The sequence below is a fragment of the Rattus norvegicus genome, chromosome 1 (genome assembly GCF_021556685.1).
Source record: "Rattus norvegicus strain SHRSP/BbbUtx chromosome 1, alternate assembly SHRSP_T2T, whole genome shotgun sequence".
Taxonomy (NCBI): Eukaryota; Metazoa; Chordata; class Mammalia; order Rodentia; family Muridae; genus Rattus; species Rattus norvegicus.
In genome coordinates, this window is record NC_141534.1 from 149,498,184 (window position 1) to 149,570,272 (window position 72,089).

At 41.8% G+C, this 72,089-nt stretch overlaps 1 long non-coding RNA gene across 1 annotated transcript; it reads left to right on the top strand.

Annotated features, from left to right (window-relative positions):
- Positions 1-33,667: 33,667 nt before the first annotated feature.
- On the top strand, positions 33,668-43,720 carry LOC134484902 (uncharacterized). The gene is made up of 2 exons (XR_015655242.1): positions 33,668-34,253; positions 42,989-43,720. It is a non-coding gene; the product is annotated as an uncharacterized LOC134484902 (long non-coding RNA).
- Positions 43,721-72,089: the final 28,369 nt, after the last annotated feature.

Here is a 72,089-nt window from a genome sequence, read left to right on the forward strand (position 1 = left end):
GTAAGGGGAAAAAGGCCTGTGGTAAAGCTATAAACTAGTCACATAAACCTGAGAACAAAGATGATATAATTAACAGCCTGCAGGACACCAGCCAAACATTGTCGGATAGCAGCAGGATGTGCAGAGGCCAACAGTTAGCAAAGCTAGTCAGAGGTGGACAGACAGAGGCTTCAATGCACAGCTACCCTTTTATTGAGCCAGAGGTGGACAGAGTGTGCTCCTTTCCCTGGTGGGGCCAGGAGTGTGTAGGTCACCTCTATTCTGGCTTTATTCATGAAACACCTGGAGAAGCAACCAACCTCAATAGTAATTACCTCAGGTTTTGTCCACTTTTAGCCATAAGTTCTATACAAACCCTTAGAGCATGGCTGTGTGTGTCCCCCTCCTAGCGGTTCTTGGACTCTTTCCCCTCTATTAGGAATTTCTTTGACTTCCTTCTAAATTCCCACCTGTCTTAGATTTTCTTCCATGGAGCTTGTTTTCACTTTGCTTACCTCTGTGTGCACTATGTCTTCCACCATCATGGATATGAACGAGGTAATGTGCTTGGGAGCCACTGCCTCTGCTTGACCTTCGGTGACCATTGACCGCCCAGCACCTGAGCTTTCAATTGAAGCACATCTGGACTGAGAAATCACATCTCCAACCTTGTTTGGCTGGTGGCCTTCAGTTACACCACTGCTCCTTTCAGCCGTAATGTCACAATGGCATTTCTAGGATGCAAAATTACATCTCTACACATAATGTGTCCCAAAGCATAAATTAATAACTAGTCTTAAAATGCACTGGTATCTCAAGTTCTCTAGAATCATGAAGTGGATTACAAATCAAAGGTTCACTACCATTGGGCTCTAGATTACTCATTGTTTTTAATGTTTTCATCTCTTCATGTTGAAAAGAACAATAACCCAAGTTACAAACTCCTGCGATACTAACTTTGTAAAATGTCTTTACCTAAGTCTTCATCTATCAGTAAATTGCTCTCTGCCCTTTAGGTATGAAATGAACTCCTTTGAGCAATCCTTTTAGTTGCAGTGTCACCGTGACAGGGTTAGGGGCGCTGAAGACCCTAGTCTTCACTTCTGTCTGAATAGTACAACGTCGCACTTCCGCCAGGTATAGGGTTACTGATTGTCACTTTTTGTCTTTCATTCTTTAATACATAAGCCCGTTGCCTCGACTCATGGACCACTGCTGAGGAATCGGATTATACCTCTCACCATTCTCCCTTGCTACTTCTCAGGCTTTCTGAGTCTCTTGACGATCTGACCACTGTATGTCCTATGGTCGGCTCTTCAAGGGTCTCCCATTGTGTGTTGGTTGAGCTCTTTAGATTTTTTTTTTTTTTACATTCATTACATCTGAGGAGTCTCCAGCCATTTTGTCTTTAAGCAATCTCTCTGTTCACTCTTCTTTGTTTTCTCTTTCTGAGATGTGTACACGGCATCTGTGGGACTTCGTATACCTACAGCTCCACCCTCTCCTCGATATACCCCACCCACTTTGTCTTTCTCTCGGACTCATCCATTGCTCTCATCCTCAGGCTTCCTGATTGTTCCTTGCGCATGTGCAAATTTGGCTTTGAATCACACCAGCAAACTCTGTGATTCAGTTTTATGATGGTTTGTTTCCTGACATCTAACATGTCATCATTTAGTGTTTTGTGCATTTCAAAGATGCTTGTTGAAAGTGTTTTCTAGTCAGCAAGTCATTTGACCACCAGGCTTACTTTGGAAAAGGGTTTCGTTGTTGTTGTTGTTTCTTCATTTCTTTGGTTTTTAAAATGCATTTTGATTTTTTGGTTGTCATTATTGAAAAAAAAAGACTATTTTGACTTAAGAATTTGGTAACTTCCAAAATCAAATTCTTCCCCTAGTCCAGGAATTTTTTTACTTGATTTTATTTTTGTTAAAGGCTATCTCTTTGTTAAGAGTTGAGCCTAAAGTGTCACTTTAGGGTTCTCTTTGACCTGTTCTGCAGTTGAGCATGTATTCAGCGATGTTTAGTGACTTACTTGGTTCTCCTGTATATGCATTTGCTTCTTAATTATTTTTAAGTTAGTATGCAAATAGTGGGTTCCATTAACACACACACACACACGCATACAGATACACAGACACACACAGAGACAGACAGACACACAGACACAGATACACAGACACACATGGACACACACACACACGGACACGGGGACACACATGCACACACACATGTACATGTACATGTATATGTATATTTGTACCTTTCTTATTTACTTATGCCACAGCCTTCCTTATGCCTCTAAGACTCTACTGGCTCCCTTCCTGTCCTGAAATTATTCCCAATCTGTTCTCTCTCTCTTTCTGTCTTTCTGTCTCTCTCTCTCTCTCTCTCTCTCTCTCTCTCTCTCTCTCTCTCTCTCTCTCTCTCTCTCTCTCTCTCTCTCTCTCTCACACACACACACACACACACACACACACACACACTTACTTAAATCATTTAAATCTGTCTTTATGTATGAATGTGACCCTTTTTCTCTTCTTCCTTGTTAGCCTCATTTTTGGTCCTCCTTTCATGTCTTCTCTTCCCTCTCCCTCTCCCTCCCACCCGTGTGTGTGTGTGTGTGTGTGTGTGTGTGTGTGTGTGTGTGTGTGTGTGTAAATCCTGACTCCATATATGAGAAACACCATATGAGGAATCTGGCTTGTTTTTATGAGTCTCAGTCTGATTGTCTGGCATCTAAAGGGGAAAAGATAAAGACGGGGAAAAGGAGACATTATTTCCAGCTTTGTGCACGTGTGTGACGTGGTCACTTACCTAAGCATCTTCATCTCTGTGCTCTGAAGTAGCCATCACTGCTCAGAACACAAGGTTGGGAGGCAGGCTCTCTATTGCCGATCACTGACTCTCCAAGCTGCTCCAGAAACACGTGGCCTGCAGCATTGGAGGGTGTGAAATGAGTGATCATGGCTGAGAACCATGTCTGCTGTGACCATGACCAAGAGGAGAAACAGATGGAGCCTAACGGCAGCTTGATCTGTTTGCCTTCCTCTGGAAGAGGTAGGGTCTTGACAGACTCCAGTTTTCCATGGTCACCGCAGACAGGCTCTGTCAGTGAGCCTGTTCTCTGGGAGGAAAGGCAGGTTCCTGGAGCTTTCTTTCCACTGCCTTCCCAGAGTCCAGAAGATGTATTCTGATGCATTTTGCATTAACTGTTGGATCCCATGTGAAAGGAAATGGTGAGGGAGTAAGTAAACCGCCAGCCTGTGCATGGGCACACTCCCATAACTCAGAATCGGATTCTCTGGCTTTTGTTGCTTGTGTTTACATTTTAATCCTCAATACAATTAGTGTGTCATTCTAGCTCCTTTGAAAGGCTTTTAGACATTGGATAAATTCTGATTTGTAGCCACAGAAACAGTCTGAGATGGACGCCATCATGAATAATCTCAATGCATATTGCAAAAGTCCCCATCTCTGAAAGCTGAAGTAGTTTCCAGTAGAACAGTGCGTTTCTGGATGTGTGGCTTCCTCTCTCTTCTTTGCAGTTATTATATTTAAAACCCAATTTTGAATTCTTTAAAAAGCCAATGTGCAAATTCCCTCAGATCACTTATGTATTTCTTTTTTTTTCCCAAAAAGGGATTGCTTCCCCCTTTGGCTGTGAAAATTAACCGAGGCCCCGTGCAGGCCTCTGCTGCCACCAGTAGAGGTGCAGTGGGAAATCTTGGTGCCTGGGGAGCCCCTGCCAGTGCATTTGTGCCTCAAGCTCAGCCAACATGGCTCATTAGCAGCAGAGAGAAGATTGTGAGACTCAGGGTAGCTTTAAAAGCCTCATACCTTATAAAATCCAATTACTATTTAGAGTGAATGGTGATGTTAAATATAGTTGTTCCACTATAAAAGGTATGAAAGCATCCCTTAATGGGAATTGAATGCAGCTTTCAAAAATGCATCTTGATTAGAAAACAACAGCAACAATCCCCCCAAACCAAAAGCCCCCCCAAAAGACAAAAACCCAAAATATCAAGCAAATGAGACTAACTCTCTTAGTTTCTTCAGTTTGTTCATCTGTTTTTCTATCTGTAGCTATATCTGAAAGTGCATATTCTCAAACACACCTACATATATTGTTTATCTGGGTCAGAGAAGGGACATTTCGGGCGGCGGTATAATCAATGTCTATGTCTAACTAGAGGAGAGGCACTACCTGGCCCCAGGTGTTACCGTTCATGCTGCTGTGAACACAGAGGTGTAGCCTGGAATTAGAAACTTACAGGTTCCATGTGGAGCTGTGGATGAGGTGGGGGGCTGGGAGATTGCGTGGAGAACAGGACCTCAAATCCGCTTTAGGGATGGATGTCAGTCCATTTCCCAAGGCAACCTTCCTCAGTCCCTTCTTATGCAGGTCTAATCCCATCCCCAAGAGTAGCTGCTGCAGAGCTCGGCCCGTGTTGCTAAGTAGACTGCTTTTCTTGGGATGAACATCTTCCTGGAGATGTCATCTAATTTTAGGTCGCAGGGGATGGGAACGACGCAGCAGACTCTGGCAGGAAGCAGGTGTCAGATCTTCTCCTTCACACTCTGCTTGGAGATGCAGCTAAGGGGGGCATTGGGAGGCTCTGTGGCTGACAGAGAAGGTTGAAAAAGGCACAGATTTCCACATGGATGGAATTGGGATCTTAGAAGAGCCAGGACCTGGCTGCATGTGAGCAATTGTCACGGCATTTCTGTCCAAATCCCACAGGTCCAGGGAAGCAGGGAATCAGTCTACAATAAATGTTGTGTGAGGAACTGCATATGAAGGCACAAGCAAGAGAAAAGAGTATGAGGGAGAAAAGGCAGGGGGTGGGGAAAGCTTCGTTTATTTTCAATTTCTCTTGGTAAATTTGGGCTTCTGTTAGTGAGTATGAACTGGAGACTGCACTGTGTGATTCTGATGCACAGGGCAGGGCTATCACAGAAACTGTCTTGAATACATCTTTGTTAAGAGACAGCAGTTAGGGCTGGAGAGATGGCTCAGCTGTTAAGATCACTGGATGCTTCTGCAGAGGACCTGAGTTCGATTCCCAGAACCCATATGGTGGTTCAGAACCATCTGTAACTCCACTTCTAGGGGATCTGACACCTGCCTCAATCTGGACTCCCAGGGCATTGAACATATGTGCTGCTCAGATCAAAATGTAGGCAAAACACCTACACATATAAAATTAAAAAAATGATGGAATATAAAACAACAGTGCCCCTCACTGTTGAGATAGCCCAGTCATTGAAGTGATTGTCATGCAGATATGAGGACCCAAATGAAGTTCCCAGAATGCATGCAAAAATGGGAAAACTGGATGTGATGTCATGTGCTTACAATTCCAGCCCTGGGGAGATGGAGATGGGCAGATTTATAAGGCTCAATAGCCAGCTATCCTGATGTTGAACTCCTTCTGGGTCAGTGAGAAACTCCCTGTCTCAAAAGTCAGAGAACAAAATCCAAGGTCAACATCTGATTTCCATAAGTAAGAATCCAAATGGAACTACACCCATACCCACAGACAGACAGACAGATACATAAACATATACACACAGACACATACACACACACACAGACACACAGATAGACACACAGAGACACAGACATACAGATGGACAGATACACACAAAGAGAGACAGAGACACACATACATGCACACACAAACACACATCACTTCTTACTTTGAGGTGAGAGACTACCTGTGGTTTGTCACTAGTTTCGAAAATGCTCTTTCTTTGCCCTCATTCCCCTCCCCCACGCAGTCATACGCTGATGGCCACCCAGACCCCCCACTTCTTATACTCACTCTTCTACTCTTACATGCTCTCCCAAACACTATTATTAGTCAAAAAACATAACTGGTAAAGCAGATGAAAGAGAAATAAGTCATTTATTTTTCTTTTCTGTAAACTTATTTGTCAAAAATACCTCTATCCATCTCTTGATAGCCTAGAAAAATAACACAAGTTTATTAGAATAAATTTATAGTGATAACAGGTGTAGAAAATAACAATTACTTCTAACGCCACTGTCACAATTACTGTGATGTCATAGACCCGGAACCTGGTGGCCTGGTTCTCAGGCCCTCAGACTCCATATGAATTTACTCAGCTTGAGATGAAGGACGTCCACAGGTGCCATGGCATCTCAGAGCAGCTGCATATCACTTGTGTGTAGGCATCTCATGTTCAAAGTGAAGAATGGATCTGAAGTCAGAGAGTTTATTTCTCTCTGGGACTCTCATATTGTAGTCTTGTATTCTTGCCATCTTGTCAATAAGAATCCATAATGCCAGCAATGTGTCCTTGGAAAACCCCTAGCCTAAAACTCCTTAAGCTGAATTTTATAATTTTACTTGAAATTATTATTATTATTATTATTATTATTATTATTATTATTATTATTATTTAGGCATGACTGCTACAGTGAATATGTGGAGGTCAGAGAATGTGGAGTCGGTTCTCTCCTTCCACCTTTAAATGAGTCCTGGGAATTGAACTCAGGCTGTTAGGATTAGATTGTTGGACAGCAAGTGTCTTCAGCCACTAAGCCATTTACCAGGCCCCAGACTGGGCTTTTGGCTTCTCTTTCTAAGCATATTCTTCCATTATGGTTTTCTGTCTTACTTTGTGCATCTATAAAACAGCCAGTTTTACAAACAAGAACCCAGCGATTGTTCCCAATGCTTCTCTTTTCATTTTAATCCCCACATCAGGGCAGGATCTCTTCTGGATCATCTCTGTAGTCTCTACCCCTCTCTCCATCTCCATGACAACCCTGAAGTAGCTTTATAAAGGCTTGTAGGTAACCTAGCCAGTGTACTCCAGATGAACTCTCAGCTACTCTCCTCCCTGTGCTCAGAGTTCTGTGTCAAATGCAAATCACATCCCAAACCATCAATTCATATATAACCTGCAACTGTCCACTTCCCTTGAAGTCAACATGAAGTTCTACAATGTAGGCTTTGAGGTGATCCATGGTATAACCCATCTCCTGTCTTATACAAAGCCTGTTCATTCATTCATTTGCACGTTTCCCCTTTTCAATGTATAAGTTGGATAGTGATTAAGGGAGACCCCTGATATCAACCTTACTCCAAATGCATGTATGCCCATGTTCCTGGGAGCCCCACACATGTGCCACTCACACATACATACACATGCATACACCACACACATGCAAATAGTATCACAGTATATCTCAAATATTAGAATCCTTGCCTAGCATGCATGAGATGCTGTGTTTGATTCCCAGCACCACATAAACCAGGTTTGGTGGGACCAGTTTGCAATCTCAGCACTCAGGATGCTGTCTCAGAATTTCAAGGCCATCCTCAGGACAACATGAGACTAAGGGCAGCCAGCATTTCTTGAAACACAGTTGAGAGAGAGAGAGAGAGAGAGAGAGAGAGAGAGAGAGAGAGAGAGAGAGAGAGAGAGAGAGAAAGAAGAAGAAGAAGAAGAAGAAGAAGATGAAGAAGAAGAAGAAGAAGAAGGAGAAGAAGAAGAAGAAGAAGAAAGGCAAAGAAAGGAAGAAATAGAAAAAAGAAAAACAAAAAGAAAAATTCTACCTCTTTTGAACATGTATAATCTTATTTTTCTCATCTACTTCCCAAGAAATGTTGTAGAATAATCGTCTATATAACACTTATGCTGTAAAGAATCTGGAAATGATTTAAAATATCCAGAAGGTATTTGTGATATCTACTTAAACCTGAGTCCCTTTGGTATGATGGTTTGAGCATTCATGAATCTTGGTGTTTGTTCATGGGGGTCTTGAGACTTATCCCCAGTTACTACTGAGTGCCAAGATAATTTTCTTCTCCTATGAATTTTATATTTCTATAGATACAGGATTGTTAGATAATTTTTGAGTTCTATGATAGATTCTATGTTTGTTCTTAATGAGATGAAATTGAGCTTTGGGGTTAATTTGGGAGATAAAATGTCATATTTATAAAGATTATTTTTCTCTGAGAACATGCGGTGAAGATTTGTAGTTTTTACATAAATTGTTTAATTACTTTTCTTAACCACATTCGTAAAGAAGAAATTTAAAGGAGAAAGAGTTTATTCTGGCTCAGAATTAAAGAAGAATCATTCAGTCATGATGGGGAAGACAGGATCATAGGCAGAAAGAGCACAGCAGCAGGAGGCTAACCAGCCACAGTGTGGCTGCTCTTAATGAGTAGAGTGTAAAGAAGTGGAGCTGGGCTGTAAAACCTCAAGTCCTGCCCACACTGACCCACTTTCTCAAGCAAGCCCCTACCTCCCAAAGACTCCAGAATTTTCCCAACCACCTATAGACCAAATGTTCCAATACACGAGACTAGGAGGGACATTCATTGTATCCACGGCCAACTCATGATGTAGAATATGTCCATTCCAATTTCAAAAGTTCCTCTGATTATTAACAGGGCCAATACTGTTCAAAGTCCAAACTCCTTTTGAGACCCAAGGCAATGTCTTTTCTTTGAGCTCTTATCAGATAAGAAATGAATGACATGCCTCCAGTATTCAGTGACACAGAGGATACATTTTCATTGTGAAAGAGAATGGGGACATAGAAGGGAAGAATTAAACCAATGCAATACTGAAACTAGCGGATAAAATACCAGATCCTGAAGCTTGCTTCATAACTACCATCTGGGGCTCTTGACAGTCTCCAAGTGACTTGGGTAACACCATTCATCCAACTCTGATGTCTGACTCTTTCAATGTGTTCTGTGTTCTTAGTTTAATAGTTATTAGTTAATCATTGAGATTGTTAGCTCATTGGCTGTATCAGTATGTGCTGTGATGCTATAACAGAATACTCCAGATTGAGAAATTGAAAAGAAAAAATGCATTGGTTGGAAAGCCTCTATTGAGAATCTTCTCATTTCATAACTACATGGCAGAAAGCAGGAGGGCAAAGAGAAAATATCAACTCTGAAAGCCCCTTAGTTAAGGTCTCAAGCCCATTCCTGAGAGGGAAGCTTTCACATACCAATCACTCCTTAAGACACACACACACACACACACACACACACACACACACACACACACACACCTCCCAATACCATTACATTGGCAATTGCATTTCAGCACGAGTTCGAGAGTAACTTCTAAGTGCCTCATTTTGGGCTTAGAACAAATGGGAAATCATATTCTCTGAATATATCATCATTCTCTCTTCCAATATTTTAACCTTTTACTGTCTCATTTCCTTTTCATTCTATCATAGGCCAAAGGGAGTGCTCGGTCACTAGCTGCAGATTTCTAAGTGACTGCACTAATCTGATGGATTAGTTGAATGGCTCAGGCTGGCAGTCACTGGTGTGGAAATGGAAAAAGCTAATGACTGTCGGAGTTTGGAAGTGAAGCCAGTGCATATAGAGTCAGAGATGGAGGCGAGGGACTAAGCTGGTGGTGGTTTAGGTCTGAGTGGGTGACTGAGAGCAGAGAGGTGCTAGAATACACACACACACACACACACACACACACACACACACACACACACACACACACACACACACACCTGTTGTGAGAGCCTCATTTCTAGGGAAAGAAGTAGAACTGGCATAGCCAGGGGGAGTCCTTGGACTATGGGATGCTAAAATAGTGTCCAACAGAGCTCTGGGTAATTACAGATTAGGGAAAATCCTTATTTTAGATAAACAGCTGCTCCCTTTGAAACCACTTGTGTTGGCCCCTCATAGTAGCAGGTCTGGGCTGGTGTTGGACTGGGCATGAGATCAGCTGGTGGAGGAGTAGACAGACAACATCTGTGTTTCTGCAAAGCTGCAGTGCTTAGAGCCAAGGCTCTTCAGCAAGGGAGCATGTGGCGTATTTGTCAGCGAATGGTATTTTTCTGGGATTTAGACTTGGAAGATGGATTGGTCAGTGAGGATGATGATAAAGTGCTTGACAATATAAACATGTGTTTTATTTATTTAGTGTGCATGCGTGTTCATATATGTGTGGGTCTGTGTGTATGCAAGTGAGAGTGGACATTTGTATGGATGTGTGTGGAAACGTGAGGCCATCTATCTTGCTTTTTGACAGGGGCTTGCTTATAGTTTCAGAAGTTTAGTTCATTATCGTCCTTGTGAGAAACATGGCATCACCCCGGCCAACATGGTGCTGGAGTTGAGAGCTTTACATTTGAAATTCTGACTTTTAGGTAGCAAGGGGAGAGGAAGAGGGAGAGGGAGAGGGAGAGGGAGAGGGAGAGGGAGAGGGAGAGGGAGAGGGAGAGGGAGAGGGAGAGGGAGAGGGAGAGGGAGAGGGAGAGGGAGAGGGAGAGGGAGAGGGAGAGATCTGGCTTGCCATGGGCTTCTGAAACTCAAAGCACATCCCTAGTAATACATCTCCTTCAACAAGGCCACACCTCCTAATTTAAGTGTGCAAATATATATAAGTTAGTATGTAGTGTGGAGCAATCTCATTTAAACCACTACAGGATCTCTCACTGAGACCTGGGCTCTCTGAGTAGGCAAGGTTAGTAGGCCAACATTATGTGGGTGCTGTGGATTGAACTGATATACTTCTGCTTCTATAGCAAACACTTTATTGACTGAGCCATCTTCACAAACTATGAACTTGTATTTTTTTACTTCCAAATTTCTATGGTGTTATTAAAGCCAGATTTTCAAAACGTAAGCCTATATTTGAAAATCTAGTCTTTCTGGAAAAGATGGTGGGGGAACAGGGACAAGGAACGAGTCACCCATAAGTCCTCGGAACATCCTCTGTTGGGTCAGAACATGAAGATGGTGAAAACTGGTCTGATCCCTAATAGCCCCTGGTGATTTGTCTCCATATCTGACAGATTGTGGATGTCATCACCTCTGATGTGGTTCCTATAGACCAAAGAGGGAGGTTGCACACATACCCATGTAACAGCCAACACAGAGGTTCCTGGCACTGATTTCCAGGGTCTCCAGATGTTTTCTGTGCATTGCTAGTCAAATGAAGACAGATGAGATTTGTAAAATCAGCCTTACATGCTGGTTTGATTGCCAGGTGGGATGTTTCTGTAACAAGGACTTAAGTGTACTGACTTAGACACAACCTCAAGGACAATAGGGTTTTACAGCACGGGGTAAGAAGATCTGCAGTATTTCACATTAAACTTGTCTGAGAGTGGCTAAGAAGTTCAAGATGAGTAGGCTGCCATGCCAATTATGTCCGTACCAGCAAGAAATAAACAGGGTCTTCGCCTTTGCTTTCCCTGTGTCTCTCTCATCCTTTCAACTGGTAGCCAGCCACCAAGGCAACTGGAAGAATTCATTCACAAAGAAAATGGATGTATTAAAGAATTACCATCATGAGGCGCTTATAGTCCCTTTGTGGAGAAAAGGAAGTACAAAGTACAAGGTCGGAAGCCATTGAGGATGCAGTGGGGAGGAGAGGTGTTGGGAGAAGATGGAGGAGTGTAGTGATGGTTGGGTGCTGTGTGCTGTTGTTATGTATGGCTGGGGTGCTGTAAACTGGGAGGATTCGTGAACGGTAAGAGAAACACGACTTTGTTAGACGTGAAGCTGAAGCTGCGAGTGTTCAGAAAAGCTGTTGTATTTGCTAAAGCAGGTGGATGATAGTATTTAACCTTTTACATTTGGCACTGATTGCAAGTCATTTCTTCTCAGTTGTTTCTATTTGATTGTAAATTTGTCTTGTTCAAGTAAAAGATGGAAGCTGGCTGTGGTGGTGGTACAAAACTGACGTCTCAGAATTTCGGAGACTGAGCAGGAAGAAGATCATGAGTTCAAGGCTAGCCCAAGCTACATACTTACTTACAGGATAATTTGGGCTATAATGAGACTCGTTGTCAATGAATTGAATTAAATTTTCCTCACACAAATTTCTTCTGCCTATGACACATATTTGCCACTCTGAAGAAAAGGTGAACCCCTTTGTGTATCTTAAGAAAAGCTTGTGCATTTGAGTGTCCAAAACAACATGGCAACTTTCTAAATGGAAACAACCCAGTCAAGACTGAATGGGTACAAAGTGGTGTAACCATTGGCATGGAATATACTTACCAATAGAAGGAATAAAGTACTAACTACACACGGCCACATGCTGAACCTTGTGAATGGTAAGTGGATTTAGTCACTCATAGGTCTACATGATGTCAAATCCACATAGAAGGGAGATTGGTGTTCCTGGGAGCCTGAAGGGAGGGGCAGTGAGGAATGAGAGCTTATGGTGTGATAAAATGTTCCAAAATTGGTTGTGACATGGGTTTCACAAGTCTGTGAAGTCTCAATCAAAATGCAGATGACGTTGCTCTTGCTACAGAGTCTAGTCCAGACTGGAATTTATGATTCTCCTCCCTTTTCTGTGATATATTGATTTACTGCTCCCCTTCCCTTTCTTTCTTTCCCTTTCCTCCTCCTCCTCCTCCTCCTCCTTGTCCTCACCCTCCCTTGTCCTCCTCGTCCTCCTCCTCCTCCTCTCTCGCTTCCTCTCTCTCTCTCTCTCTCTCTCTCTCTCTCTCTCTCTCTCTCTCTCTGTGTGTGTGTGTGTTTGTGTGTGTGTGTGTGTGTGTGTGTGTGTGTGTGTGTGCTCCTGTGCTGAGTAGGGGCTTAGTCCCACTTGGGAAGGACCACAGAACTCTTCCTTCCTTTGTCAGTGGTTGGAGAGGAAACTTTGAATTCCCTCCAGTAGGAATTGGTAGAATCTCTGTCATAAACATTGTCTGAAATTTGGATCCTAGAAAACACACACTTTGCATGATCAAAAATACAAGATCTAAGCAGAAATTTCACAGATGTGACCAATGACTAATGACCAATGTCTGAAGAAAGGACAAGAGCCCGAATAGACATGACCATGACTGATAAGATCGCAGTCCTTATACAGCTTCATCCTGGGAGTGTGAAACCTCTGGGTGGTTTTTGTAAAATTATATATGAATGTAGCCAGATGCAAAACCAGATAAAAAGGATAATTTTAAGGAGGGACCAAATGGTTGAATACGGTAAAAGGGAAATAGAGCAAGGTTGTAACAACTGAGTAGCATTAGTGTTAACGGTAAAATAATGAAGAAAACAAAATGTAAAGTTGGTAGTTTGGAGATGGAACCTATCTGGATTTTGGAGATGGAGTGGCCATGATCACCACATCAGCACATGCAGAGCCTACACCAGTGTTTAATGGGGAGGGAGGCCATATGGATGGAATCCCTGTTTGTTCCCTTTAAGGTCTAATCTATTTATTTCCCTACCTTCTCTAAATATTACCAATTGTTTTATTTGGGGTATAACTCTTTGTTAGGTGTTCAAGACCAAGGTGGTCCAAAGGCAATTCCTATTTTAAAAAGCTGTTAAAACTGAAGCTCTTAGGAGTTACTGTTAGGGACCTGGCTCCTTCAGTGCCAATTACTGGGACGGGTCAGGATCTTGCTGGCCATGTGGCTTCCACTGGAAACACTGAGGACATTTCCCTCTCTGCTGGCCACCTATTGCAGAATGAACACTGGTTAGAATTCAGACTCTATCACTTCTGTGATCCAGATGTGACCTCAGAGATGTCCCATCACCACCTGGGACCTACTTGTCCTGGAGGAAGGGGCCAAAATATTTGCTGACCTTTTTAGCCCTTATGTCCTCTTTGGCTTTGGGCCAAGTATGGCTACTGAAGACCAAAAATATCAATTACAATGATGATAAGAATGAATTGTGGTTCAGAATCCAGATGCTAGGTCTGCAAGGTCGCTCATCCCATGAAGTGACAGTACTCGCTGCCAACGTTGATGACCTGACTCTATCCCTGGAGATGGGGAGGACTCCTGAAGGTTGTCTTCTGACATGGGCCTCAGGGAACTTGAGCGCGTGCATGCCTGCAATGCGCGCGCGCACGTGCGCGCGCGCGCGCACACACACACACACACACACACACACACACACACACACACACACACGTGAAATAAAATAAAATCAGATGTTGCTTAACAGATAGTTTGTCAAGTTTCTATTTTATAAAGTCATATCATTTTAAAGTTTCAATTTACATAAACCTTTCTGTGACATACTTTAACTTTCTAGTTTTGTCCCAGGCTCTGTCTATTTTTATTTTGGAACAACCCTTTACCTTCAGACAAAATCTTTGTGCAAATCCTCTCTCATCTGAAAACAGTTCTGTTTTTTTCTTTAAAAAAAAAACTTTTCTTTTTACCAAAGCATATAGAATAATTATTTATAACCTTTTGATATCTCCTTTCTTACTTGAGAGTCTTTTTTGTTTCTGTTCGTCTTTATTTAAATTTCAAGCTTAAGTCAGTGCCCTAAAGCCCAGGGCTCATCAGACCACTCCTTCTGAGGGCAATATGTCCACATTAATTACATATTCTCTCTCTCCCTTTCCTCGGTCCCTAGAACTAGCATCTCGGAGCAGGAGGTCAAGCTTAGTGAGCTAAGGCCATTAGAGCTGGAGCTGTCCCTCCAACTCCCCCGATGCTGCCAACGACAAGGACCTTTGGCTAACTTATAGGTATAATTTCCATGCATACTTACTTAGGAACTAATCTGATACCACACAAACACACACCAGTGCAGGCGATACACATATGTGTAGACTTAAGCAGTAACAAAGATTCTGTGATTCAGTTTTACGTCAGACTGGCCTCAGTTCTTCCTGCCCCCCAGCATTAAGCGATCTTCAATCCGTATACGTAGTTATAAAGACAAGAACTTAAGATAAGTCATGTAAAGTGTTTATATCTTCTTTTTGTTACCCACATGGTAACATTTTAATTAACTTCTTTTTTTCCCTTTAGCCAGATCGGAAAGGGAATCTTTATCAAAATGTATGTATTCACTGTTAAATTGTATAGCTTAATGGAACTTGCATCTTATGACTCCAGTGAATGTTGCTTTATATAAACAAGTAGCATTTTAAGGTTGTATAAAACATTTACTAGACCCCAAGACACTATTTTAATATGTCTTAAGAAGTCAAGAATACCTAAATTTATAAGGTACTTTGCACTTTTAATGTATCCCCAAACACTCACGTTTACGTATACGAACATACACTTTTAATGTAGGCATGTCAGAAATAAAATAATAATTTTAGTAGGCAATGAAATAAATGAATACGGAAGACCTGATGTGGCCACAGGTTTTGTGCTGACTTACGTTGGAGAGTTCGAGGGTCTGACTAGGTTTTGCCTCATACTGTCTTAACAGAGATTGCTTGATGAACAATCATAGGACCACAGCTGGGAACACACAAGGCACATAAATACATTAGCAAAGTAAAAAGAAATTTTTTGAAGTAAACAAAGTTAACTTTTCGTGGACCTATGGTAAGGCTCTTTTTGTGTTTATGTTTGTCTGTCTGTCTATGTCAGAAGTTACCTCTAGCCAGGTAATGTGGTTGTTTCACAGATGGGTCCTTTTCTGAAGCTTTCAGTGGTTAGACATCAAGAATGCAGTATCCTCCAGGTGAGCCTGAAGCCTGAGGCTTCTGCATGATTGGGTTCTTGGATTAGTTCTAGGGAGAGTCTTTGGGCAGAAAACAACAATAACAACAACAAAAACAAAAAAACCCAGAAACAACCAGAATGTAGCAGGATGGCATTGTTGTGTAATGCGCACAGAGTATTCAGGATTTTGGAAGTCCCTATAAGAGAGAATTAGGGTAAGAGATAGTTTTAGATGTGACCACTTAGTGTTCACTAGCTGTCCAGTAATGTTCAGTGGACCCTTTTTAGTTGGCTAATCCTGGTTACACAAATGACTGTCCTTTTAGGTTTTTCCACTTCAAGTCCTAAAAGCTAAGATTATTTGCTTTACATTTTCTCCCATGGTATCCTTCCACTCCCACCCCCCACCGCGCTCCCCACAAACACCTTCCACGAGTAGGCAGCAGGTTCAGAGAAGGGGCTTGCTTCTCAAATGGCTTTGACATAGTTGTCATGCTCGTATTATCAAGAGCATTGCCGCCTTGGTCCATGTAATCATGGCCCTTTGTCTAGGGTTGGAAGGCAGTTCTGCATGGGTGTGAGCCATTGGTCACTGGTATGTATGCATCTCTCAGACTGAATGTGAACTGTCACTGGAGTTGGTGTCTGGACTCCATAGCTGCTACCATTGTGTTGCTTTTCTTCATGAGCTCCACTAATATTATGTGGGGCACAGAAGAAGCTGCAGGAGTACCCTCAGCCCACAAGCAGCAATGAGATATGAGCAGGAGATATGGCAGGTTTAAGCTGGATCCCCTAGGCTGGGATGAGGCTTCCCACAGACATCTGCCTGCAGTTTTCTAAGTGCTACAGGAAGGAGGGAATGGTAGGGCTCTTCATGCCCTTGTTAAGGAAGAGGGCAAAGTTCGGGGCATTTGCTTACTTCTGGCCTGGCTGGTTTTCAATTATTGCAGACATGGATCTGAGTCTAACTTGCACTTGCTGAGGTTTCAGGCTCTTCTCAGAACTGTAAGTTGGACTGGCGATACATAGTAGATAGCTTATTTTAAAAAAAAAAAGGATTAATGTATTTCTCATGGTAAACATGGGCTAGTAAACCAGAAAGAAAGTACCCCCCAAAGCCCAGAGATTTTCATGTTAATGAAGAAAGGTACTCTGTATGGTAGAGCAACTGGGGCTTCAGAGTGGTCCAGACAAAACATTTATTGAACATGTTCAATCTTCTAGGCATTGTGCTAGGATGTGCATGTATATTAGCATACACAATATAACAGTGCACAGCAATCGTGTAAGTATGCAGCGTGCCCTCTCTTTACTAAAAATGAAAAGTCAAGACTGGAAAGATGGTTCAGCAGTTAAGAGCAATGACTGCTAGACTAAAAGACCTGGGTTCCAGTCCCAGCACCTACATCACAACAGCTGCCTGTAACTTCAGTTCTCAGAGAACTGATGACCTCTTCTGGCCTCCATGGGCACTGCATGCAAGTGATGGGCAGACATATGTAAAAACAAAACACCCAAGGAAGAAAGGAAGGGAAAAGAAAAAGGAAAAAAAAAGAATATAGTGTCAATAAATCCAAAATTAACTCAACAGCTCAATACCATAGGTCCTTTTGTATCTGGAAAGAAACTGGGAAATTTCTGCAGCAAGAGTCATTGTCAGGATCTGAATGCTTCTACAGTGGAATCCAGACCTTAACCTAGTGGTCTTAAGTAAGAGGAAGTCCCCGGCATGTGAGTGGATCATGAGAGTAGAACTCTTATGAAAGGATTAATACTTTTATCAAAAGGGCAGCCTTATCTCCCCTTCTTCCACTTTATGAGGACACAGCAAACAGATATCATTCATGAAACAGAACTCTCATCAGACATGAAATATTCTGGTATCCTAGTCTTGGGCTTCCAGCATATAGAAATGTTAGCATTAAACCTCTGTCCTTTTAAAGACACCTAGTCTTTGATGACGTTTTACAGCAGCCTAATCAGAATGAGCACATACATGTCTTCTAGCAATTATCAGGATAAACAACTCATTTTATGTAGCCATTGTGTCATTGCCATTATGGTGATTCCTTGACTATTCAAGCTAGCTGGGTAGGAGTTACTACTGCTTTTTACTAAAGGAGAGGGACTGAAAAAGCTCTAAATAACAACCTGAGTTCTGAGTGTGTGTGTGTGTGTGTGTGTGTGTGTGTGTGCGCGCGCGCGTGTGTGTGTAGGTGAGAAGGCTGCATATACTTCTAAGTATCAGCCCTGCTGGTATGCAGGAGAGAAGCCAGTGGCTGGCGCACTTGTCTGGTCGCATGTAGATTTACAGCCAGTGACCTACTGAGGACATTGGGGAGTATGCAGGTTATATGATGATACAGCTGTGAGTAGGTCACTCTTCTAGGCTCATCTTTCCCTCCGGGGCATGCAGTGTCTATTGCTAGAAAATCTAGAAAGTTCCCAGCCAAGTTTGTCTTCTCTAACTTTTCTAGGGTTCCACAGGCCTCAAAGGAAGCCATTTTTGACTTTGGAAAGTGGGAGGGGGATACTCTAGCTGACAGGACCAGATTCCAAGTGTATAGGTCAGAATGAGGAGGTCAAACTGTGAGTTTGAGTCCAGCAGTTGTCCAGGGGTGGACCATCAGCCAGAAGAGCAACTGAAGCCTCACTCAGGGCTGGGATGGGGAGTGCTTCAGAGACGTGGCAGCTCTTGGCTGAGGGCCAGAAGGCAACACAAGCTAGTCTGGTCCTGCAGGGCCTCCACACCTGGTGCCTGGAGTTGTCATAGGATGATGGAATGACACAGCTGGAAGGGACTGCAACAGCCGTGAGGCCCAGTGGGTTTCCTTTCACATCACTGGGATTGCAGACAGCAAACTCTGATGGGGACTGAAAATATGTTTGTAGCAGAAGCCCTTCCAAGGCTGGGGCCTCCTTGGGGCCCCAACATCTCTGAGTAGTCTAAGCCACTCTCATCTCTTATGAATCTCCTTGGCCATGAGACACAGAAAAGACAGCACTGAGGGTAGGATACCTGCCCGTGGGCAGAACTAGGGAGTGCCTGGGTCCTCTGAATTCCAGCATGACCCAGATAATCAGAGCCACGTCTAAGAGATATGGCAATGTATAAGAGAGTTGCCTGTCTACCTTGAGGTGGGCCATGAAAACTGTGCCCAGTTACTTTGAGAAGCTGTCTGTCAGGAGAGCAATCCTTTCTATAGAAGATAGCCGTAGTTCTCTGAGCCAAGACCTGGCAGTAACTACAATTTCCTGGAGCTGGGTGGCCCGTGTGTACCCAGGATCAGCTGTGATCTTCCATACAAGATTATCAAGATGCGAAGGCCAGGTTCCCATCTGACCACATCTTTGGAAGAAGATACCAATAATCTTATTTTGAGTCAGGTTTCTGAGTCTAGCTAGAGAGCTGACAGATGGGTGATCCTAAGTGGATGGACTGATACACTTGTTCTCTTCTGGGGACGATTTAACAGAAGGCAGTGTCAACCATTAGGCGAGGAGGGTGACACAGGAGAATCCCTGGTTTGTAGGGTATGCAGTCACTGGAAATGTCCTTCTGCTTTGCCTGGAGAAGAAGGGATGGGATGTGTAGGAGTCTCAACTCCAGCCAGTACTCATGCCCTGACTTCAGCCAAGCTCTGAGCTTATGTGGCCTGAGACTGACTGTGGGCTTGCTCTGTCACAGCCAGGGCTCTGCTCAGCTGCCAACAGGCTGGTCTTGGTTGGTTTAACTGTGATTCTCAGTGCATCTGTGTTTACTCTTACCAACTCATTGACTCTTAACTTGATGACTTGGACTTTATATAGTTCTCTCTCTCTCTCTCTCTCTCTCTCTCTCTCTCTCTCTCTCTCTCTCTCTCTGTGTGTGTGTGTGTGTGTGTGTTCAAAACTTTATCCTGTTCTTGCTTCTTCAAGCCAAACTTATAAAGTTCAGCCTGCCAGCCTTTTCCACCTTTGCCAAGTACAGGTTCTAGCAACTTATCTATTTAGGTTTTCTGATGTCCTACTGTGGGACCCTGCATGTCAGGTGGAGTTATAAAATATCCCCATGTTGACTTCTGAGCTGGCATTAGCTTTTACCAGGGGTACACCTGCTTACACACTCCTCAGTTGCATCTACTGAGCTGGTAGAAAGTAGTGCTCTAAGGCTAAACACGGACAGCCTTAGTTCTGTCTCAACTCACTTTTGCTGTGTGGCTTCAGGTGAAGGACACCCTTTTAAAACCTTGTTCTCATTCATTCATAAATGAGGTGACAGAAAAGTGCTAGGAGGAGGTGCCCTGAACAGTCCCTTGCTTGGGATCATGCAGTGGATCTTGGCTGCTTCTGGTGCTGTGGATAAAGTGGATGACAGGAGGACATGGGGCTAGAGCTAAGCAAGTGATGAAGGAAAGTAAAAAAATCTGATTTTAGGAAAAGCAAATGGAAAATATCTATATAAACCCTAGTAGCTTAGCAACTAGGCTAGCAGAGGAAGGATGAGGTGAACAACCCAGGGATCTAGGACAGAGGTAGCTAGACAGGGTGGACAGTAGTGGTAGCAGCACCTCACTGGGCCAGGGCTTCCTTAAGGACACCTGAGGCGTATGCTAGCATCCCATCATCTGCCTAGCTAGGTCTCTAGTGTTTTCTCTTCATGCTTGAATGGCATAAAATTACTACTTTCAGAGATCAGAGCCTGTTTGAAGGCTTAGGGTCCAGGGCAGAGCAAGAGACCAAGTGGATCCTAATATAATGGGACAGGTTTGGAGGACAGCGAGAGCTGGTGATGTCTGGAAATGACTGCACTGCAACATGCACTGACAAACGTGTGTAGAGTAGTTCAAATTGGGGAGATGATGGAGGGAGGGAGGGAGGGAGGGAGGGGAGGGGAGGGGAGGGGAGAGGAGAGGAGAGGAGAAAGACTCGAAAAGGCTATTTTTCATAATGCAATGTCCCCTTTTGTCAGAAGATGAACTGTCCTCTCTTTGTCATTCCAGGGAAAACAGGAGGCCCAAGTTCCCCATGCACTTGGACACTCATGCACAGCATGGGTCTTGCAGCCTGGCCACTGCTCTTTGCCTCTTTCTCTCTTGTTCTCTTCTCCTGCTACTTTGATCATCCCCAGTTGACTCCTGTGCCTTCCATGAAACCCTTTTGAGGCCTCAAACTTACTTTGTGTGTTAGGCACTTGGACTGAGCTCAAGTTACTGGGGAAAAAAGAACCCAAGTATGTGTCTTCCCACTTGGTACCCTGGCCTGTGTTCCTGTTTATGAGGCGCTCTGCCTTTTGTCTCCATGGAGTACTTAATTGCATCTTATTCTGGAAAGAATTCTGATGCACATTGCAGAAACCATGCAAAATCATGCGAGAATGTTCTGCTAATTTCTTCCAAACTATTTTATTTATTTGCCTATATTTCCCTGCATGATAGGGAAGGATGGGGGAGGAGTGGGGGGGGGAGTTTGCTAGCATATTTATTTATTGTTCCAAGCTCACTCCCCACAGAAAACCTTAGAAATTCCTACAGCCGATTATGTTTAACTCTTTACCTCCCTGTCATTTTAAAACAAGACACTTCCCTTGGGGCATTCGAGTCATGCCTGGGGTCAAAGCAGGGAAAAGTTCAGCCCCAAATTTGCTGACTACAGTCAAGGTTAAGGGACATAGGGTTGATTCCCCCTATGCCACAGCAGACTTGGCACTTAAAGTCCATCCTGTTGTGGAAACCCAGGGCATGTCTTAGTTTCTTGTAAATCAGAAGACCAAAGATGATGTAGAAGGGCCGAGTCCTGACAGGCACCTGTGTTGTACAGCTGCTTTACCTCCTGTGACCTTTCAAAATCGATGGTTGCTGTGGAATAGACATAAAATGTCCCCAACTGATTCGTGTGTCTAGATACTTGGTTCCTAGACAGTGGCATTGTTTTGAAAGGTTAGGGAACCTTTTAGAGGTAGGGCCTAGCTGAAGGAAGCAAGAAGAGGGAAGGAAAGGTTTGAACTTGAGGTTTACAATGTGGTTTTACTTCCTGTCTTCCCTCTCTGCTCTCAGATCTACTGAGATGTAAGGGGCCTCATCCACCTACTGGTATCACCATGAACCCAGCTGTCCCTTCCTCTCCATGATGGACTGAATCATCTCAAACGATCAACCAAATATATCCTTCCTTAAGTTGCTTCTTGTTAGGCATTTCGTCATATCAGTCAGAAAAATAGTTAATGCTATATAGAAATGTTCTGTTGCTTCTGCCCTGGCCTAAAAGCAAAGTCACCAAATGATTTAATGGAAGGGAAGTGCAGAGTCAAGTTCCAGCACGTCTATGTTATTTCCTGCCATAGAAAAAATATGAAATATTTGTTTCAAAATCGTGTTTAAAATGAAGGGGATGAATAGAGAAAGAGAGGGAGTGAGAACTAAGTACGCAAAAATTGCCCCTGTGGCCCTCATTGGCCCCAGTCACACAAGCACTCTAGGGGTTTTGATAGCTGACTCCAGCAAGCACTGGTCCAACCCAACCTTGGCCTTGCATTCCAGGGGAGACTGCAGAAAGCTGGAGGGCTTGCTAATGTGGAGCCCACCCTGGGCCCCAGTCCCTAACCTTCATGTTCCTGGCCTGCCTTTGAGAAACCTTTTCTTTGGGTTGGCAATTACAGTCTTTTGATGCCTACTCAGCAGCCCCAGGCACATGTATAGTAAGATATTTAGGGCAAAGGTTAGGCAGTCACAACTGGGTTCTTAAAGACTCCTAAGTACAGCACTATAAACTCACATCATGTACACACACGGGCCAGGAACTGCCAGTCAATACAGACTCTACTTCCTGCTCTAGGAAGAGTGAGGGAAGCATTACTTCTTCATGCTCCCTTCCCTCCCCTCCTAGCCCCTCCCCTTCTCTTTCCCCATACCTCCCCCTCCCTTCTCCTCCACACCTCCCCGTCCTTTCTCTTCCTTTAAGGTTCGTGGGTCCTCCCTTCTAGGAGCTTGTTCCTTGCATGGTCTGATCCCTGTGATGAAGACTCGGGCGGGATCGTGAGTCCTCAACTCAGGGGATGATGAGCCAATAAAGCTTTTAAAACCCTTGAAGAGTGTTTTCAATTATAACTCACATGACTTGGGGCTCTGCCCTCTCAGCTTTCAAGTTAGCAGTCTGAAGGCAGTTGCCAGATTCCCAAGCCAGCCAAGGACCAAGGCCTGAAGCTGTTGTCAGCAAAGGGAAACTTAGCAACAAAAATAGGACATGCCATTGCATAGATTCAAGCAAGAAGAAAACTATGTAAAATCCCACTGCATAGTGTGAGCATTGCATGGTATGTTTGTATACTATAGACAATGCATGTGTAGGAATGCACGTACACAGAAGACACATGTTCACACATACACCTTTAATTCTATTATCTTTGAATTTGTAGAAGTGGTACTGTATTTACATATGTCCATCTCCTTTCCTCTGTCTTCCTTGCCTTTGTGTCTTTGTCCTGCTATTAAATCTTCTGCCCTGGGTTTTAGTCCACGCAAAGTTTCCTCATAATGGGTAGAGTGTAATGAATTTAACATCCTCACGTTACAGACCACTTATTTCCAGGAGCTTTGCCCTCATGAACAGTTCACAAGGACAATTTGGCAGTTTACTTTTGTCTAGGTAGCTGGTGGATTTGAAAAAGCCAAGGCCCTGTCATGGCTGCCCTCCTCAGTTTTCCCTTCCCTCCTTGAGCCCTGAGCCTCTGGGCTCCTTTGTCACAGGGGCTCTGAAGAGGGTTCTTTCTTCCTGGCTTTTGTTCCAGTAAATCTCAGTTTATTGAGGGGATTATGCAAAGAACAAAGTGGCTTTTGTCTGGGAGAGGAGTTTGGGGTCTTAAAAGGGAGGGTGAAAGAGGAGGGTTGTGAGCCATGGCTGATGTGCTCCAGAGTGGCAGGACCTCCCTGGGACATGCTGCTGAGGTCTGACCTTGGGTCCAAGGGCACAAACTTAGAAAAGTCCCTGTCTGCTGGCAAGGCACAGAAGTGTGTGTGTGTGGGTTGCCTCCAGTAGGTGGGGTGGCTGCTGTGTACAGCCCTTGCAGATTCTAGGCACCCCAGAAGAGAAAGGACTCCTTTAAAGGGGCCTACTCACTTTCCCATCCTGGTGGGATTGAATTGGATCCTTGCTATGTTTACTTTACTTTAAAAGCTACAGAGAATGTGAATATTTCTTTTATACACTAGGATAGATAGTAAGAAAATAGTTCCACCATTATTATATCTATGATCATCTTCGTGCATATCTAATTATTTATTATTGCATTGGCACACAACCCTAAAAATGAAAGTGTTGGGTTAAAATTGTATAAAATAAAATTTATTGGGTCCATGTACAGGTGTGCAGCATGATGTCATAAGATGCGTGTCTGGTAAACTAGTGACAGCTGAGAAATGAGCTGACACTCGTCCCCTGACACACTGACACACTGTTCTCTCCCTGTGGCAAGAGCAGCTGCAATCTCCTTTAGCAAAAAATCTGAACACATCAAGCTCGCTGCTGTGAGCCAGAGGCCTCAGGTTACACAGGAGATCTTCCGTCTTCTTTAGTCTACGTATTTACGATTTTAGATTCTTTGGCTTAGACATGCCTATTTTAATCTATCTATCTATCTATCTATCTATCTATCTATCTATCTATCTATCTATCTATCTATCTATATCTATCATCTATAATCATTTTATTGTAATAGGTTCAAAAACTAAAGCATCACCCAGTTAAAGGAAGCCACTCAGACATTTATTGTGTTGTCCCAAACTCTGTATCATAGTGACCTTCACTTCACTGTCCATTATGTCTTTCTGGTCTTACTCACCCCACCTTGGACACACACACACACACACACACACACACACACACACACACACACACACACACACACACGGAAAGAGAAAGTATGACTGGAAAAACAATGAGCTTCACATCATCTTTCACGACTTTTGCCTCAATCTGTCCTTCCTTACTGTGAAGTCTTAAACCCAGGGCCAGGGCTAACTAATGTGCCTATTTAACATAACAGAAGTGTACCTGTTACAGTGTATGGTTGGTATAACCTTTCCCACCCCCCACCCTCCCTCCCTTCACTCCTCCTGAATTCTCCAGTTCCCCAGCCTAGGGTCTGGACCACCCTCCCCACTGCTGCACTTCCCTATGTAACCCAGCCATTTCGGCTGTGTTGATACTTTTTAAAATGTTTACCCTCCTGGACTCTTGGTCTTCTTGCTCTCTCTCCCCTCACCCCTTCTCTCCTCATTTGACCAGGTCCACTTTGGTCTCTCCCAGATGTCTCTACCTCTGGTCATGCACTCCCTCATATCTACAAAAAACCTTTTCCTTCACCATACCTAGGAACAGTCATGTTCTCCTCTTTCTTCTTCCTTTTCATTCGCTTGCCATCTAACACTAGGCTGCCCTTCCTGGACCCCCTCCTACATGTTATTCTATGCTCACACTTACAGCTGCTTGTCCACAAAGATGCATACATCAAAGGGTAAGATGTAATTAATATGTGGAAGAATGTGTGTCTTTTGTTTCTTTTTTGAGTTTGGGTGAGCTTGCTTAATATTGTACATGCTAAATGTTGGGGTTTAAATTTCGGCCCATGTCCAGACAGAATACAGCAAGCCAACACGGTTCCATGTGGAGAGGTTTAGAAGAGGGGATAAATAAAGGCCAGCCATGAGCACATGGAGGGAAGGGGAGAAGGATGGGGAGAGAAGGGACAGGGACAAAGAGGGCTGACACACCTGGCTGTTGCCAGGCAACTGTGGGGCAGAGCCTACCTGGCTATTGCCAGGTTGCTGTGGGGGTGGAGCTTAGACAGAATACCAACACTAAATCCAACCATTTTCCTGTAAATTTCATTTTCTTTACAATGGAATGATATTCTATTTTATACACTCACCAGATTTTCGTTATTCATTGATTTGTTGATATAGGCTGATAGGAAATCTAGGCTGGTTGCATTTTCTTACTATCATAATTAGATCAGCAGGGCGATAGGTGTATGAACAACTCTGTGACAGGGTGTAGAGACCTATGGGTGTGTGCCCAAGAGTAGAATAGCTGGGTCATAAGGTATTTGTACTTTTTTTTCTTTTTCCATCTTTATTAACTTGGGTATTTCTTATTTACATTTCAATTGTTATTCCCTTTCCCGGTTTCAAGGCCAACAGCCCCCTAACCCCTCCCTCTCCCCTTCTCTATCTGTGTTCCCCTCCCCTCATTAATGCCCTACCCCCAACAATCACGCTCACTGGGGGTTCAGTCTTGGCAGGATCAAGGGTTTCCCCTTCCACTGGTGCTCTTACTAGGCTATTCATTGCTACATATGCAGTTGGAGTCCAGGGTCAGTCCATGTATAGTCTTTGGGTAGTGGCTTAGTCCCTGGAAGCTCTGGTTGGTTGACATTGTTGTTCATATGGGGTCTCAAGCCCCTTCAAGCTCTTTCAGTCCTTTCTCTGATTCCTGTAATGGGGGTCCCGTTCTCAGTTCAGTGGTTTAATGATGGCATTTGCCTATGTATTTGCTGTATTCTGGCTGTGTCTCTCAGGAGAGATCTACATCTGGTTCCTGTCAGCCTGCACTTTTTTGCTTCATCCATCTTATCTAGTTTGGTGGCTGTATATGTATGGGCCACATGTGGGGCAGGCTCTGAATGGGTGTTCCTTCTGCCTCTCTTCTAAACTTTGCCTCCCGATTCCCTCCCAAGAGTATTCTTGTTCCCCTTTTAAAGAGGGAGTGAGCAATTCACATTTTGGTCATCCTTGAGTTTCAAGTGTTCTGTGCATCTAGGGTAATTCAAGCATTTGGACTAATAGCCACTTATCAATGAGTGCATACCATGTGTGTTTTTCTGTGATTGGGTTACCTCACTCAGGATGATATTTTCCAGTTCCATCCATTTGCCTATGAATTTCATAAAGTCATTGTTTTTGATAGCTGAGTAATATTCCATTGTGTAGATGTACCACATTTTCTGTATCCATTCCTCTGTTGAAGGGCATCTGGGTTCTTTCCAGCTTCTGGCTATTATAAATAAGGCTGCTATGAATATAGTGGAGCATGTTCTTTGTTATATGTTGGGGCATCTTTTGGGTATATGCCCAAGAGAGGTATAGCTGGGTCCTCAGGTAGTTCAATGTCCAATTTTCTGAGGAACCTCCAGACTGATTTTCAGAATGGTTGTACCAGTATGCAATCCCACCAACAATGGAGGAGTGTTCCTCTTTCTCCGCATCCTCGCCAGCATTTGCTGTCACTTGAGTTTTTGATCTTAGCCATTCTCACTGTTGTGAGGTGAAATCTCAGGGTTGTTTTGATTTGCATTTTCCTTATGACTAAAGACGCTGAACGTTTCTTTGGGTGTTTTTCAGCTATTCAGCATTCCTCAGCTGTGAATTCTTTGTTTAGCTCTGAACTCCATTTTTTTAATAGGGTTATTTGTTTCCATGCAGTCTAACTTCTTGAGTTCTTTGTATATTTTGGATATAAGCCCTCTATTAGTTGTAGGATTGGTAAAGATCTTTTCCCAATCTGTTGGTTGTCATTTTGTCCTAACCACAGTGTCCTTTGCCTTACAGAAGCTTTGCAGTTTTATGAGATCCCATTTGTCCATTCTTGATCTTAGAGCATTGGTGTTTTGTTCAGGAAATTTTCGCCAGTGCCCATGTGTTCAGGATGCTTCCCCACTTTTTCTTCTATTAGTTTGCGTGTATTTGGTTTGATGTGGAGGTCCTTGATCCACTTGGACTTAAGCTTTGTACAGGGTGATAAGCATGGATCTATCTGCATTCTTCTACATGTTGACCTCCAGTTGAACCAGCACCATTTGCTGAAAATGCTATCTTTTTTCCATTGGATGGTTTTGGCTCCTTTGTCAAAAATCAAGTGACCATAGGTGTGTGGGTTCATTTCTGGGTCTTCAATTCTATTCCACTGGTCTATCTGTCTGTCTCTGTACCAATAACATGAAGTTTTTTTTATCACTATTGCTCTGTAATACTGCTTGAGTTCAGGGATAGTGATTCCCCTGGAAGTCCTTTTATTGTTGAGGATAGCTTTAGCTATCCTGGGATTTTTGTTATTCCAGATGAATTTGCAAATTGTTCTGTGTATCTCTCTGGAGAATTGGATTGGTATTTTGATGAGGATTGCATTGAATCTGTGGATTGCTTTTGGTAAAAAGTCCAATTTTACTACATTAATCCTGCCAATCCATGAGCATGAAAGATCTTTCCATCTTCTGAGATCTTCTTCAATTTCTTTCTTCAGAGGCTTGAAATTCTTATCATACAGATCTTTCACTTGCTTGGTTAAAGTCACACTGAGGTATTTTATATTATTTGGGACTATTATGAAGGGTGTCATTTCCCTAATTTCTTTCTCGGCTTGTTTCTCTTTTGTGTAGAGGAAGGCTACTGATTTATTTGAGTTAATTTTATACCCAGCCACTTTGCTGAAGGTGTTTATCAGGTGGAACTTTTGGGATCACTTAAATATACTATCATATCATCTGCAAATAGTGATATTTTGATTTCTTTTCCAAGCTGTATCCCTTTGATCTCCTTTTGTTGTCTGATTACTCTGGCTAGAACTTAAAGAACTATATTGAATAAGTAGGGAGAGAGTGGGCAGCCTTTTCTAGTCCCTGATTTTAGTGGGTTTGCTTCAAGTTTCTCTCAATTTAGTTTAAAATTAGCTACTGGTTTGCTGTTTATGGCTTTTACTATGTTAAGGTATGGGCCTTCAATTCCTATTCTTTTCAGGACTTTCATCATGAAGGGGTGTTGAATTTTGTCAAATGCTTTCTCAGCATCTAATGAAATGATCTTGTGGTTCTTTGAGTTTGTTTATTTGAGTTTGTTTATATAGTGGATTACATTGATGGATTTTCATATATTAAACCATCCCTGCATCCCTGGGATGAAGCCTACTTGATCATGATGGATGACCGTTTTGATGTGTTCTTGGATTCTGTTTGCAAGAATTTTATTGAATATTTTTTCGTCGATATTCATAATGGAAATTGGTCTGAAGTTCCCTTTCTTTATTGGGTCTTTGTGTGGTTTAGGTATAAGAGTAATTGTGGCTTCATAGAAGGAATTCGGTAGTGATCCATCTGTTTCAATTTTGTGGAATAGTTTGGATAATATTGGTATGAGGTCTTCTATGAAGGTCTGATAGAATTCTGCACTGGATCCATCTGGACCTGGGCTCTTTTTGGTTGGGAGACATTTAGTGACTGCTTCTATTTCCTTAGGAGTTACGGGGTTGTTTAAATGGTTTATCTGTTCCTGATTTAACTTTGCTACCTGGTATCTGTCTAGGAAATTGCACATTTCCTCCAGATTTTCAAGTTTTGTTGAATATAGGCTTTTATAGTAGGATCTGATGATTTTTTGAATTTCCTCTGATTCTGTAGTTATGTCTCCCTTTTAATTTCTGATTTTGTTAATTTGGACACACCTTCTGCGCCCTCTGGTTAGTCTGGCTAAGGGTTTATCTATCTTGTTGATTTTCTCAAAGAACGAGCTTTTGGTCCTGTTGATTTTTTGTATATTCTGTTTTGTTTCTATTGGTTGATTTCAGCTCTGATTTTGATTATTTCCTGTCTGCTACTCCTCCTGGGTGTATTTGCTTCTTTGTGTTCTAGAGCTTTTAGGTATGCTGTCAAGCTGCTGATATATGCTCTCTCCTGTTTCTTTCTGCAGGCACTCAGAGCTATGAGTTTTCCTCTTAGCACAGCTTTCATTGTGTCCCATAAGTTTGGGTATGTTGTACCTTCATTTTCATTAAATTCTAAGAAGTCTTTAATTTCTTTCTTTATTTCTTCCTTGACCAGTTTATCACTGAGTACAGCATTGTTTAACTTCCATGTATATGTGGGCATTCTTCCCTTATTTTTATTGAAGACCAGCTTTAGCCCATGGTGGTCTGATAGGAAGCATGGGATTATTTCTATCTTTCTGTATCTGTTGAGGCCTGTTTTATGACCGATTATATGGTCAATTTTGGAGAAAGTACCATGAAGTGGTGAGAAGAAGGTATATCCTTTTGTTTTAGGATAGAATGTTCTATAAATATCTGTTAAATCCATTTGGTTCATGACTTCTCTTAGTCTGTCTATGTCTCTGTTTAATTTCTGTTTCCATAATCTGTCCAGTGATGAGAGTGGGGTATTGAAATCTCATACTATTATTGTGTGAAGTGCAATGTGTGCTTTGAGCTTTAGTAAGGTTTCTTTTATGTATGTAAGTGCCCTTGTATTTGGAGCATAGATATTTAGGATTGAGAGTTCATCTTGGTGGATTTTTTTTTGATAAATATGAAGTGTCCTTCTTTATCTTTTTTGATGACTTTTGGTTGATAATCAATTTTATTCAATATTAGAATGGCTACTCCAGCTTGCTTCATCAGACCATTTGCTTGGAAAGTTGTTTTCCAGCCTTTCACTCCGATGTAGTGTCTGTCTTTGTCTCTGAGGTGTATTTCCTGTAGGCAGCAGAATGCAGGGTCCTCATTGCATATCCAGTTTGTTAATCTATGTCTTTTTATTGGGGAATTGAGTCCATTGATGTTGACAGATATTAAGGAATAGTGATTATTGCTTCCTGTTATATTCGTATTTGGATGGGAGATTATGTTTGTGTGCTTTTCTTCTCTTTGTTTTGTTGCCAAGATGATTAGTTTCTTGCTTTTTCTAGGGTGTACCTTGCCTCCTTATGTTGGGCTTTACCATTTATTATCCTTTGTAAGGTTGGATTTGTAGAAAGATATTGTGTAAATTTGGTTTTGTCATGGAATATCTTGGTTTCTCCATCAATGTTAATTGAGAGTTTTGCTGGATACAGTAACCGGGCTGGCATTTGTGTTCTCTTAGGGTCCATATGACATTTTTCCAGGATCTTCTGGCTTTTATAGTCTCTGATGAGAAGTCTGGTGTGATTCTGATAGGTCTGCCTTTATATGTTACTTGACCTTTTTCCCTTACTGCTTTTAATATTCTTTCCTTATTTTGTGCATTTGGTGTTTTGACTATTAATGGACAGGAGGAGTTTCTTTTCTGGTCTAATCTATTTGGAGTTCTGAAGGCTTCTTATATGTCGATGGGCATCTCTTTCTTTAGGTTAGGGAAGTTTTCTTCTATGATTTTGTTGAAGATATTTACTGGTCCTTTCAACTGGGAGTCTTCACTCTTTTCTATACCTATTATCCTTAGGTTTGAGCTTCTCATTGTGTCCTGGATTTCCTATATGTTTTGAACCAGTAGCTTTGTCTATTGTACATTATCTTTGACAGTTGTGTCGATGATTTCTATGGAATCTTCTGCTCTTGAGAGTCTCTCTTCTATTTCTTATATTCTGTTGGTGATGCTTGTATCTATGGCTCCTTGTCTTTTCCTTTGGTTTCCTATATCCAGGGTTGTCTCCCTTTGTTCTTTCTTTATTGCTTCTATTTCCATTTTTAATTCCTTCACCTGTTCAGTTGTGTTTTCCTGGAATTCTTTTAGGGATTTTTGTGATTCCTCTCTATAGGTTTCTAGTTGTTTATTTATGTTTCCCTGCGTTTCTCTAAGGGAATTCTTTATGTCTTTCTTGAAGTCCTCTAACATCATGATCAAATGTGATTTAAAATCAAGATCTTGCTTTTCTTTTGTGTTTGGATATTCATTGTTTGCTTTGGTGGGAGAATTGGGGTCCGATGATGCCATGTAGTCTTGGTTTCTGTTGCTTGCATTCCTGCGCTTGCCTCTCACCATCAGGCTGTCTCTGGTGTTACCTTGTTCTGCTATTTCTGACAGTGGCTCAACTGTCCTATAAGCCTGTGTCCCAGGAGTGCTGTAGACCTGTCTTCCTGTTTTCTTTCAGCCAGTTATGAGAACAGAGTGTTCTGCTTTCAGGCGTGTAGTCTTTCCTGTCTACTGGTCTTCAGGTGTTCCGGTGGGCATGTGTCCTGAGTCCACCAGGCAGGTTTCTTGGAGCAAAAAATTTACCTGTGGTCTTACCTGTGGTCCCTCGGCTGAAGTTTCTCCTGCGGGACTGCTTTTGAGCTCTCCATGAGGGTGGCAACCAGGAAAGCCTGCGCTGCTTTTTCCTGGGTCCCTTGTACACCGGTGTCCCAGATGGCATTAGGTGTTTTCCTCTGGAGTCAGAAATGTGGGTTGAGTATGTGCCCCTCTGAAGGTTTAGCTCTCCCTCCCTTGGGATTTGGGTGCAAGGAGCTGTTGATCGGGTCCCTTCAGGTCCAGGCCGTGCCTGGACTGCAGGGGACCTGCCGCTTGAGTGCCCATATCTTCCTGTTCCCAGAGGTCCTGTACAGTTTCCTCTTGGGCCAGGGATGTGTGCAGGGGTGGGCAGTATTGGTGGTCTCTCCCAGTCTAAAGAGTGCTCCCCTGTGTGGGCTGTGAGCTCTCTCTCCCATGGGGTTTGGGAGCAGGGAGCTGTGGGCTGGGATCAGCGAGGTTTGGTATTTGTACTTTTAATTTTTTGAGGAACCGCCAAGATGATTTTCATAGAGATTGTAACAGTTGGCACTCACACAGCAGCAGATAAGAATTCTTCTCTCCTCAGCCTCTCCAATGTTTGTTGTTAGATTTCTTGTTGATGGCCACTCTGACTGAGGGGAGGTAGTATTTTAAAGTAGTGTTTATTTGCCCTTCACTGATGAGTAGATTTGCAAGTTATTGGCTTCTCCTGTCTCTTCTTTTGCAAACTGTTTATTCATTCAGTTAACCTGTTCATTGATTAGCCACATTATTTTCCTGTTAGGTTTCTTTCTTGTATTCTTTGAAGGTTTCTTTCCTGTATTCTTCTGTCTTCTTTGAAGGAGTATCACCCACACAGTTTTATACTCACACACAGATGTGGTAACATATATGGTAATATAGTTATGTATATCCCACCTATATTTATTCATTAGACTACATGTACTAGTCTGCTTCACAGGCTGTGGTCTAGGTAGTTCTCCAATGTCTGTTGGATGACTGGAAGGCTGAGAATCCAGCAGTGGTTCTGTCTCTGAAGCCGGATGTCTCAGCAGTTCCAATCTGGTGCTGGAGTCCCCGGGAGATCCCTGGAAAGCTGTTGGCCTCTGATCTATGTTGGATTTCTGGAGAAATTGAAATTAAATCTTGCTTCAGCAACAGGATCGCCAAAACTTGCCAGAGAGAAGCGGACAAGCCGTCAAGTAACCAGACCGTCTTCTTCCATGTCCTGTTCTCTGGGCTGCCACCAGGAGGTGTGGCCCGGATATGGGGTGGGTCTTCCTGCTTCAAATAATCTGACTAAGGAAATCCCTCACAGGTTTGCCCAGAATCTTGGGTTTTGGTTGATTCTGGACATGGTTAAATTGACAACTAAGGTTAGCCATCCCAATGTATGTGAGAGTTTTGACTGCATGTATGTATATAGTTCACATATGTGTGCCCAGTGCCCTTGAAGTTTAGAAGAAGGCATCAGATGATCTGAAACTGACATTAGGGACAATTATGGGGTGCCGAGAAATGAACCCTGGTCTTCTACAAGAGCAACAGGTGCTCCTAGGTGCTGAACTACTTCTCCACCCTATAATGCTGTCCTTTGTAATCTCCGGACACTCCCTACCCATGGTGCTCGTGGAGACGCTCCCCTGCTCGGTGTCTCTGTTTATTCCTCTGTTGATACTCAGAGTTAGTTCTTTTGCTACTGAGACTCTGTTCAGAAAGTTCTTGCCAGCCCCAGTGTCTTAAAGGGTATTCCCTGTGTTTTCCTCTAGTAGCTTCAGCATTGCAAGTTTTAAATTAAGGTCTTTAATCCAGTTCAAATTGACTTTTTTGTACAAGGTGAAAGTTACAGATCTAATTTCATTCTTTAGCAGATGGGTATCAAGTTTTGCCAGCACTACCTATAGAATAGGCTCTTTTCTGGTACACTGTGTTTTTCCTTCCTTTCTCAAAAACTAGGTGGCCATAACAATTGTCAGTTTCTCATTTGAATTCTGTCCCACAATCTACCTGTTTATGCTCTTTATGGGCTACATGGCATTCTTTGACTTACAGGTGCCTACTTTAGAAGCTTTAAAATAATTGGTGGGATGTCAACTTCACTTTCTTAGGCAGCATCATAATTCACCAGGATTCATTTGCTGCAAAGTAATTGCTTAGTCCACATCAACATGAAAAACCTTAAGTCTCCGTGTGTTGTCAGGAGAGTTCCTAACTAGACAATGCTTTTGTCTTTTAGAAGGATTTCTCTAGAATTCTTTCTTGACTGGAGTTCCATGGGAGCACAGAGCTAAACAGACGACGATGTCTGAGACTCTCTAATCCTTGGCACCTAGCTGTACCCATGCTAGATGTATAGGATGGGAGCCAACTTACTGCCTGCAAGCTATGGTTTGGCTTTTCTTCTCCCCAGGAGAGGTTGGAAAGACTGTCACTGTTTGCTCTGAGTAGTCTGGAGTCTACCTTCTGGAAGGAGGCTCCTTCTCACCTTTTCCTGCTAGACCGTATAGAAGTGGGAGCAGAGATAGTGAACTTCAAGAGCTAATTTCTTTCTTGGCCAGTTTCTTGCTCTGGAAACTTGAAGCCCACGCTTCCTACCCCACACAGTATGGTTAGTTCCAGTGTCTTTGGCAGTTTGTACTTCCTTTTATGATGAGGAAAAGGCTGAGTTCCTTTGCTTTCCTCAGTATCATGTGTGTTAAGGAACCACCCTCCTATAAATTGGGGTTTTGGATATCCACAAAGGCTTGCCTGTTAAACCTTGGTCCCATAGGCTATGCTAAGGGAAGATGTGAAACCTTTAGAATGTAGACATCCACCTGCATCTACTCTCCAGTGCTAGGACTAAAGGTATGTACCAACATGCCCTGCCTGAAGACAGCTTTCTAATACATATCTAATATCTTTCCTGTCTCCTTTGCTTTCATATTCTATGTTACCGCATTAATATATATGGCTGCCTTGACCCTTCAAAACATTTAATGGAGACACACACTCACCACGTTCACTGACTGAGACGCCCCTAAAATTTGATTTGTGTATTTGCCACTTAAAGCCTTATAAAATCCTATCTTGTACTTAGATCAGAGCAGTTACGAACATCCGCAATATTTCTAGCTTTGCTTATTTCTGCTTATAACCCAGTCCCTGATTTCCCAAGGGTTGCTGACCCTTAACAGCTTGCCAAATGCACCAAAGAGCAACAAACAGGCAGGTGACAGTTAGCTTTTTGGTGTCTCATTCTTCCAGGATCAGCAGTCACATGGCCCATTTTTAATAACTCAGACAGCCATGTTTTCATTGCCTTCTACCTGTGTGTAATATGGGTAATTGCCTCTAGCAGGAACATCCTCACTACCACCGGCTCTGCCTGCTTAGCCAAGTCTCTCTCAGTGAAAAACTTCTGTATTAGTTGGGCAAAACAGGACTTGTAATAAATGACTTCAAATCCAAATGGCTTATTCCCCAAAGATTTTTTTTTTATTCACCCAGAGTTCCATATGGTTTTTCATGCCTAGGAAGCTCTTTTGTTAGCTTCTCCACCAAAGAGTCGACTCTGGGGCAGTGGTTCTCAACCTCCCTAAGGCTGTAACCCTTTGATACAGTTCCTCATGTTGTGGTGACCCCCAATCATAAAATTATTTTGTTCTTACTTCATAACTATAATTTTGCTACTTTCATGAATCATAATGTAAATATCTTTGTTTTTTGATGGTCTCGAATGACCTCTGTGAAGATCATTATACCCAAAGGGGTCATGACTCACAGAGTAAGAGTCATTGTTCTAGGGTCAAAGTTTCTATCAGATGACACCACTAATGTTAGGCCACTAAGAAAGACAAAGGAAGACCACATTCTTGATTATAAATGGCCAACACTAGATGTACCCATCAAAGAATTTCTACTGCTTTTTCCTAGTCATGAGGCTCATCTAGATGGGGAGGCTGGCTTGCTTATAAGAAAGCAAACCAGGCCCAGACCCTGTGAGAGAGAGACCCAACCGCCTGGTCAGGTGGGCACTCCTGAGGCTGCAGAGCGGAAGAGACCACCAACACTGCTCACCCCTGCCCACATCCCTGGCCCAAGAGGAAACTGTATAAGGCCTCTGGGCTCCCGTGGGGGAGGGCCCAGGAGCGGCAGGACCCCTGCCAGAGACACCGCCGGACCCTGAAGGAAACAGACCGGATAAACATTAACTGCACCCAAATCCCATGGGAGGGAGAGCTAAACCTTCAGAGAGGCAGACAAGCCTGGGAAACCAGAAGAGACTGATCTCTGTACATACATCTCGGACGCCAGAGGAAAACACCAAAGGCCATCTGGAACCCTGGTGCACTGAAGCTCCCGGAAGGGGCGGCACAGGTCTTCCTGGTTGCTGCCGCCGCAGAGAGCCCGTGGGCAGCACCCCACGAGCGAACTTGAGCCTCGGGACCACAGGTAAGACCAAATTTTCTGCTGCAAGAAAGCTGCCTGGTGAACTCAAGACACAGGCCCACAGGAACAGCTGAAGACCTGTAGAGAGGAAAAACTACACGCCCGAAAGCAGAACACTCTGTTCCCATAACTGGCTGAAAGAAAACAGGAAAACAGGTCTACAGCACTACTGACACACAGGCTTATAGGACAGTCTAGCCACTGTCAGAAATAGCAGAACAAAGTAACACTAGAGATAATCTGATGGCGAGAGGCAAGCGCAGGAACCCAAGCAACAGAAACCAAGACTACTTGGCATCATCGGAGCCCAATTCTCCCACCAAAACAAACATGGAATATCCAAACACACCAGAAAAGCAAGATCTAGTTTCAAAATCATATTTGATCATGATGCTGGAGGACTTCAAGAAAGATGTGAAGAACTCCCTTAGGGAAACACAGGAAAATATTAATAAACAAGTAGAAGCCTACAGAGAGGAATCACAAAAATCCCTGAAAGAATTCCAGGAAAACACAATCAAACAGTTGAAGGAATTAAAAATGGAAATAGAAGCAATCAAGAAAGAACACATGGAAACAACCCTGGATATAGAAAACCAAAAGAAGAGACAAGGAGCTGTAGATACAAGCTTCACCAACAGAATACAAGAGATGGAAGAGAGAATATCAGGAGCAGAAGATTCCATAGAAATCATTGACTCAACTGTCAAAGATAATGTAAAGCAGAAAAAGCTACTGGTCCAAAACATACAGGAAATCCAGGACTCAATGAGAAGATCAAACCTAAGGATAATAGGTATAGAAGAGAGTGAAGACTCCCAGCTCAAAGGACCAGTAAATATCTTCAACAAAATCATAGAAGAAAACTTCCCTAATCTAAAAAAAGAGATACCCATAGGCATACAAGAAGCCTACAGAACTCCAAATAGATTGGACCAGAAAAGAAACACCTCCCGTCACATAATAGTCAAAACACCAAACGCACAAAATAAAGAAAGAATATTAAAAGCAGTAAGGGAAAAAGGTCAAGTAACATATAAAGGCAGACCTATCAGAATCACACCAGACTTCTCGCCAGAAACTATGAAGGCCAGAAGATCCTGGACTGATGTCATACAGACCCTAAGAGAACACAAATGCCAGCCCAGGTTACTGTATCCTGCAAAACTCTCAATTAACATAGATGGAGAAATCAAGATATTCCATGACAAAACCAAATTTACACAATATCTTTCTACAAATCCAGCACTACAAAGGATAATAAATGGTAAAGCACAACATAAGGAGGCAAGCTATAACCTAGAAGAAGCAAGAAACTAATCGTCTTGGCAACAAAACAAAGAGAATGAAAGCACACAAACATAACCTCACATCCAAATATGAATATAACGGGAAGCAATAATCACTATTCCTTAATATCTCTCAACATCAATGGCCTCAACTCCCCAATAAAAAGACATAGATTAACAAACTGGATACGCAATGAGGACCCTGCATTCTGCTGCCTACAGGAAACACACCTCAGAGACAAAGACAGACATTACCTCAGAGTGAAAGGCTGGAAAACAATTTTCCAAGCAAATGGTCAGAAGAAGCAAGCTGGAGTAGCCATTCTAATATCAAATAAAATCAATTTTCAATTAAAAGTCATCAAAAAAGATAAGGAAGGACACTTCATATTCATCAAAGGAAAAATCCACCAAGATGAACTCTCAATCCTAAATATCTATGCCCCAAATACAAGGGCACCTACATACATAAAAGAAACCTTACTAAAGCTCAAAACACACATTGCACCTCACACAATAATAGTGGGAGATTTCAACACCCCACTCTCATCAATGGACAGATCATGGAAACAGAAATTGAACAGAGATGTATAGAGACTAAGAGAAGTCATGAGCCAAATGGACTTAACGGATATTTATAGAACATTCTATCCTAAAGCAAAAGGATATACCTTCTTCTCAGCTCCTCATGGTACTTTCTCCAAAATTGACCATATAGTTGGTCAAAAAACGGGCCTCAACAGGTACAGAAAGATAGAAATAATCCCATGCGTGCTATCGGACCACCACGGCCTAAAACTGGTCTTCAATAACAATAAGGGAAGAATGTCCACATATACGTGGAAATTGAACAATGCTCTACTCAATGATAACCTGGTCAAGGAAGAAATAAAGAAAGAAATTAAAGACTTTTTAGAATTTAATGAAAATGAAGGTACAACATACCCAAACTTATGGGACACAATGAAAGTTGTGCTAAGAGGAAAATTCATAGCGCTGAGTGCCTGCAGAAAGAAACAGGAAAGAGCATATGTCAGCAGCTTGACAGCACACCTAAAAGCTCTAGAACAAAAAGAAGCACATACACCCAGGAGAAGTAGAAGGCAGGAAATAATCAAACTCAGAGCTGAAATCAACCAAGTAGAAACAAAAAGGACCATAGAAAGAATCAACAGAACCAAAAGTTGGTTCTTTGAGAAAATCAACAAGATAGATAAACCCTTAGCCAGACTAACGAGAGGACACAGAGAGTGCGTCCAAATTAACAAAATCAGAAATGAAAAGGGAGACATAACAACAGATTCAGAGGAAATTCAAAAAATCATCAGATCTTACTATAAAAACCTATATTCAACAAAACTTGAAAATCTTCAGGAAATGGATAATTTCCTAGACAGATACCAGGTACCGAAGTTAAATCAGGAACAGATAAACCAGTTAAACAACCCCATAACTCCTAAGGAAATAGAAGCAGTCATTAAAGGTCTCCCAACCAAAAAGAGCCCAGGTCCAGACGGGTTTAGTGCAGAATTCTACCAAACCTTCATAGAAGACCTCATACCAATATTATCCAAACTATTCCACAAAATTGAAACAGATGGATCACTACCGAATACCTTCTACGAAGCCACAATTACTCTTATACCTAAACCACACAAAGACACAACAAAGAAAGAGAACTTCAGACCAATTTCCCTTATGAATATCGATTCAAAAATACTCAACAAAATTCTGGCAAACCGAATCCAAGAGCACATCAAAACAATCATCCACCATGACCAAGTAGGCTTCATCCCAGGCATGCAGGGATGGTTTAATATACGGGAAACCATCAACGTGATCCATTATACAAACAAACTGAAAGAACAAAACCACATGATCATTTCATTAGACGCTAAGAAAGCATTTGACAAAATTCAACACCCCTTCATGATAAAAGTCCTGGAGAGAATAGGAATTCAAGGCCCATACCTGAACATAGTAAAAGCCATATACAGCAAACCAGTTGCTAACATTAAACTAAATGGAGAGAAACTCGAAGCAATCCCACTAAAATCAGGGACTAGACAAGGCTGCCCACTCTCTCCCTACTTATTCAATATATTTCTTGAAGTTCTAGCCAGAGCAATCAGACAACAAAAGGAGGTCAAGTGGATACAGATCGGAAAAGAAGAAGTCAAAATATCACTGTTTGTAGATGATATGATAGTGTATTTAAGTGATCCCAAAAGTTCCACCAGAGAACTACTAAAGCTGATAAACAACTTCAGCAAAGTGGCTGGGTATAAAATTAACTCAAATAAATCATTAGCCTTCCTCTACACAGAAGAGAAACAAGCCGAGAAAGAAATTAGGGAAACGACACCCTTCATAATAGACCCAAATAATATAAAGTACCTCGGTGTGACTTTAACCAAGCAAGTAAAAGATCTGTACAATAAGAACTACAAGACACTGAAGAAGGAAATTGAAGAAGACCTCAGAAGATGGAAAGATCTCCCATGCTCATGGATTGGCAGGATTAATATAGTAAAAATGGCCATTTTACCAAAAGCAATCTACAGATTCAATGCAATCCCCATCAAAATACCAATCCAATTCTTCAAAGAGTTAGACAGAACAATTTGCAAATTCATCTGGAATAACAAAAAACCCAGGATAGCTAAAGCTATCCTCAACAATAAAAGGACTTCAGGGGGAATCACTATCCCTGAACTCAAGCAGTATTACAGAGCAATAGTGATAAAAACTGCATGGTATTGGTACAGAGACAGACAGATAGACCAATGGAATAGAATTGAAGACCCAGAAATGAACCCACACACCTATGGTCACTTGATTTTTGACAAAGGAGCCAAAACCATCAAATGGAAAAAAGATAGCATTTTCAGCAAATGGTGCTGGTTCAACTGGAGGGCAACATGTAGAAGAATGCAGATCGATCCATGCTTATCACCCTGTACAAAGCTTAAGTCCAAGTGGATCAAGGACCTCCACATCAAACCAGACACACTCAAACTAATAGAAGAAAAACTAGGGAAGCATCTGGAACACATGGGCACTGGAAAAAATTTCCTAAACAAAACACCAATGGCTTACGCTCTAAGATCAAGAATCGACAAATGGGATCTCATAAAACTACAAAGCTTCTGTAAGGCAAAGGACACGGTGGTTAGGACAAAACGGCAACCAACAGATTGGGAAAAGATCTTTACCAATCCTACAACAGATAGAGGCCTTATATCCAAAATATACAAAGAACTCAAGAAGTTAGACCGCAGGGAAACAAATAACCCTATTAAAAAATGGGGTTCAGAGCTAAACAAAGAATTCACAGCTGAGGAATGCCGAATGGCTGAGAAACACCTAAAGAAATGTTCAACATCTTTAGTCATAAGGGAAATGCAAATCAAAACAACCCTGAGATTTCACCTCACACCAGTGAGAATGGCTAAGATCAAAAACTCAGGGGACAACAGATGCTGGCGAGGATGTGGAGGAAGAGGAACACTCCTCCATTGTTGGTGGGATTGCAGACTGGTAAAACCATTCTGGAAATCAGTCTGGAGAATCCTCAGAAAATTTGACATTGAACTGCCTGAGGATCCAGCTATACCTCTCTTGGGCATATACCCAAAAGATGCCCCAACATATAAAAAAGACACGTGCTCCACTATGTTCATTGCAGCCTTATTTATAATAGCCAGAAGCTGGAAAGAACCCAGATGCCCTTCAACAGAGGAATGGATACAGAAAATGTGGTACATCTACACAATGGAATATTACTCAGCTATCAAAAACAACGACTTTATGAAATTCGTAGGCAAATGGTTGGAACTGGAAAACATCATCCTGAGTGAGCTAACCCAATCACAGAAAGACATACATGGTATGCACTCATTGATAAGTGGCTATTAGCCCAAATGCTTGAATTACCCTAGATGCCTAGAGCAAATGAAACTCAAGACGGATGATCAAAATGTGAATGCTTCACTCCTTCTTTAAAAGGGGAACAAGAATACCCTTGGCAGGGAAGAGAGAGGCAAAGATTAAAACAGAGACTGAAGGAACACCCATTCAGAGTCTGCCCCACATGTGGCCCATACATATATAGCCACCCAATTAGACAAGATGGATGAAGCAAAGAAGTGCAGACCGACAGGAGCCGGATGTAGATCGCTCCTAAGAGACACAGCCAGAATACAGCAAATACAGAGGCGAATGCCAGCAGCAAACCACTGAACTGAGAATAGGACCCCCGTTGAAGGAATCAGAGAAAGAACTGGAAGAGCTTGAAGGGGCTCGAGACCCCATATGTACAACAATGTCAAGCAACCAGAGCTTCCAGGGACTAAGCCCCTACCCAAAGACTATACATGGACTGACCCTGGACTCTGACCTCATAGGTAGCAATGCATATCCTAGTAAGAGCACCAGTGGAAGGGGAAGCCCTGGGTCCTGCTAAGACTGAACCCCCAGTGAACTAGACTGTTGGGGGGAGGGCGGCAATGGGGGGAGGGTTGGGAGGGGAACACCCATAAGGAAGGGGAGGGGGGAGGGGGATGTTTGCCCGGATACCGGGAAAGGGAATAACACTTGAAATGTATATAAGAAATACTCAAGTTAATAAAAAAAAATAAATAAAAAAAATTAAAAAAAAAAAAGAAAGCAAACCAGAATGTACCCAGTACCCGTGTCTGATCCACAGAAGACCTCCAGTTCACAATCAGGAAATTATATCCTAAGTCTTCAGTCTCTATGCATTTTTATTATTTATGCTTTTAGTATCCTGTTTAAAGATCAATTTTACTTCAAGTGTCTATCAGTGTGCTTTACTTTTACACTGAAATCTTATATTTGTCTAAAATCTGTTGGAAAAGGCTGGGGAGATGTGGCTGTTTCCATTTTTCATTTTTAAATGATTAGTCCATTGCTCCAGAACAACATTGACTATATTATCTTTAGTTGTTTCAAATTGGATGGGACCTTTTGGTGACACTCAATTCATAATTATAGGTGGGTTTCCATCTATGTTTGTTGTATTATTGCTGTCCTTTGTCTAGAACAACTCAAGTACTGTAAGGCTTTAATTATTGCAGCTATATTAAATTTCAATATCTAGCAGAGTATCTCTTTGATTTATTTAATTTAAAAACATTTCCATTCTATTGTTTAAGGTAGATACTAAAATACTTTTGAGCAATTAAAGAATCCTTTAGTCATCTGGATTTCAATACACTTCAGAGTAACTCTGATGACAACCGTTGTTCTTATTTTTTAATCCTTTCTTATGAATCTCATAACTGGAATTGTGTCCTAGTCTCCTGTGCTTTCTACAGTAAGGGTTGAAAGTTTTCCTTTTATGCTTAGAAATTATTTTTTTAATGACTTCTTTTAGGTACACACATGCACACACATGTACATGCACACACACATGCATGTCGCATGTATGCACACACACACTGAGAGAGAGAGAGAGAGAGAGAGAGAGAGAGAGAGAGAGAGAGAGAGAGAGAGAGAGAGAGGTTTAAAATCTATTGTTCTCAACCTTCCTAACACTGCAACCCTTTGATAGAGTTCCTTATGCTGTGGTAACCCCTGACCATAAAATTATTTTATTGCTACTTCATTACTATAATTTTGGTACTGCTATGAATCAGAATGTAAATATATGATATTCAAGATATGTGATATGTGACTCCTGTGAAAGGGTCATTTGACCCTCAGAGGGGTTATGACCCATAGGTTGAAAACCACTGACATATATGGTTTAAACAAAATTGTTTATACTGTTTAAACACAGAACTAGATTCAAGCTCTGGCTGTAACTATATAGTTTTAACAAACCCTCTCTTCTTCTAGGGCCTGGTTTCATGTTGGATGGCAATGAGCAGGGAAGGCTTGGGAAAATGCTGGTATTGGACCATTTGTAGACCACTTGGAAATTGATGAAGAATCTTCAAACCGACACCAGAAAAAGAAGCTGGATATGGAAGAAATTCCACAAATTAAACTTCTCATCATGCTTGGGCCAGTGAGCTGAGTCTGAGGCTCCACTCTGCTTTTTCCTCTTCGCTGTGCAAATCAGGGGTCTTCTGAATCTCAGACCCTTCATCTCTGCACGAGGAGGTGGGAGGGTTATTGTGAGAATCAAATGTGCTTAACACACTTAGTATCTGAAACACCAGGAGCTTATGCAAGAAGCATGTGTGGGAGAAGACCTGGGAGCTCAGGACTCCTGGACAGTTGGCATCCTCTGGGAATGTCAAGTGAGAACCAGTGAAATGATCTCTCTTCACAGTTACTGCTTAGCTACCCAGGCATCCTGTGACTTTCCTGGCATGGAGTCAAAGCTGTGAGCTGGCTACTTGGAAGTAGACAACAGCAGAGATGGGATGCAGGACTGGTGGAGAATTAGATTTTCTGACTTCTCCATCCTCAACAGGCCTTGGAAGTCAGGTTGTCCAGACGGCATCTGTAATTGAACTTCATCATATTTATTCAGCTTTTTATTTGAAAATATCGTACTTCTTAAAATGATAAGAGAAGCCTGTATGAGCCAGCTGGCCACATTAGGGAATTATATTTACCTTCCATTCCTTGTAGATATCCATTTCTTTGGTTACTCATTCTATAGGAGCTGTGCGTGTCATTTACCTCAGTCACTGCCTTTCAGACACTTCCACAGTGGGTGGTGCCAAAATGTGTATAATTTTTTTTAACCCTAGAATCACTGGTTAGAAAACTCCGTCCTTGCTTTAATTTCCTGTAGTTATAATCACTGGACAAAACTAATGCCTCCCCATTCATACTCCTCCCACCCAGTGCAACTGAGTCCACAGCCGAGACACACTTCCATGCAGCTGGACCCTGGGAAGACCTGTACCTCATGTAGAGCTTGGGCTCACATGGAGGAAATGTGAGTTCCTGACCCCGTTCTGTTTTATTTCTACCATTGTGCTAAGGAATACTCTAATTTCCTAAATGAGAGGTTTGTACAACTTAAGTAGGGCTAAGGAGCCCAAAGCAACTTTTGAGAGAGGATGGAGGATTGGAGACGGGCAGGACAGGAAAGAAGTGAAGTTGGTCAGCAGGTTCACCATCAACCTCAGGGTGCAGGAAGATGATGAATGATTAGATTCCCAGGCACCTGAAGTCCCACAAAGGCCCAGACAGGGAAAGTCACAATTGTGTCTTTCCTAATAGTGATCAATGACTTTTTTTTTTAAATTAGATATATTTCTTTACTTACATTTCAAATATTATTCCCTTTCTTGGTTTCCTGTCCATAAGCCCCCCCATCCCCGCCCCTCCCCCATACGGGTGTTCCCCCCATCCACCCCCTTTACCGCCCCCCTCGGCATTCCCCTGAACTGGGGGTCCAACCTTGGCAGAACCAAGGGCTTTCCCTTCCACTGGTGCCCCAACAAGGCTATTAACTGCTACATATGCAGTTGGAGCCATGGTCAGTCCATGTATAGTCTTTGGTTGGTGGCTTACTCCCTGGAAGCTCTGGTTGGTTGGCATTGTTGTTCTTGTGGGGTTGCAAGCTCCTTCAGCTCTTTAAATCCTTCCTCTAATTCCCCTAAAGGGGGTCCTGTTCTCAGTTCAGTGGTTTGCTGCTAGTATTGATCTCTGTATTGGACATGCTCTGGGTGTGTCTCTCAGGAGAGATCTATATATGGTCCCTTTCAGCACGCACTTTTTCAATCTTCAGCACGCTTCATCAATCTTTTCTAGTTTTGGTGGCTGTATATATATGGGCCACATGTGGGGCAGGCTCTGAATGGCCGTTTCTTCAGTTGCTGCTCTAAACTTTGCTTCCATATCACCTCCTGTGATATTTTTTCCCCCTTTAAGAAGGAATGAGAGCGTCCACATTTTGGTCATCCTCCTTCTTGAACTTCCTGTGGTCTGTGGATTGCATCTTGGGTAATTCGAGCTTTTGGGCTAATATCCACTTATCAATGAGTGCATGCCAAGTGTGTTTTTCTGTGATTGGGTTACCTCACTCAGGATGATATTTTCTAGTTCATTCCATTTGCCTATGAATATCATGAAGTCATTGATTTGATAGCTGAGAAGTACTCCATTGTACCACATTTTTTGAATCTGTTGAAGGACATCTGGGTTCTTTCCAGCTTCTGGCTATTATAAATAAGGCAGCTATGAACATAGTAGAACATGTAACTTTGTTGTATGTTGGAGCATCTTTTGGGTGTATGCCCAGGAGATGTATAGCTCGGTCATCAGGGAGTGTAATGTCCAATTTTCTGAGGAACCTCCAGACTGATTTCCAGAGTGGTTGTACCAGTCTGCAATCCTACCAACAATGGAGGAGTGTTCCTATTTCTCCACATTCTCACCAGCATCTGCTGTCACCTGAGTTTTTTATCTTAGCCATTCACACTGGTGTGAGGTGAAATCTCAGGGTTGTTTTGATTTCCCTGATATCTAAGGATGCTGAACATTTCCTTAGGTGCTTCTCGGCCATTCGGTATTCCTGAGCTGAGAATGTTTTGTTTAGCTCTCTACACCATTTTTTAATTGGGTTATTTGGCTCTCTGAAGTCTAACTTCTTGAGTTCTTTGTATATTTTGGATTTAGCCCTCTATCAGTTGTAGGATTGGTAAAGATCTTTTTCCAATCTGTTAGTTGCTATTTTGTCCCAATGACAGTGTCTTTCACCTTACAGAAGCTTTGCAGTTTTATGAGGTCCCATTTGTTGATTCTTGATCTTAGAACATAAGCCATTGGTCTTTTTTATTTTCAGGAAAATTTCCCCAGTACCCATGTGTTCAAGACTCTTCCCCACTTTTTCTTTTATTAGTTTGAGTGTATCTGGTTTGATGTGGAGGTCCTTGATCCACTTGGACTTAAGCTTTGTACATGGTGATAAGAATGGATTCATTTGCATTCTTCTACATGCTGACCTCCAGTTGAACCAGCACCATTTGTTGAAAATGCTATCTTTCTTCCAATGGATGGTTTTGGCTCCTTTGTCAAAGATCAAGTGATTATAGGTGTGTGGGTTCATTTCTGGGTCTTCAGTTCTGTTCCCCTGATCTATCTGCCTGTTTCTGTACAAATACCATACAGTTTTTAAGACTATTGCTCTGTAATAATGCTTGAAGTCAGGGATAGTGATTCCCCCAGAAGTTCTTTTATTGTTGAGGATAGTTTTAGCTATCCTGGATTTTTTGTTATTCCAGATGAATTTGCAAATTGTTCTTTCTAACTCTCAGAAGAATTGGATTGGTATTTTGATTGGGATTGCACTGAATCTGTAGATCGCTTTTGGCAAAATGGCCATTTTTACTATATTAATCCTGCCAATCCATGAGCATGGGAGATCTTTCCACCTTCTGAGATCTTCCTCAATTTCTTTCTTCAGAGACTTGAAGTTTTTATCATACAGATCTTTCACTCGCTTGGTTAAAGTCACACAAACATATTTTAAATTATTTGGGGCTATAGTGAAGGGCATCATTACCTTAATTTCTTTCTCACCTGTTTATCCTTTGAGTAGAGGAAGGCTACTGATTTGTTTGATAATTTTATACCACAACACTACTGAAGTTGTTTATCGGTTAAGTAGTTCTCTGGTGGAACTTTTGGGATCACTTAGGTATACTATTATGTCATCTGCAAATAGTGATATTTTGATTTCTTCCCTTCCACTTTGTATTCCTTTGATCTCCTTTCATTGTCTGATTGCTCTGACTAAGACTTTGAGTGCTATATTTAATAAGTAGGGATAGAGTGGGCAGCCTTGTCTAGTGGGATTGCTTCAAGTTTCTCTTCATTTAGTTTGATGGTAGCTACTGGTTTGCTGTATATTGTTTTTAGTGTGTTTAGATATGGGCCTTGAATTCCTGATCTTTCCAGGACTTTTATCATGAAGGGGTGATGAATTTTGTCAAATGCTTTCTCAGCATCTAATGAAATGATCATGTGGTTCTTATCTTTGAGTTTGTTTACGTTGATGGATTTCCATATATTAAACAATCCCTGCATCCCTGAGATGAAGCCTACTTGCTCATGATGGATGATCGTTTTGATGTGTTCTTGGATTCGGTTTGGAAGGATTTTACTGAGTATTTTTGTGTCAATATTCATAAGGGAAATTGGTCTGAAGTTCTCTTTCTTTTTTGGGTCTTTGTGGTTTAGGTATAAGAGTAATTGTGGCTTCATAGAAGGAATTCGGTAGTGCTCCATCTGTTTCAATTCTGTGGAATAGTTTGGAGAATATTGGTATGAGGTCTTCTATGAAGGTCTGATAGAATTCTGCACTAAACCTATATGGTCCTGGGTTCTTTTTGGTTGGGAGAATTTTAGTAACTGCTTCTATTTCTAGTTATGGGGTTGTTTAGATGGTTTATCTGTTCCTGATTTAACTTTGGTACCTGGCATTTGTCTAGAAAATTGTCCATTTCCTCCAGATTTTCAAGTTTTGTTGAATATAGGCTTTTGTAGTAGAATCTGTAATTTTTTAAATTTCCTCAGATTCTGTTGTTATATCTCCCTTTTTATTTCTGATTTTGTTAATTTGGATACACTGCCTGTGACCTTTGGTTAGTCTGGCTATGGGTTTATCTATCTTGTTGATTTTCTCAAAGAACCAACGCTTGGTTGTGTTGATTCTTTCTATGGTCCTTTTCATTTCTATTTGGTTGACTTTAGCCCTGAGTTTGATTATTTCCTACCTTCTACTCCTCTTATTTCTTTTTGTTCTAGAGCTTTTAGGTGTGATGTCAAGCTGCTGACATATGCTCTCTCCTGTTTCATTTTGAAGGCACTCAGTGCTATGAGTTTTCCTCTTATCACTGCTTTCATTTTGTCCCATAAGTTTGGGTATGTTGTATCTTCCTTTTCATTAAATTCTAAGAAGTCCTTAATTTCTTTCTTTATTTCTTCCTTGACCAATTAGTCATCGAGTAGCATTGTTCAACTTCCATATGTGGGTGTTTTTTCCTTATTGTTGTTATTGAAGATCAGCCTTAGTCCGTGGTGGTCTGATAGAATGCATGGGACTATTTCTATCCTTCTATACCTGTTGAGGCCTGTTTTGTGACTGATTATATGGTCAATTTTGCATAAGTACTATGAGGTAGTGAGGAGAAGGTATATCCTTTTGTTTTAGGATGGAATGTTCTATAAATATCCATTAAATCCATTTGGTTCATAACTTCTGTTAGTTTCTCTATGTCTCTGTTTAATTTCTATTTCCATTATCTGTCCATTGATGAGAGTGGGGTGTTGAAATCTCCTACTATTATTGTGTGAGGTACAATGTGTACTTTGAGCTTTAGTAAGGCTCTAAGACCCTAAGAGAACACAAATTCCAGCCCAAGCTACTGTATCCAGCAAAACTCTCAATTAATATAGATGGAGAAACCAAGATATTCCATGACAAAACCATTCTTTTATGAATATAGGTGCCCTTGCATTTGGAGCATAGATATTTAGGATTGAGAGTTCATCTTGGTGGATTTTTCCTTTGATGAATATGAAGCATCTTTCCTTATCTTTTTAAATGACTTTTGGTTGAAAGTCAATTTTATTTGATATTAGAATGGCAACTCCAGCTTGTTTCTTCTGGTCATTTGCTTGGAAAGTTGTTTTCCAGCCTTTCACTCTGAGGTAGTGTCTGCCTTTGTCTCTGAGGTGTGTTTCCTGCATGCAGCAATATGATGGGTCCTCTTTATGTATCCAGTCTGTTAGTGTCTGTCTTTTTATTGGGGAATTGAGTCTGTTGATTTTGAGAGATATTAAGGAATAGTGATTGTTGCTTCCTGTTATTTTCGTGGTTAGAGGTGGAATTATGTTTGTGTGTCTATCTTTCAGTTTCATTTCAAGGACAGTATATTCTTGCTTTCTGTATGGTGTAGTTTCTGTCCTTGTGTTGGAGTTTTCTATCTATTATCCTTTTTAGAGCTGGATTTGTAGAAAGATATTGTGTAAATTTGGTTTTGTCATGGAATATCTTGTTTTCTTCATCTATGTTAATTGAGAGTTTTGCTGGATACAGTAGTATGGATTGGCATTTGTGTTCTCTTAGGGTCTGTATGACATCTGTCCAGGATGTTCTGTCTTTCATAGTCTCTGGTGAGAAGTCTGGTGTAATTCTTATAGGTCTGTCTTTATATGTCACTTGATCTTTTTCCATTACTGCTTTAACTATTCTTTCTTTGTTTTGTGCATTTGGTGTTTTAACTATTATATGATGGGGGGAATTTTTCTTCTGGTTCAATCTATTTGGAGTTCTGTAGGCTTCTTGTATATTTATAGGCATCTCTTTCTTTAAGTTATGGAAGTTTTCTTCTATAATTTTGTTGATTATATTTACTGACCCTTTATTTTGGGAGTTTTCACTTTCTTCTATACCTATTATCCTTAGGTTTGATCTTCTCATTGTGTCCTAGATTTCCTGTATGTTTTGGGCTAGGCGCTTGTTGCGTTTTACATTCTTTGACGGTTGTATCAATGTTTTCTATACTATCTTCTGGCCCTGAGATTCTCTCTTCTATCTCTTGAATTCTGTTGGTGATGCTTATATCTAAGACTCCTTGTCCCTTAGGTTTTCTATATCCAGGGTTGTCTCCATTTATGCTTTCTTTATTGTTTCTTCCATTTTTAATTCTTGAACTGTTTTGTTCAATTCCTTCACCTGTTTGGTTGTGTTCTCCTGTAATTCTTTCAGGGATTTTTGTGTTTCCTCTTTAAGGGCTTCTACTTGTTTACTTGTGTTTTCCTATATTTCTTTAAGAGAGTTCTTTATGTCCTTCTTAAAGTCCTCCATCATTATCATAAAATGTGATTTTATATCTATATCTTGCTTTTCTGATGTGTTTGGATATCCAGTATTTTCTTTTGTGGGAGAATTGGGCTCTGATGATGCCAAGTAGTCTTGGTTTTTGTTGCTTAGGTTCCTGTGCTTGCCTGTAGCCACTGGGTTGTCTCTGGTGTTTGCTTGTTTTGCTGTTTCTGGGAGTGACTTGACCCTCTTGTAGGCTTCTGTGTCAGCCCTCCTGTAGAACTGTTTTCCTGTTTTCTTTCAGCCTTTCTGAGAACGTGTGCTCTGATTTCAGGTGTGTTGGTGCTCCTGGAGACTGTCTTCCAGCTCTAGGCAGGGGCAGGAATCAGAAGAGTCCTGCCCCTGATTACTTCTAGGTCCTTGTACCCAGGGAAAAGAGTTGACACTAAGCGACTCCCTCTTGGGTCTGGAATGTGGGCTGAGGGTAGTCTCCTCTGACTTCGCAGGAGTGTCCACACTTCTGTGTGTCCAGCTCTCTCCCCCATGGGATTTGGGTGCAGGGAGCTATTTGGCTGGTTCAGTTCAGTCCTGGGTGCAGACCAGAACCACAGGTACCAGCGGTTGACTGTTCCTATATTCCTGTGTCTAGAAGCACTGTGCAGTTTCCCCTTGGCCCAGGGATGTGGGCAGAGGTGTGGAGAACTGGCAGTCTCTCATGTAGTCTCAGAATGTCTCACTTCTGGGTATTCAGCTCTCTTCCCCACAGGATTTTGATCAATGACTTTTAAAAGTCACTCTGCTTCTAATTTATTATTGTTATTGTTGTTATTATGTGTATATGTGTTTTGCGGGCATAAATATTTATACACCACCTGTATACGGTGCCCACAGAAGACAGAAGAAGGTATCAGATAGGTGGAACTGGAGTTACAGATAGTTATAAGCTGGCAGGCCAGATTCATGTCTGCTACCACCACCCCTGCTGCTGGCATTGGTACTGACACTGTAGCAGGTGAGACCCATGACCCAGCTCCCTGCCCTGTGCTGGCTTCCCTTCTGGGAGCTATAACACTTTGGCTCTTTCTGGCCAGACCAGAAGCCCCTGGTTCCATGGAGGATGACATCTGTCAGTGAATTTTTTATTAAAAATAAACTCAAGGATCAGGTAGTCCTAATCTGCTCCAGCACATGATACAATATTAATAATATTAAGAATTTAGAAAGGGATGGAATGTAGAGAGATGGATCAGAGGTTCAGGGCACTGACTTTTTCCAGAGGACCAGGTTAAATCCCAGCACCCACATGGCAGCTCACAACTGTGTGTAGCTCCAAGATCTTATACCCTCATGCATACATGCAGGCAAAACACCAATGCACATAAAAATTAAAATATTTTTAAAAAGAATTTAGAAAAATGGTTAAGTACATTAATTTTAATCTAACATAATTTTAAGTGAAATAATACTGCGTCGTATTTAAAGAGCAAAGCAATCTCATGAATAACATGGGTGATGATATGCTTAGTGTCCCTGGGTGTGGTGTTCTCATTGTCTGGAATTACTTCCTGCCTTTTCATCTTTTCTTATTGTACATGAGAAACCTATCCTGATGGTTCCTCTATCATGCCCCCCCCCCGTGTGTGTGTGTGTGTGTGTGTGTGTGTGTGTGTGTGTGTGTTGAAAGGAGGGGGGACCATCAGAAGGAAGCAGAGTTCTTAAAAAAGGAGAGGGAAGGTGGAAAATGAGGGAATAGTGGACTACATGTAAGAAAATGAAAGGCAGAAGTATTTGTGGGAAGAAGAGTAGGTCAAGGGTGATGGAGTAGTGTAACAGAGGAGGAGGAGGGCTAAGAAAGTGATTGACAGGATGATGCATATGGAGGGTGATGGAGTAGGGTAACACAGGAAGAAGAGGGTGAGAATGTGACAGGATGATGCATGTGCAAACCTAATTACTCACCTAGTTCCAGTTCTGCTTTGGGTGGTAGTTGAGTGCTTACGAAGATACTTGGCAGTGAAAGTATGAAATGACAAAATCAAATCCAATATGAAGCTTCACAGTTTCTTTTCCAACTGGCTCTTTTAACCATGTAGAAGTTCATAGAGTCATATATATATATATATATATATATATATATATATATATACACATATATATATACATATATATGTGTGTGTGTATGTGTATATGTATATGTATATATATGTATATGTATATATATGTATATGTATATATGTATAGTGGGTCTAGTTAATTTTGTGTTGGTGTTTTTATTTAGATTTTGTTATCATTTTAAGCTTTAAAATTTTTAAATTAATTTTCCATACAATATATTTTGCTCACATTTTTCCCTCCTTCCAAGTCCTACCATCTCTCCCTACCAAATTTCATACTTCCTGTCTTCCTTTCTCAAAAAAAAAAGCAACAAGGAAAACAAGAATAATAAAAAAAACAGATAAACCAAACTAAAGGGAAATCAATGAGACAAAAAAAGTCAACAAAAAGTATGTGGCTTTTGTTTTTGATGGGCAACTACTGGACAGGAGGCCCATCGTAGAGTATGGATGATGTGACACTTCTAGGAAGGAACTGATTTTCCCTTTCCTCGCAGGTATTAATTGCACATAGCTTGCAGGAGAGGGGTGGGACTTTGTGCTGACTTTGCCTACTCCGTGCTGGGATTCTCTCTGGTTTGAATCTGAGTAGGTTTTGTATGGGCAAACACAGTTTCTCCAAGTTCATATGTGTATCAATGCTATTGTGTCTGAAAGATGCTGTTACTTTGGAGTCATCCACCCTTTCCGACTCTTGTAACCTTTTCATCTCCTCTTCTGGAGAGATCCCTGTCTTGAGGTAAGGACTTTGGTAGAGACATCCCATTTAGGGCAGAATGCTTCAAAATCTCTTCCTCTTTGCTTGCTGCATCATTGCAGATCTCTTGGGTGATTAGCATCTACTGCTAATGAGGGCCAAGTGATACTCTAATGAATGGGTACAGCAGTATGTAACCAAGAGTCATTTTATTGCTGTTTCCCCTAGGTCCATGCCCTGTCAAGTCTCAGGTTCTGGGCCACTTTATCAGTGTCGAGAATAAGTTTCATCTCATGGGCTGAGCCTTAGATTCAATGGAAAAGTAGCTGGCTACTCCGGTAACACCTGGGCCCCCTACTGAACCAGTATATCTTGCAGGTAGATCACTGTTGTAGGTCACAGGGTTTGTGGTGGGTAATATTAAAGACTATTACTTTATGTGTATGGATATTTTGAGTGCATTCCTGTCCATGTACCACATGCAGGGCCCTTAGAGGCCAAGAGAAGGTTTCAGATCCTGTAGGACTGGAGTTACACTGTCATGAGCCACCATGAGTAGCCTGGGAATCAAAATTGGGTCCTTCAAAGAGCAGGCCGTGCTTTTTACCACTGAGTCATTCTTCCAGCCCTATGTGTGATTTTTCCAAATTTTTTTATAACAAAGTTTTTAAACTGTCATAATGAAACCCATTACTTTCTATGCTAACTTTAAAATTTAATAATGAATTATAAACATACACACTCACATGCATATATATGTATATATATAAATATATATATATATATATATATATATGGAAGTGCTTTTGTCAGAGATATTTTTTGTTAGTTTCTTTTTTTTCTTCAACTGATTCAGATTTCTCTAAGGATAGTTTGTTGAGCTTCAAAGGAACTTAGAAACTTTCCCAATGTGCAGTATATTTCTCCAGGTATGGTACAAATACGATTGTTTCTTACAGACTTATGAATGAATAAATCTAGCTTAAATGGCCACTTCCTCCTTTTCTTTGTGTGGTGTAGTAGAATAAATGCCAGCCTCAGAATCACAGCCTGGTTTGCTCTTCTGCATTTTGCCTATGAAATAGGGGAAATGCCTGCATCCTCTCCATGGAGAATCTTTTCAGTTGCAGACAGCAGAATCCTGTCTATTTATTCTACAAAATGGGTTATAAAAGATGTATTCATATTTGACAATACCATAGTGGGTGTGGAAGAAATAGACATTAGCTTGAGCTTCTTGGAACAACTCTAAAAGCCATAGCAACCTAGCGAACCAATGAACCTGTGTCTCTATAGAGACAGCTGTGGGCTGCTCAGGTAGTTTCTGTGATGGCTGGCAGTTCCAGAAAGGTACTCCATTGATAATTTCTGTATCAGTAAAACAAGTGTCTGGAACACTGTACAAATCCATCTAAATGGCCACACAAAAGTCATAATCAGGACACTAATCTAACAGAGTCTCAGAAATGTACTTTGTATCTCAGACTATGGTTTCAGGGAGGTATATGAGAAGGCAGGTAGTGTGGGAACCATGTAAAATCATCAATAGAAAAAAAAACCTAAATAGAAAAAAATGCCCTCAATTGAGTCCACTCTTTGAAACCCCAGGCTCACAGGGATGTGAACACTGCAAGTGTGATCTCAGTGGCGGATGAAGATGATCCATCTGAGTGTATGGCTTGCACTGTGTGCCCTAAAATCTTATCTTTACTCCCACTCTCCTCATCATAAGCACCGTTCACCATGTGTGCATTTTGGGGATGTTCTAGGTGCAAAACAATTAAGTGAATCACCCAAAACCGCAAGCTAGTAGTGGAGGTGTAGACCTGAGTTCTTAGCACCCTCTCCTCTCCTCTCTGCCATACAATGCTATTGGATTCTTCAAATAAGAATGACCACCTAACCCTGCTTTGTTATGTATGAAACACAATGCAAACAAGAGTAATTTTCTTTACCAGGTAATTGTTCAGCTCAATCTTGTTCCCATTTATACCGTATGTATTAGCTCCTTTCCTACGATTGTGATAAAGTACCCGATAAAAGTACCGTAAGGAAGGAAGAGTTTATCTCCCCCCATCCCCCAGGTTGGAGGCATTAGGTTGCATGGTTTCTGCAGTCAGGAAGCAAAGAGAGATGAATTCTGGTGATTGGCTCACTTTCAGTCTGGGCCCCAGCCTGTGGGATGGAGCCACCCACATTCTTAATTAAATCTTTCTGGAAATAGCTTCCCAGACTTACCCAGAGACATTCCCCCTCAGTGATTTTATAGCCAGTCCAGTTAACAGTGGAGACTAACCACCACAATGTACAAATTTTAAAAGAAGTTACAAATATCGGAGCCGCTCTTCCACAACAGAGCTCCAAAGAGCAGAGAGGTTCAAGTCATTATTTTACTTAAAAAGGACACTGTGACCCAGGGCATTAGTCACAGAGATCATGGTTTCCAAGGCTCAGTCAGGATCCTATTGCATCCCACATTCAGAAACCACTGCAGAGGATGCTGAAAGAAAATTCAGGACTCACAGCCCCATTGCTTGCTCCCCCAGTTGTACCCCCCCTTCTCGGAGGCTTTGTGTGGGTCCCCTGGTGTTTCGGGCAGAGGAAGGCTTCCCTTGGCTTGCTTTGGTCTAGGAGACCATGTCTCTGAAAGCAGAATTGTTCAGCGAAGGCAGGGCAGACCTGGACATGCATTTCAGCTTCTAGAAAGCAGTAGAATGATGAAACCCAGACAATGGAATCACAGTTTGTAGCCGTATTAACAAAAGCTTCTGGGCACAAATTATACCTTCTAGAATAATACAGTAGAGATTTTAAAATTGAATACTGTCATTGTCATAAGAAAAAGTTCCTGCACCCAGGATCAGATCTGGTGGGGTATTAACAATTAATAGGAGGACTAAAGAATATAGCTTGGTGCACCGAATTGAAAAAAAAAAAACTAGTGCCAAACAAATAACACTTCATACCAATAAATGATATGAGAAATAAAACACTAAATACAGGGTTTAAATAATCAAGGTGACATGTATTAATTTTCAGCCTTTTGATTAAAAATGCTTTTAATTTTGATTCTGTCTCTAAAAGCTTCAAAATGAAACTATAGACCACATTATTATGCCTAGGATTTGAAAATATACTCAATGACTCATATACAGCAGTGATAGACAAGTGGTAAAGAATTAACACGAAAGTGTAACTACTTACTGACTTCCCACCCCTACTCCATGTAGAACAAATACATGCTGGAGCTATTTGCTGTTACCCTACATCTGACAAGGAAAGGTTTTCTGTCCATACCATTTCGCAATAGGTTATATCATCCTATGCGATGTTGGTGCCTCACCTATCCAGAGGCTGGAATTCTACACTGTTACATGGATGGAATTCTTCAGAAGTATTTGCATATTGCATCTTTAATGGCACAACCCAGCACTCACCCCAAGAGAAAATGTTACCCAGAACCCTCATCATTCTATGCTGGCCTGTGCAGGATTCCGGGAAGGCAGTGTATGGGTTTACTCTTGGTTTATGGCATTTGTGTGTGTGTGTGTGTGTGTGTGTGTGTGTGTGTGTGTGTGTGTGTGTGTGCGTGCGCGCACGCGTGCATGTGAAAGCCAGAGAAATCCTTGGGTGGGTCATCCTTGGAATCTTGTCCACCTTTATTGGAGAGACAGGGCCACAATTCTCCAATTAGGTTGGCCAGGTTAACCAGCAAGCCCCTCAGAGCTTCCTGCCTCAGCTTCTCCAGGGCTCAGATTCCAAGAATACTTCACCACACTTGCCATTTTTATGTTGGTGCTGAGGATTGAACTCAATCATCATACCTGTGAGGCGAGCGCTTTATGGATCTAGCTTGTTCTTGGTCCTTCACGTTTTTACTCATGTGTGATAGAAAGAAAAGCTTTTAATTGCTCTGAAGCATCTTTCTTCATTTGAAGAATAGGAGCATAGATGAGAACATCTTCTGTAGGGAAGGAAAAGGCAATCACTCTAAGGTTCAAATGTGTGACTAACTCAGGAGCTAAGGACATACCCACAGCCTGTCACATCAATCACTCCTTCCCTTAGGACATTCTTTCATTTTTAATCCCATCCACAGCAGGTGGGGCTCAGTCAACTCCATTGAAATCCTGGAATCTCTGATTACGCCTTATCATATTTTTTTTCTTTCTTCTTATATGTCTTACCACAACTTTCTTCATTCCTCTTCCTCTTCCTCCTCCTCTTCTTCTCTCCTCCCCTTTCCTCTCCCCCTCCCCTCCCTCTCCTCCTCCTTTAACTTTAAATCAGGCACATTGTTTCTATTTTACAAAATGTTGAAATATTTTTACCCTTTCCACTGCTGGTGACACCTTCCATCCCTCTTTTATTCAAATGGCCCTCATGTTATTCCTGGCAGAAGTAGTCACTCAATGGAACACTAATTTGTTTGAGTGGCTGTGTTCAGAGTTATTTGAAAATAAAGTTTCTCTGTCCTGTGCTGTCACAGAATGCTCCAAGTCTTTGGGTATGGCAGATTCACAGAACATGTATATGCTTCCTCTTAAAGATTTTTATTTTGTGTGTGTGTGTGTGTGTGTGTGTGTACATGTGTGCTTGTACATGATTGTACATGATTATGTGGTGTATGTGAATGTGTTTACATGTGTGTGGTGTATGTGAATGTGTATGCACATGTATGTGGTATATGTGACTGTGTGTGTGTATGAATGTGTTTGCACATGTATGTGGTATATGTGAGTATGTGTGTGTGTGTGTGTGTGTGTGTGTGTTATGGAACTGACCAATTTGGCTACCCTGACTGGGCAGGGAACCCCGGAAGTGTCCTCTCCTCCCTTTCCTCTGCACTGAGCTTACAGTTGCCGAGCTGGGTGTTTTTCACATTCATTCTGAGATTCCAAATTTATACCTTCATGCTTGCATGGCAAGCATTTTACAAACGGAGACAATTCCTCAGCTCCCTTCCCATGAGATATTAAATCTGTTATAATTTTAAAACAGTGATTAAAGTCAATTTGAAAGTGAAAGGACTCAGGTTTTCAACCTTGTTTCTCCAGAAATCTTGCTCAGTAATTACTACTCACAGATGTGGCAAGATATGCTCATGTGTGCAATAGTGACCAACCTTTTATTGGGGCAACCCATCACTTTCTGATCTGGTTGAGCATGAGGACCTCTCCACAGAAAGAGCTCCATGCCTGTTACTATAAGTGATAAGAACCGATGTGTTATTGCTCAGAGGTCCTAAAGGTAAGCCTACTACTACTTAGCTAGATAGAGCGAAGGAAAGCAAGGGAAAGCTGTCAGACCACATTGAATGTGGTTTGCCACAATCTTGCCTACTGATTCAGGAAACCGTTGGGAGAATGTGTCTGTCCATTTTTTCCCAGTGTTCTGTTGAGTTGCTGAGTATTAATTGTTGCCTTACAAGGTCACTAACACAAACATTTAATCATAGACCCCTCCAAAAAACAATAACAACAAGAAGTTTCTTTGTGTAGAAGACTACAGTTGATGCGGAAATCTCACCACTGGTTTATCAGAGAATAAGTATCTGTGGATTGCTTGACTACAATAGACACATATCACACCTAAGGCTTAGAGTCACCATGGAAGAGGGAACTTCAGAATGATTGTAAGAGCCAGAGGTCAGGAAGAAGCAGAGTGAAATAGTGTTTTTTGTACATGTAACCAGGTGTTGAGTTCCATTCCTCTCCCAGCTGAGATGCTGTTGATGGCTTCTTAGGGAAGGGAGGCTCAGATTCTTTCACGACTGTGGCCCTGGTTGTACATGCTCCAGTAGATGGCTCTGCACTCATGACTTTACAGATAGCCCAAACTGGACTAAGTGGGTTATTGAAAAAAACAGACTATAAAGTTGGGAGGATGAGAGAGGGGGTGAATCTTAGAGAAGTTAGGAAGAGGTGGGGGTTAAGTAAGATTAAAATACATCATATGGATATATAAGATTATCAGAGCATTGTTTAAAATGTTACATTTAAAAACAATTATTTGTCACCACTCAACTGTAAGTTGGCATTCATTTTCTTCTTGCCTATTTTTACACTCAGGGGCCACAGGCTTCTACCGCAAAGTCTGCAGAACTGGATCAGAAGATCTATAGAGAAGCTAAGGTTACATACTAGGTAGAAGACTACTTGAGTAAAGTGTTGGGCACACGAGATTGAGGATCTGAGTTCAAATCTCCCAAACCCTCATAAAACACAGAGTGGTGGTGTTTATCTGTAATTCCAGCACTCCTATGAGAGATAAGAAGTTGAAACAGGAGAATCCTTGATAGGTTGCAGGCCTGCTTCCTGGTACCTGCAATAATGAACAACAAAAAGAGACCCTGCCTCAAATAGGGTAAAAGGCAAGGGATGACACCCAGTGCTTTCCTTGAACCTCCATGGTTGTGCTCTAGCGTACACATTGGTGTGAGAGCTCACACATACACACCATGTACCACAAACACACAAGGACAGACAGAAAGCCAGACACTTACTCTCTCTCTCTCTCTCTCTCTTCTCTCTCTCTCTCTCTCTCTCTCTCTCTCTCTCTCTCTCTCTCTCTCTCTCAAAAATCTAAGGCTAAGGTTTGATAGCTCAAAATCAAAATAACATTCTGTAAGCTACTCCTTAGGGAGCACCATTAGTTAGTTATCACCAGAACCAGGTCTTTTTGCCTTGCCTTCCCTGAGCTGCCCAAAACTGCCAATATTTTCTAAGATCAGATGGTCTGTGAGCTAGTGCTGACCACTTAGATGCATTGTGCTAACATTTTATTTCTGTTACTTAGGCTATTTTCTGCTTGTTTCAAGAATATACAGACATAACTATTTACTGAAGTCTTTTTTTTTTAACTGAAGTCTTAAAATCATTTTCTTAAGCTCTTTTCAGACTTTGATAACTTCTTTTGCATCCTAGTGTTTGAATATAGCAATCCAATCCCTCTCTTCATTCATTTTTGGTTCTGGGTAGGCACTTGGTTTTTGGTTGAATCCGGGGTATTTTCATATGATAAGAACCTGGAAGACGTTGATGTGTTCACTAGTCTGTTTTTGTATTTATTTATTTATTTATTTATTTATTTATTTATTTATTTATTTATTTATTTATTTTTGGTTCTTTTTTTCGGAGCTGGGGACCAAACCCAGGGCCTTGCGCTTCCTAGGCAAGCGCTTTACCACTGAGCTAAATCCCCAACCCCCTTGTGTTTGTTTTTATTATTTCGCCTAATTATTTGCCTTTTTAAAACACTGTTGTGTATGAAAAGGCTGATGGATTAATGCTCCATCTTGTAGCCAGAAAATGACCCTCATGGCACTGGGAAAGGGCTTCTGGTTCCTGCTATGTAAAGATGGAGCTCCTTCTTGTGATGTATTTATTCATGTGTAAAGATCGGCGGCAGCAACTGGTAGGGGTGGAAGTTAGGACTTCTTGTGCAGCCCAGCATGACACCATTCTCAGATGTGTGAGCGAGTGTGTGTGCAAGGGGCATCCCTGAATCCTGAGGACTCCTAGGTAGGCTCCCCACTCAGGCTTTGCTGATATAATTAGGGAATGTCTTCCTTTGGTGATATTACGTGAAGTATAGCTGAGACGGTGTCTGAGATTTGGGGCAGACTGACTTAAGTGGGTGCTTTCTGTCCACACTTGGCGTTTCTCCTACCAACTCTTTCAGCTTCACATCTATGGTATACGTGATCAAAAGAAAGCCCACAATGCCAGGCTTCCCTTTTCATTCTCCATGTTTCATGGTCCTTCGGTATCTGCTTTCAATGCAATATATGGGTTTTCAGTAACCCACTAGGGGCAGGGAACAGTCTGCTTGACTCTAGTACAGTCTGATTGTGCTACAGTCCAGGAGTTGGCTCCTGAGGCTGTGGCCTGGGCTTTCTTTTAAAGATAGAAGCTCTTGGTTCTTAACACATTGCTTCTCTCCTCTTTCTTCCTGCTCAAAATATAAACCTAATGCTTAGAATGGACTGACTCTCCATCTTCTGACTTGGAGGCCGAACTACACATATAGCAGATGGTGGAGGTGGAAGAAAAAGGGGTCTGAGTAGCTGTCTTCAGGGTAGCCTGCCAATTCTTCTAGAGGATTTAAAAATATCCATGCACACATGCTATTGCTTACAGCCTGGCCCGAGACTGTGGTGAGACACATCACTTTTGTCACATGACTGGATGAGGCAGCAGGCAGTGCTAATCCAAGTAATCCATGTCTCATGTTTCCTTCTACCTCTTGCCCCTTTCCTCAAGCATCTTCAGTGTCTCTAAGACAGCACGCCTCAACCTCTTGGTCGTGGCCTTAGGCAAACACAATTCTGATGGTCTTAGGAACAGAGTCATTGCTCAATAGCAAAATTACAGTTATGAAGTAGCAAAGAAATAATTTTATGATTGAGGGTCAACACAGTATGGGAGACTGTGTTAAAGGGTTGCAGCATTAGGAAGGTTGAGAACCACTGGTTAGAGGTCAATAGCATGAGGACATTCTCAAGAGGCACTCATTCAAAACACAGGAAGTCATCACCAGTGAGTAGTTCAGAGACAAACGCAGACAAACCTCATGTCACTCTCAGTGAAATTTCATCTCAAGTCTAATGAGCAAAAACTGCCCATTATCTTAACAGAACTCTCCATAAATTACAAAAATCAGTGTATGCAACGTATGTCTAATTTCATTTAAGCTTCACCACAACCCTTTGAGGTTATTATGGCTTCCTCTCTTACAGAGAAAATTTTGAGCGCTGAACTACATCAAGTTGTCCAAAGTCTCTCACTCAAAATGATGGAGAGACGGAGGATCAGATTTTGGCCTTGTTTATCCTGAAAGTTGTGTTCCTAACTCAGCTATGCTGTCTCCACATTCTACCCCTATAATACAGTCTCCTCTAGTGGATTGAAATTCGGACTCCTGTGTTCTAGATAGGCTCTCTGCTGCCTAGCCACAGCCCCAGCCTTGGTTTTGAGAAGAGGCAAAAATGTCAGTGTCCAAAACACAAGTTATAGCCTTAAAATAATGCTCGCCATTGAGTGCTAATCACAATATAGGCTGTGGTTTGTTAGAACCTTCTGTGTAGAGGGTCAGAGAGAAGGAATGTGGGCCTGTGCAGACTGTAAAGTTTCTTCTGCATGTACTTACGTCTTACTCTTTACCCTAACTTTAAACAGATGCAAAAGTAGGGTCTTTGAGATAACTCAGCTGGTAGAGCTGCTGGCCACTGAACCTGATGTTCCAAGTTTGAATCCCTGGGACCTACATGCTAGAAGAAGAGATTCGACTCCTGAAGATTGAATCCCATGACTGCCACACATATACTGTGGTGCAAACGCCCATGTATTTACATGCTCATGTGTGCATGCCTGCATATACAAATACATATGCAAAAATGTAAAAAAATATTAAAAATGTGTGCAAATTAATTCTTAGTTCACAGGCCATATAAGAACAGACAGACCGATGAATTTTCCTGTGAAACAGTGGACCACTGAAGAGTCAAGAACACTGTCTGTCTTTGTGTGACAAGAATTTCCCCCAGAGACCTTTGCTCTGTTATAGAGCAAACCTCTGTAACTCTTATGTGCGTGGAAGTGGAAAGTGTCCTGTTCCCTCAGGATACATATGTCAAGTGGGTATAGGACTGAGAATTGGTTATTTCTAGAGGATCACTGTCCTTTCCTTGGTGTTGGGTGCAAGACTGTCCCTTACATAGCTGCCTACTTGTGTCCTCTACTAGCTGATTAGTTGGGTAAATCCTCTCAATCCTCTTGGTTTTGATTTTCTCACCAGGTCCTGCAGTGACTATAGATCTGTCTGTAACTGTCTTCTACTGTGGTTGTTAGCTCTTCCTCTGTGGCCACACCAAGCCCATGCTTTCCCGATTGACATTCAAATACATTGAACAGACATTGATGTTTCCCCCATAAGGATTGCTGAATGCCTTAGTTTGTAGCTATTTTACCTTATGATTAAAGCAATTTGGTTCATGTGTTATTTAGATTATGTCTTGAAAAACAGGCTAGATAATTGAGAAAATGTTCAGTCAGCTTAATAAAGACTTTCTTGATACTCTGTTGCATAGGTAACACTATTTTCTATTTTTTTACAATATAGAGAGGCTGACCTTTGTCCACAAATGTGAGTTTTTCATAAAAGAAGCCAGGACTTTCCATTTCTATTGGCTTAATGATGTTAGAATTGTTGTAAGAAGTCAGGAGAATCTTTTTAGAAATCATATCAGAAATAGGCATTGAGTCAGGGCTTGAAGCTTTTGATATTCCAGGTCTTCATTGAATTATCTAACTTAAGGATTAATCATTAATATTGGTAAAGTTACAGATAAATATCTATGTCAGAGAATCATTTATATAGATGTAAAGGAAACTTGAAATGTAATATAATGAAGAAATGGCTAAAATATCATGGTACCTCTACTCAGTAGAATATTGTGACCCATAAAGCAACATGAAAAGGTTGTAAAGTTATTGCTGCATGTTCAATGCGACCGTGGCAATAATATCATAGACTCATTATTTTGTATAATTAACTTATGCTAATGCTTGATGAGCAACCACTGAGTGGTGTTTCATGACTATGTATGCTGGTGAGATTTTCCTTTTTTTTTTTAAAGTTTTTGGTCAACTTGACACAACTTAGAGGAATCTGGGAAGAGGCAATCTCAATTGAGAAAATGTTTCTTTAAGACTGAGATTGGCCTATAGGCAAGTCTCTGTGGCTTTATTTTGATTAATGATGGGAGGGCCCTTGCCATTGTGGATAAGACTGGGTAGGTGGCTCTCAATTTAAGAAAGCAGGCTTAGCAAATTGTGGGGAGCAAGCCAATAAGCAATGGTCTTTCATTCAACTCCTCCTCCAATTCCTGCCTCTAGGTTCCTGCCTTGGGTTTCTGGCCTGACTTTCCTTCATGATGAACTATACATTGTAAGCTGAAATACCCACTACTTCCCCAAGTTTGTTTTGGCTTTTTTTGTTGTTGTTGTTGTTGGTTTTTTGGGTTTTTTTTTTTTGGTTTTCTTTTCTTTCTTTTTTTTTTTTTGTCACAGTGTTTGTCATAACAATAAGAATGTAATTAAATATGTAAAAAATGTAACATGCTACCAACTGGTATATATTCAAGCAATTTTATAATATTCCATGATGAACTTGTAGCAGATTCATAGCAACCATACAGCCAGTACCTTGCTTCCCAGTTTATGGTCCAGAAAATGGAAACTCACACAAATTAAGAAACTTGTTCACAGCATCAAGAAGAGACTGAAGCTGGGATTTGATCCGGGGCCTCTCTGATTCTAAAGTTCCAGCTTCTAAAATTTCTGACAAATGAATTGGGAAAGTCATGTTGACTGAGGCCTGCAAGATCAGATCCAGATAATGTTTTTGCTGAGGTGTCAGTCATTAAACTGGCAGGATGGATGAATTACTCGAGGCTTGCTACACAATGAAGCATTTTCCTGAAGCCCCAGTTTGCAAATTGGAAACTTTCTTTAGAGTCTCTCCAAAGAGGAAGAGATGGGGTGAGGAGTGGGAGTAGGGGTGTGGAGTGAGGGGTGGGGCATTACTTCCATGCCCACAGCAGGAACAAATCACTGCTCTTTGGAAAGCCCTTGATATTCAAGCATCCCTGTAGGAAGGAGCAGGGTCGCCTTTGACACTTACCACTCTTTCTTTGTGTCTCTCTTCCTTCTCCTCCTCCTCCTCCTCTCCCTCCTCCTCCTCCTCCTCTCCCTCCTCCTCCTCCTCCTCCTCTCCCTCCTCCTCCTCCTCTTCTTCTTCCTCCTCCTCCTCCTTTGCATGTGGATGTAATGAAAGTCTGCTGGGCACTTGAGAAGAGGAGACACTGGAATGGTGTAAGTGAGCTGTTACTGCCTCTCTTCCCAGCAAGCATTAGCTGAATAAAACATGTAGTCAATAAAACACAGCAAAACAATGAAATGAAGCCCTTTGGTGCTCTTGTATTGGGTGTTAGGCAACCCAGAAACCTGTGGTCATAAAAAGGGGAATGAGGGGAAACTTTACACTCACAGGAACAAAGACAGCTCCGGACAAGGTTGAAAAGAACACTAGCTTAGTTCAAGTCATATCCTTGGGCACCTGGAAGCAGTTAGGTTTGAAAGCTGTGCAGACCTCAGGCTCACTGCTCCCAGCTCTCCCAGGGATCTCGTTAGGGACAGCCCATGCAATGTGCTTTTCATTAGGAATCCCATTGATCCTACCCACAAAGATACATTTTTCCTTTTTTTCCCCCAATGGTAAATTTATAAGCTTTGAGCACAGAGATCATTTACAGTCTCCTCCCACCCCCCTTTTTTTTTTGCAGGGGGTGGGGGTGGTGTGCAGAAAATTCAGAGCTGCCCTGGGTGCCAGCTGCCCTAGGCGACAATTCAAGAAAGTAGTCTCTTGACTGGCTGGAAACTGCAAAGCAAACTTCAACACTTTCCTATTTCTGGTGGAGATTGGAAGGAAACTGGGAGGCTTTTTATCGTTGGTGCCTTGTTAGGACTTGGTATAAAGTAGGGCAGTGCAATTTGTCTATTTTGGGTTTCCGAAACATTTGTTCTTCCCACAAGAGGTATTTTAAATACCTTCAGACCACGACTGCAACCCCAAACAATTCATTAAAATAGGTTCTTTGGAGCCTAATTTTAAAACAAAAAGTTGTTGATGATAATGATCGTGAATGAGCTAGGCGAGAGCAGCTGTCCTGTCCTTGGGCCTCAGAACTCCTCAGCAAAGTAAAAACAGGAAGGTCCATAGCTGTGCCGTCCCAGCCTCCGTCTCCCCCAGGAGGCAGCCCACTCTAATGGAAGAGAATCAGATTGAGAGAAAGCAAGAAAATAATCTTGGCTAAATCACAAAAACTGAGTCATCAGGGAGGAAGGGCCATTCTGAGCCAAGCTTGCTGTATTTTCCCTCAGATTTGTCTCCTAGCCCAGGCCTAACTGTAATCATATCTAAGCACTACAGTAAACGTGCAAGGCCCTTGGTGAGCCTCCAAAGTGCTGGTTTAGTAAAACCTGCAAGTCATTAGCTATGAACAGTAACAAGAATGGAGAAGACCATCCTTCCTCAGGGAGTCCTATTTGCTGGATATGTTTCTGGGGTCATTCAACAGATACTGATGCTGCAGGAGACAGCATGCTAGTAAGGTGGACATTCTATAACTTCCCGACTCTCTTTGGGTCCTTCTGAAATTTATTGTGTATGCCTTGGAACAAGTATGGGTATTGTTTTATGATGTTTGTGGATTAGAGTGGGGAGAGACTTTGTCACAGACTACGGCTCTGTGTTAGGGGAATTGGAAAGAAGAAGAACCATAGAGTATTTATTTTGTCCAACAATGGTTTTGCTAATAATTCTTTCCACCAGAGTGAGAATAAATGCACATGCGTGCACATATATGTTTGCAGTGTTGAGGAGCAGGGGCCTTAACCCAAGGACTTTGAAAAGAACCTGCAAGATGGTTTCAAAGGCATTGAGATAAGTTGAGCTTGTGTAGGTTTTCACCATAGTATTTTTAAAATGCCTAGATTTACAACTTTGTTCTGTTACCATAAAAATCTCCATTAAACTGTTTTTGTATTGAACCACACTACTGGGAGAAGACATAAATGCTAAGGGGCCACTCCCATTTTAGCTTCAGAACGAACTCTCCTATTCCTTTTGAATTGTGTTTTTGTTTTGTTTATGTTTTAAAATTAACATAATAATACAGCACAATAAATAAGCGAACTAAAAAGCATCCTTAAAAAACGAGCACCGCCCGACACAGGTGCTAGCTGGGTTTTCAGTCCGCAACTGACATTAGGGAGCTGACTTCACCATTATTCTGTAGAGAATGCCTGGCGATGGACATTGCATTCTGTTCCACACACACTCCTCCTACCACTGGATCCCTCAGTTTTTTGTCTTGCGATATATCAGAGGAGGCATTTTTCTTTCTGGACCATTCCATGCAAATGAAAATACAGCTGTCTGTATTGTGGTGCTATGTGTCAATGGAGGGTGATTTCCCTGGTGCTTGGAGAACCACTACCATCTGAACAGTTGCTCTGTAGAAGTAATGATGCTGTGGAGAAGACAGTGACAGGGTAGGACAGTCCAAACCCTCAGGCTTGCGATCCTGTATCCTGACTCCCCATTGTGTGTTGTGGGTCCTGTGGGCTTCTCCTTCACACGATCATGATGGCATCACATTTCATATGGATCGTTTGGCTTTAGTTGTAAATGGTACCATCTGTCCACTAGTTCTATTGTTTGGCCACCTACTCATCCTTACAAACTTCCTCTTTTCCCTCTGTAACTGTCACTTCCCTGACCTGGCAGATGCTATCAACAATCCTGTGCACTGTGACCTTGTCCCTACCCAAATGAGAAATTAAACCTGTGTAATGCATTGGTCCATTTCCAGGAGGGATTTATGAAGAAGAATTGAAAAATTGTTAAAATCTTCCCATCTAGGACCTGGGCAGTGTGACATATTCAAGGCACAGCTCTCACATTGTGTAAAAAAAAAAAATCACACCTTCTGTAACTTTTGGTATTTATAGAGAAGAAATACTAACAATAGAACCCCAAAGAAGTTTAAGGGAACCTCTTACAAGGGGGAAGGGTAGTGAGGATCAAGACTGAGAAAACATGATCCTAGAACTCAGGAACACGAACTTGTTCATTTATTTGACACCACCTACATGTTAAGCATGGCCCTCTATGTCCTAAGAGTCTCTTCTAGATACCTGGCCCATATCACCTCATGTGCGAGAGAGTCTCTTCTAGGTACCTGGCCCATATCACCTCATTGACCACTATTGAGCTTGTGAGCAGTTATGACTCTGTTTTTTTGTAGAGGAACACAGAGCGAAGAGAGGTGAAACAATTTACCCAGAAGCACACAGAACAGGATATGGGACTGAATTTCCCAGTCTAGTCTTAGAAAGGAGGCAGTCTAACTTTGTTGACCTATGGTGTCTTCAAATGCAAAAGGTCCTTTTGAACTTGTGTACCACCCCCTCCTCCTAAGGCATTCAGAGTTTGTAAGAAAGATACTCCCAGTTGTTGATAGTCGTGGCAAGACATAGCCCATCCCTGACCACACTGTAGGCACCGGGATTTGATGTCAGCAGTCACAAAAGAATGAGGTCCCATCATGGGAGGATCAAGGAAGCAGCATAGTCTGTGCTGAGGGCACGCTTGTGAGAGCCGAGCCTCTTCAGCACTGAGCTGAGCTTCTGAAAGCAATCTATTTACACCACTCCCCCTGTATATACTGCTGTAACCCACACGTACTGTATGTACCGCTGTAATCCACATGTATTTGCCTTGCTTAGGACTCTTTGTGTACCTTTATCTAGCTACTTATGATAACCTCCTTAAAGTAAAGATCATATTTTCAGTATCAACCGGTGTTGATCTTGGGCTCAAGACATACATTTCTGACTAAAAACTGTCCTGATTTCCCACTTATAGCATTGTGGAAAACATGTCAGTCCAGGAGTGTCACCAAGCATGGAAAGTTCTAACAGTGACTATTGTGATGGGCTTGTCCTTCTGGCGGTGAACTAGATCCTCTGCAAGCCTATGTTGTTAAAATACAACCAAACATAGCATGCATAACTTTAAAATTTGCTAGGCCAAAAATAAAACAAAAAAACTTGCCAAGGGCAAAATAAATTCAGAAAGTCGAGTTGGGTAAAAAGAAATTATTTAGAAGCAGTGACTACAGCTTAGTGTAGAGTATATGGTTAGCGTGTGCAAGGCCCTGAGTTTGTTTCTTACCCCCCCCATACTAAATATACAAATAAATGCATGGTTTCTATTTACTTGCTCAGTAATATTGTATTGCTGTAAATTCTTCTGATTTTGTTCACACATGCTTTTAAAATGCACTAAAAAGTATTGTGGTGTGGTCATGATTGACATTTGCTTCATGTGTCCTGAGTTTTTGCTATTGGTACATTAAGATTTTCAGTTGCAAATTCTCTCTGGTGGGTTGAATTTTTATTATTTCTACTTCTTTCTTTTTATCTTGAATCTATTATTATTATTATTATTATTATTATTATTATTATTATTATTACTTAGTTATTTTATTGATTTACATCCCAAATGTTGCACCTCTCCCAGTCCTCCCTCGCAGAAATTTCTCTCCCCTATCCCCCTCCCCTTCACCTCTGAGAGGGTAACCCCCAACCCCCTGTAACCCCCTTCCCAGGAGCATCAAGTCTCTACAGGATTAAGCTCATGCTTTCCCACTGAGGCCAGACAAGGCAGTCCTCTACTACATATGTGTGGGGGCTGGGGGCATGGACCACCCCTTTATGCTCTTTGGTTGGTGGCTCTGGGAGGCTCTGGGAGCTCCAGGGGTCCAGGGCAGTTGCCACTGTTGGTCTTCTGATGGGGTTGTCATCTCCTTCTCCTTCCCTTAACTCTTCCACAGGGGTCCCTGACCTCTGTCCAATGCTTGGCTGTGAGTATCTGCATTTGTCTCAGTCAGCTGCTGGTAGAGCCTTTAGAGGACAGCTATGGTAGGCTTCTGTCTGCAAGCACAGTATAGCATCAGTAATAATGTCAGGGCCTGGTACCCATGCATGGGATGGATTCCAAGATGAGCAGGTCAGGTATGAGTATGGGTCTGCGTGAGTGTGTGCAAATATGTGTGGGTGTGCATGCCTATGCACTTGTGAGGAGGCCAAAAGACAGTATTGGATGTCATCCTCTGACTATCACTCCCCTTAGTTCTTTGAGGTGGAGGGAATCTCTCCCTGAACCCAGGGCTTACATTTCCTCTGCTAGTCTGGAAGTCAGCAAGCCCCAGGAACTCTACTGGCTCTGCTGATGTCAGAACTGTGATTGCAGCTGTGTGCTAGACATCCACCTTGTTATGTGGGGCTGGGATCTGAACTCCCATCCCCATGATTACACAGACCATCAGAACCATCGCTCCAGTTTCCTCTCCATGCCCCTCTTTCCTAAATCACACTTCTGTCCTTAGAGTCTGCTTTATCTGGTATTAATTTAGATAAGCTGTCTTTTGTGGGCATGCACATCCATGGTAAACCTTTTTCTGTCTTTTACTTTTAGCTACTTTGTATCTCTATTTTTATGGTGTGTTTCTTATAACCAGTACATAACTGGGTTAAAAAGTATCTCTTCTGAAGACAGGGTACTGTGAAGTACTCTGTCTTTTGAGTGGGATATTAATAGGTTTGTTAGATTGTTCTGTAGTTAGTCTGGAGAACACAGCTTGGGTTAAGTGTAGTAGAAATAAGTCCTTCAACCACTTTCCTGGTGGAAGAGGAGTGCCTTTAGGATACCACGCACTTTATTAAGGATTCATCAAAGGCAAGTTTGACACGTGGCTGTGTTTGAGACTCATCCTTCCTCTTTAGTTTCCTCATTGCTATCATGTGCTGAGGCTTTTATTCCCCTTTACTTTGGTCTTAAATTCATTTGCAAATTTAAATGACTTTACATCTTTACTCATATACTTTAATATACTTATATGTTATTATCAAATATTTGTGTTCTTTTTTTATTAGATATATTTCTTTACTTACATTTCAAATATTATTCCCTTTCCCGGTTTCCTGTCCATAAGTCCCCTCCCCTCTTCCTCCCCAATCCGGGTGTTCCTCTCATCCATCCTCCTTACCACCATCCCCCACATACCCCTGCACTGGGGTTTCAGTCTTGGCAGGACCAAAGTCTTCCCCTTCCACTGGTGCCCAACAAGGCTATTCTCTGCTACCTATGCAGCTGGAGCCATGGGTCAGTCCATGTGTAGTCTTTCAGTAGTGGTTTAGTCCCTGGAAGCTCTGGTTGGTTGGCATTGTTGTTCTTATGGGGTTGCAAGATCCTTCAACTCTTTCAATCCTTCCTCTAATTCCCCCCCAAGGGGGTCCTGTTCTCAGTTCAGTGGTTTGCTGTAAGCATTGACCTCTGTATTGGACATGCTCTGGATGTGTCTCTCAGGAGAGATCTACATCTGGTCCCTTTCAGCATGCACTTCTCAGCTTCATCAATTTTATTTAGTTTTTGTGGCTGTATAAAATATTTGTGTTCTTAACCCACCAAAAATTTAAGACACACGGCCAGTGTGTTTATTAACAGTTTTATTTTGATATAAGAGTTATGAATTTCTTTATATTCAGTCAATCAATCATTTATTTATTTATTTATTTATTTATTTATTTATTTATTTATTTATTTATTTATTTATTTATTTATTTATGGTTTCCTTATGTAGTCCTGGCTGTCCAGGAGCTCACTTTGTAGACCAGACTGGCCTCAAACTCATGGAGAGCCACCTACCTCTGTGACCCAGTGCTGGGCTTGAAGGCATGGGCCACCACCACCCGGCTCAATCATTTCTTTATTTTACTAATTATACATATCCTCTACCTACAATGTCCTGTTTGCACATATCTTCCTTTTGAATTTAAAAAATAATCAGAATTATACAAACTTGTGGGATATACTGTGATAATTGAATATATTCATAGAGCATGTATGATCAAATCAGAACTGCTCAAGTTTTTGTCTTCTTAAATATTTGTAATGTTTAGCATGCAGTAACTCTGCGTATTTTAAGGGTGCAGTGTGACAGTTCAGGAAATACCTGCAACACGTGCTGCTTACGTCAGAGCAGGTCCTCCTTCCGCTCTGCAGCACATCGACCTAGCTGGTCTCCAGACAGCTGCGTTTGGTACCTGGTCTGTGGTGTTCCACTCATCTCTCTTCCCCTGTCTTTTCCAGCACGTGGCAATCACTATTGGGCATTCTGACTAATCTTCTAAAAGAACATCCACACAAGAAAACATTAGATTTGCCTTTTTTCATCTAATTCATTTCATTTGGGACCTATTTTTGAAGTGACAGAATACCCTTCTTTTCCATAGCCGAGGAATAGTCTATTTTGTATTTCTGTTTATCTCCTATTTGCTTTATCAGTTTGTTGGTTGATTGGCATCTAGATGTTTGTGTATCTTAACATTGACAGTAGCGCAGCAACAGAGATGAGGTTATAGCACTCATGCTGAGTTCTTCACAATACGCAGAAGTGGGACTGCTGGATCATTGAACAGTTTTGCCTTTCTATTTCTTTTTTTAATTTAAAACTTTATTGATTTTTATGTGTGCAGGTGTCTTACCTACATATATGTTTGTGACCCACATGCGTACCTGGTTCACATGGGGGCCAGAGCGGGGTTGGATCTCTTAAAACAGGACGGTTGTGAGCCAGCCACCATATGGGTGCTGGGCATGGAACCCAAGTCCTTTGGAAGAGCAGGCAGAACTCACAACCACTGAACCATCTCTCCAGCCCCATCTTTTCATTTTTTAAGAAACCTTTACGTCATTCTTTATAAT